This window comes from Triticum urartu, chromosome 4A (assembly GCF_056163025.1).
Source record: "Triticum urartu cultivar PI428250 chromosome 4A, HENAU_Tu73, whole genome shotgun sequence".
NCBI classification, from domain to species: Eukaryota; Viridiplantae; Streptophyta; class Magnoliopsida; order Poales; family Poaceae; genus Triticum; species Triticum urartu.
The window spans coordinates 250,871,664-250,943,752 of NC_141876.1; positions in this window are offsets into that span (position 1 = coordinate 250,871,664).

The following is a 72,089-nucleotide window of genomic DNA, read 5'->3' on the forward strand; positions in this document are numbered from 1 at the left end:
ACCAACATTTTCAGGAGCTCATAAGTATTTATTTTGGACTCTGGGAATTAATTCAATAATTATTTGCATTGGAATTTATATTTGATATATTTCAAATATGATCCAATAACTCTGAAAGTTTGCAAGTGGCCTTGAATACTTTTAAACAGGCCACATAATAATTTTCAAAAGTTTAAGAAATGATTTGGTATAAAAATCAAATCAAAACAAATTACAGAAATAGAAAAGAATAATAAAAAGGGAAAAACCTCACCTGGCTTACCTTGCCCAGGAGAGAAGCCAGTCCAGCTGGCTGGCCAGCCCGGCCCATCCCCACCTCCCATGTCATCTTCCTTCTCTTGCCAGGAGGACGAAGGGCGCATGGTCGCCGCGTGCGAGCACACGCCGGCCACCTCCTGCTTCCCTACTCGCCGCTGGAGCCACCCGACGATGCCACGCACCCCCCGGACACTCTCACTCTCCCCAGTCCTCTCCTCTCCCTTGCTTTCTCGCTCGCGACCGAGCGTGTTCGTCGCCGCCGTTCGCCGTTGCCGTAGCCACCGCCTCCCCCTCACCCTCTCCCCGTGCTCAGAACCTCCGCCACGTGGCCGGCTACTTCCTCGTCGAGCCACGCACCTCTGGACGGCCTGCATCGCCGCCATCGCCATCGTCTTCCTCCTCGGGCTCCGCCGTCTTCCACCGTCAATTCGTCGACGTTGGACCTCCCCCGAGCTCTCTGACGCCTCCACCGGATCCGCGGAGAGCCCCGCCACCGTCTCCCCCTCTCCGTTTAGTCGCTCGCGCGCTGTAGCATCGTTCCCCGCCATGGCCGTAGCGCTTCGCCGCCGTCCATGTCGCCGTCGTCGTCTCAGCCCGCCTCCGCCCAAACCGAGCACCCCATCATGCTCCTGGTGCCACGGGGGTGCCGCAGAGCACCTCGGGTGGCCTCCCCGTGCCTCGCAGCCCGCTCCCGCCCGTAGCTGTGCTCCGGACGCCGCAGATGACCTCGCCGTGGTCGTCTCCAGCCACCCCACAGCCTCCTGCGTGTCCCACTGGATGCGCGCAAGCCTGGGCATCGCGTAGGTGGCCTCCGCCGCCCAAATGGTCACCGGAGGACCAAATCCCAGGCCCTCCGCCTCGTTCTGCCTCGTCGGCAGCTAAACGTCGGTGGGTTAACCGTGTTTGACCCCCCAGTTAACCAGTTTAACCCGTATGGGTCATTGACATGTGGGGCCCGGCCCTGTTAATTTTTAGTTAGGATTAGTTTAACAACTAATTAAACCCTGATTAACTAATTAGGTCACTGACGCATGGGCCCAAACCCATTAACTAAATTAGTTTAGGTTTAATTTAATTTAGGATTAGCCACAGACACTGACGTGTGGACCCCACACGTCAGGTTTGACCTGGTCAGCCGCCTTTGACCTGCTGACACAATGCTGCTATCATGCTGACGCAATATATCTTTTCTGGTTTTAATTAAATCAGGAAATTCCAGAAAATGCTAGAAACTTCAAAAATTCATATAAATTCAACCATAGCTCAGATTGAAATAATTTATATATGAAAAATTATCAGAAAATTTCAATCTATCCATCTGTACCATTTTCATGCATGTCAAACCAACTTATACCTACTGTATAAGTGAAACACTAAAATGGCTTATATAAAGAGCTTATTTTGGAGATGCATTTGAATCTTTGGTTCAAATGGATTTCATCCAAACAAAAGCTAGTTGCATTAGCTCAATCAACATCACATATTCATGCCATGATCATGCATCATATGGTTGCATATGGTTGTGTATTGATTATCGACACCGTTCCTTCTCGATAGGTCTTGCTCCGAAGACCGAGCCAGAGTACTTGTCAGAGGAGCAGTGCCCCCCTGTTGATCTACCAGGCAAGAAAACCCCCTGGTTCATTTCGATACAATCCTACTCTCCCGCTCTTTCTCTCATTTATTGCATTAGGACAACAATGATTCAACTGCTACTTCATGCTGCGGTAGTTGAACCCTCACCTCTGCATGTGTAACACCCCGGATGTAACTTGCCCAATTTGTACTCCAACTCTTGCCGTTTCCGGCATTAAGTTATATTTATTTCTCGGGTTCGGGTCTTTGTCTCCATGTGTTGTTTTCATTTTCATGCATCTCATATCATGTCATCATGTGCATTGCATTTGCATACGTGTTCATCTCATGCATTCGAGCATTTTCCCCGTTGTCCGTTTTGCATTCCGGCACTTCGTTCTCCTCCGGTGGTCATTTCTAGCTTTCTTTCGTGTGTGGGGATTAAACATTTCTGGATTGGACCGAGACTTGCCAAGCGGCCTTGGTTTACTATAGGTAGACCGCCTGTTAAGTTTCGTATCATTTGGACTTCGTTTGATACTTCAACGGTTAACCGAGGGACCGAAAAGGCCTCGTGTGTGTTGCAGCCCAACACCCCTCCAATTTGGCCCAAAACCCACCAAACTCTGCTCCACGTCCTAGAGCGTCCGATCACGATCGCGTGGCCGAAAATCGCACCTCATTTGGACTCTCCTAGCTCCACTTTTGCCTATAAATACACCCCCTCCGTTTTCGGATCTCTCTCCCTCTCGAAACCCTAAAAAAAATCCCTTCCGCCGCCGCCGGACGTGTCCGGGCGAGCCGGACAACGTCCGATCCGCTGCCGCCAGCCGACCGTCGCCACCTGTCGCCTCCCGCGCCGGCCCGCGAGGGCCCGAGGCCGGCCCCCGCCGCCGCACACCCGGGCCGCGCCCCGCGCCTCCATCCGCCGCCGCCTCTCCCATCACCGGCGGGTGCCACCGCCGCGGGCCACCCCGCCACCGACCGGAGCTCGCCGCGCCACCGCCGCCTCCCGGTCGCCGCCTCACGCCGCCCCGCGCGGCCGCCTCACGCCGCCGCCGCCACCACCGACCCCGGGAGCCCCTCGCCGGCCTCCTCCTGCCCAGCCTCTTCTCCATCTCCGGCAAGGATTCCGGTGAACAGTGCTCGAAGTCCGGCGAACCTCGTAATCCGCGCCGCCCGATCCAGATCTGAGATCCGGTTGATTTTTATCCCCGAACACTAATTTTCGAGCAAACTTTGACCTGCCGTAATTTTGCATCCGTAGCTCCGATTTGGGCATATAGCATATCAAAATGTTCGCCTCGATGAGTACATCATTTCATTCCATTGCATCTTTTTCATTTGAGTTCATCTTGATGCCCGAAATGCTGTTAGAAGGAGGCTTCGTGAGTTAATTATCAGATCTGCTAGTTCATGTTAGACTTTTGTCATTTTGGCCATGATTATTGTGTGCATGCTATACCTGTGAGTCCTTCATATGTTTTGTTAAGGATTTTGTCTTCTTTCCAAATGTGCAACCCATGCATTTTTAGGATGTGTGTGGTGACTTGTGCAAGCTTGCAAAGTGAGGCACCCGGTAAATCTGTTTTCAGGGACTTAGTAGTTTTCACTAAGTCTGGGATTATTTAGTTCATGATGCCATATGTTCGGCTTGTTTCCTAGTGATTCGTGCCTCTTTTGAGGATGATCAGTAAAGGAGTTTTGTTAATCATATTATGCTCTATCCATCCATGTCTTTACTTGCAATTATGGAGCACCCTAGCTTGAGTTAATCGAGCTCTACTTTTGCTTCGTGGTGAATCTGGGCAGATCGTCAACTCGTTTGCGATTTTGCCGATGCTATTGTAGTTGATCCGTGCATGCTATGTCATTGTTTTTGCCATTTCTAGCTAGAATTTTGTGCCTTCTTAATGTATGTATGCTTGACTTGCCATGACTTGCAACGTAGTGAGTGCATCGAGCTCGTTTACATGCCTTCGTGAGTTATATTTCAGCATGTCTCAGTTTTCACTAAGTCTGAAAACTGATTGTGTTTTAGCTATGTTCGTGTGCCCGTTAGTATATTTTTTGAACCCTTTTGGCCCCATGTCACTTTGGGTCTTTTGTTAAGATTGTTGAGTAGCTCCATGCCATGTTCTTACTTGTCTTAATCAAGTCACGTATCATATTGTTTTTCTGCTCCGAAGAGGGCTTCGTGATCTAAAATTTCAGACAAGTGTTAATTTCACTAAGTCTAAAATCTGTTTTGCGTTTGCGTTTTTGACATGCTTGTTTGAACCTCATAATTGATGAATTGGCCGTAGCTCAGTGCTACTATTTTGTTAAGCATCTTGTGTGCATCCCTGCCATGTATTTTGTTGTCATGTTTGGTGGCTGTAGCATGTTCATCTCATTGCATTTAGATGTCTACTTGCTGTAAATCGCAGACCGGTGTCAATTATTGAATCGCTTGCCATTTCCAAACCGTAACTCTGATTCCGGCGTTCTTTATATCGTTTTCAAGAGATTTCATCTCATCTTTCCAGTGGCACCCTTGGAATTCCATGTTGAGGCCAGGTTCATGCAATTCCTGTCATATCTTGCATTTTGCATCCCGCATCGCATTCCGCATAACATATCATTATTGCATCATATCGCTTGATCCTTGCACGAGGTTGATTGTTTCCTTGTTGCTTGTTTGTCTTGTTTGGGTAGAGCCGGGAGACGAGTTCTCTAACGAGGAGTCCGTTGAGTTTGCTCTTGAGGATTCAGTCAACTCTGACAACTGTGCAGGCAAGATGATCATACCCTCGAAATCACTACTATCTTGGCTATGCTAGTTTGCTCGCTCTTTTGCTATGCCAATGCTATGATGCCTACCTTTTGCTTGTCAGCCTCCCAAATTGCCATGTCAAACCTCTAACCCACCATTTTCCTAGCAAACCGTTGATTGGCTATGTTACCGCTTTGCTCAGCCCCTCTTATAGCGTTGCTAGTTGCAGGTGAAGATTGGAGGCCATTCCTTGTTGGAACATCTTTTATTTACTTGTTGGGATATCATTATATTGCCATGTTATCTTAATGCATCTATATACTTGGTGAAGGGTGGAAGGCTCGGCCTCTCGCCTAGTGTTTTGTTCCACTCTTGCCGCCCTAGTTTCCATCATATCGGTGTTATGTTCCCGGATTTTGTGTTCCTTACGCGGTTGGGTTATAATGGGAACCCCTTGATATTTCGCCTTGATTTAAGCTTTTCTAGCAATGCCCAACATTGGTTTTACCATTTGCCACCTAGCCTTTTCTTTCCCTTGGGTTCTGCAGACTCAAGGGTCATCTTATTTTACCCCCCGGGCCAGTGCTCCTCTGAGTGTTGGTCCACCTGTCAGCTGCCGGTGGCCACCAGGGGCAACTCTGGGCTGGCCTACCCATACCTAAGACAATCTGAGTGTGCCCTGAGAAAGAGATATGTGCAGCTCCTATCGGAATTTGTCGGCACATTCGGGCGGTGTTGCTGGTCTTGTTTGAACCTGTCGAAGTGTCTTGAGTTACCGAGACACCGAGTCTGATCGGAACGTCTTGGGAGGAGGTCTATTCCTTCGTTGACCGTGAGAGCTTGTCATGGGCTAAGTTGGGACTCCCCTGCAGGGATTGAACTTTCGAAAGCCGTGCCCATGGTTATGGGCAGATGGGAATTTGTTAATGTCCGGTTGTAGATAACTTGAACCTTAATTAATTAAAATGAATCAACTGAGTGTGTTACCGTGATGGCCTCTTCTCGGTGGAGTCCGGGAAGTGGACACGGTGTTGGAGTAATGTTTGCGCAGGTTGCTCTCTTGTTTCTCGCTCGTGCTTTGCCTCCTCTTCTCGCTCTCTTTTGCGAATAAGATAGCCACCATATATGATAGTCACTTGCTGCAGCTCCACATATATTTTCCTTACCCTTCCTATAAGCTTAAATAGTCTTGATCGCGAGGGGGCGAGATTGCTAAGTCCCTGTGGCTCACAGATACTATAACTCCAGATGCAGGTCCAGGTGATTCCGCTCCAGGTGACAAGTATGAGCTCAAGTGGGAGTTCGACGAAGACTCTCAGCGTTACTATGTGTCTTTTCCTGATGATCAGTAGTGGTGCCTAGTTGGGGTTTGATTCGGGGCCTTGTCGCATGTTGGGTTCTTTTCTATTTTGGCGCCGTAGTCGGGCCATGAGTGTTTGTATGATGGATGTTATTTATGTATTTTGATGTGACGTGGCGAGTGTAAGCCAACTATGTATCTCCCACTTTTATTATATATTACATGGGATATTGTGATGATCGCCTAATTTTCGACATTGCTTTCAATGCGGTTATGTCTCTAAGTCGTTCCTCGACACGTGGGAGCTATAGCCGCATCGAGGGCATTACAAGTTGGTATCAGAGCCTTCCCCGACCTTAGGAGCCCCATTGCTTGATCGTTTTTAGCGGCCGAGTTGTGTCTAGAAAAATGTTTTGAGTCATTTACGAACTATATATCGTAGAGATTAAGAATTCTTTTTACTTCCCAGTCTCCTCATCGCTCTCGTAAGGCATCCTGACGTAGAGTTTTGACTCTTCTCTTCTCAAATTTCACAAAAAAAAATTTAGGATCACGCGAGTATCTTGGAATCGTTCCGATGGCTTATGATGAGAACATTGTCTTGGTGCCTCCTGTCAGGGGTTTAGTGGAAGTGTCCCGGGGAGTTGAGCTCTGAGGTGTTGTCATCATAATTTTATCGTTGTAATTCTGGAATACTTGAGATATGTTCGCCGACATCGAAAATCTCTTTTATGCAGTTCGTTGGTGAGATAACCTCGACGCCACCCAGTACTGGGGCGGGAGTTCGGGAGTATCGCCATAACTTGTATAACGGATACTTTTCGAAGGTTGAGGTAGATGGTTTCCGAAGGTTTCTTGGTTATGTGTTGAAGGATGGATACAGCTGGATGTAGGATTTGCTAGTTTGGGTGAGATATTATGCTTCCCCTGTATCCCCAACACCTGATTGCATAACTGGAAAGTTTCGGGAGTTTCATAGGTGGGAATTCTCGTAGATCTAGTTCTTCTTCCACGAATATTTGTTTGAGATTGGGATTTCTTACCGATTATTCATTCTCGAGCCGTATCTGGTTGTTTTACTTCTTCTACCTAATTCTACGTGGCTTCGCAATTTAGGGATATGTGACCACTTCAAGAGGAATGCATTCGTTCATTTTGTTCGGATGTGAAGACTTTATGTTGCAATTTTCATTCCGTTGGTTTCAGCTTCATTTATTTGTCTATGTGCTAACGGTGGTCAACCTCTTTAGGATGGCTCCCGCTAAGAGCACCAGTCAGAACCAGAATCAAGATCCGCCACCACCTCCACCTCCTCCGGAGGAATGGCAAGCTGTGATGGCCGCAACCAATGCAAACACATAGCTGATCATGCAAATTCTCCAAGAGCACAATCAAGGCAGGCAAGGGAATCAAGGCAACAATCAGACTCATTTTGCTACACTGAACCAGTTCCTTGCTAACGGGCCAAAGACTTTCAGCAATTGTGTTGAGGCAACCGATGCTGACAATTGGCTTGTGGATCTGTGCAAGCATTTCGAGTGTAGTAACGTCAGGCCTGAGGACTTTGTCAAGTTCGCTTCCTTCCAACTCAAAGATCAAGCTACAGAATGGTTCCAGCAGTACAAGGACTCCAGAGGTGGATGTGTTATCACTTGGGATGATTTCCGTCAAGATTTCCGAGCTCATCATATTCGGCAGAGCGTGGTTGAAAGCAAGCGTGAGGAATTCCTCAATCTGAAGCAAGGCCCTTTGTCTGTCTATGACTACAACAAGTTGTTCCAGAAGCTCACCCACTTTGCCAAACAGGACGTGCCTGATGAGAAGAGCATGATATATCAGTTCAGGGGTGGTCTCAGAGAAGAAATTCAGCTCGCTCTTGTTCTCTTTGAGCCCTTGAGATACGATGAGTTCTACAACATGGCACTAAAGCAAGAGGCTGCTCAGTTGAGGTGTGATGCTTCCAAGAAGCGAGTCAGAGATGTTACTCCTTCTTCCTCTACTCAAGTGGCCAAGCAGCAGAAGTTTTGGCTTCCTCCTCCTCTGTTCCGTCAGCCGTATCAGCAGAAGAGCAAAGGTGGCAGTGGTTCTTCCCACCCACCCAACCCTGGCTTTCAGAACAAGGCTTCGTCTCAAGCTCCAAGATCGAGTGCTCTGTATCACCGTCCGCTTTCAGAGGTCACGTGCAACAAGTGCCAACAGAAGGGCCACTATGCCAACAAGTGTTTCAACCAGAGGCGTCTTCCTGCTCCTCCTCCTATCAGATCGGCAAGTATAGCTGTGGTCAAGCATAACCCCAAGCATGCCAAGGTCAATTTGATGAATGCAGCTTAGGCAGAGGACTTGTCAGATGTGATCATGGGTAACCTTCCTGTTAACGATGTTCCTGCAAAAGTTCTTTTTGACATGGGTGCATCGCATTGTTTCATTTCGAGACCGTTTTCATCTAAGCATGGTTTGCCTTTGCAAATTTTGCCTAGTCCTTTAGCAGTTGTCTCTCCCGGTAAGCGCATGCATGCTAACTCCATTGCTCCGGATGTTACTATCACTTTGGGTGACTACAAGTTTCTATATTCTCCAACGGTTCTCGGTGACTCGGATATTGATCTTATTCTTGGAATGGATTGGCTGTCTAAGCACAAGGCTCGGCTTGATTGTGCAGCCTCAATTGACTCATTCGTCTGAGGATGTAATTGTCTTTGCCGCTCTGGATAATACCATTCGTCTGTTTTCTCTCAATGAGAAGGGTGAATTGGATGCCATCTCTCAAATTCCAGTTGTTTGCGAATATCAAGACGTCTTTCCAGAAGAGCTCCCAGGAATGCCTCCGCACCGGCCAGTTGAATTCGTTATTGATCTTGAGCCTGGCACGGAACCTGTGTGCAAACGTCCTTACAAGCTCGGACCTGAAGAGTTGAAGGAGCTGAAGAAGCAACTTGATATGCAAGAGAAAATGGGTCTCATCCGGCCTAGTTCTTCTCCATGGGGTTGTGGTGTTCTTTTTGTGAAGAAGAAGGATGGAACGGACCGACTTTGTGTTGATTACCGTCCAGTGAATAAGAAGACCATCAAGAACAAATACCCACTTCCCAACATCAATGAGCTGTTCGAACAACTCAAAGGTGCCCAAGTATTCTCCAAGCTTGATCTCCATATGGGTTATCACCAGATTCGCATTCGTGAAGAAGATATCCCCAAGACAGCTTTCAGAACAAGCTTTGGTTCATATGAATACACTGTCATGTCTTTTGGCCTCGCTAACGCTCCTCCGACGTTCTCTCGCATGATGAACTTCATCTTCAACGCCTACACCAATGACTTCATTTTGGTCTATCTCGACGACATTCTGGTTTTCTCCAAGAACAAGGAAGATCATGCCAAGCACTTGCGTTTGGTTCTTGATAAGCTCAGAGAACATCAGTTCTACGCTAAGTTCTCCAAGTGCGAATTTTGGCTCGATGAGGTTCTTTATCTTGGCCATATCATCTCTGCCAAGGGCATTGCTGTGAATCCTGAGAAGGTGTCTGCAATTGTGAATTGGGAACCTCCTCAGAACGTGAAGCAACTCCGCAGTTTTCTCGGTCTCGCAAGCTATTGCCGAAGGTTCGTTGAAAACTTTTCCAAGATCGCGAAGCCTCTCTCTAATCTTCTTCAGAAGCACATCAAGTACGTTTGGTCTCCGGAGTGTGATATTGCTTTCAACACTTTGAAAGAGAAGTTGATCACTGCTCCAGTTTTGACTCCACCTGATGAATCCAAGCCGTACGAGGTCTTTTGTGATGCCTCTCTCTAAGGTCTTCGCGTAGTATTGATGCAAGAGAAGAAAGTGGTTGCTTATACATCTCGCCAGTTGAAGCCTAATGAGAAGAACTACCCCACTCATGATCTCAAGTTGGCGGCAGTTGTGCATGCTCTTTTGACTTGGAGACATCTTCTATTGGGAAGAAAAGTGGACATTTTCACTGATCACAAGAGTCTCAAGTACATCTTCACCCAGCCTAATCTCAACCTCAGGCAAACTCGATGGGTCGAAATGATTCAAGAGTATAATCTGAGTATCGAGTACACTCCAGGCAAGGCCAATGTGATTGCTGACGCTTTGAGCAGAAAGGCTTACTACAACAGTCTGATTCTCAAGCCTTATCAACCCGAGCTTTGTGAAGCTTTCCGCAAACTTAATATGCAAGTTGTTCCTCAAGGTTTCCTTGCCAACCTTCAAGTCTCTCCTACCTTAGAAGACCAGATTCGCCAAGCCCAGCTTCTTGATGCTATGGTGAAAAAGGTGAAGATTGGGATTGCCAAGAGTCAGTCCAAGTACAAGTGCTACCGCCTTGATGACAAGGATACTCTCTTCTTCGAGGATCGTATTGTTGTGCCCAAAGGTGACCTTCGTAAAGTGATCATGAACGAGGCTCACAATTCTCTCCTCTCCATCCACCCTGGGAGCACGAAGATGTATCAGGACCTTAAGCAAGCTTATTGGTGGACTCGAATGAAGCGCGAGATCGCTCAATTCGTAAATGAATGTGATGTCTGCAGAAGAGTGAAGGCAGAACACCAAAGGCCAGTTGGTCTCCTCCAACCTCTTGCCATTCCAGAATGGAAGTTTGACCACATTGAGATGGACTTCGTGACTGGGTTTCCAGAGTCCAAGCGTGGCAATGATGCTATATTCGTTGTTATCGACAAGCTCACCAAAGTGGCTCACTTTCTGCCTATCAAAGAGTCGATCACTGCAGCTCAATTGGCGGAACTCTATACCTCTCGAATTGTCTCTCTGCACGGTATTCCTCAAGTGATATCTTCAGACCGTGGCAGCATCTTTACCTCCAAGTTTTGGGATTCTTTTCAGAAGGCCATGGGCACCAACATCCGCTTCAGCACTGCTTTCCATCCTCAAACAAGCGGTCAAATCGAGCGTGTCAACCAGATTCTTGAAGATATGCTCAGGGCTTGTGTGATCTCCTTCGGCATGAAGTGGGAGGGTTGTCTTCCTTATGCTGAATTCTCCTACAACAACAGTTTTCAAGCAAGCTCGGGCAAGGCCCCTTTTGAAATTCTGTATGGCAGAAAGTGCCGTACCCCTCTCAACTGGTCTGAAACCGGTGAACGTCAGCTTTTGGGTAATGACTTAATCACAGAGGCAGAAGAAATGTGCAAAGTCATTCGAGATAACCTCAAAGCAGCCCAATCCCGTCAGAAGAGCTACTATGATAGTAAGCACCGTGATTTGGCTTTCGAGATCGGAGATCATGTTTACCTCCGTGTCTCTCCTATGAAAGGTACTCGTCGCTTCTGTATCAAAGGGAAGCTTGCCCCTAGATACGTGTGACCATTCAAGATTGTCAGCAAGAGAGGCGACCTCGCCTATCAAATCGAGCTTCCTTCAAACTTTGCAAATGTTCATGACGTGTTCCATGTCTCTCAACTTCGAAAGTGCTTCAAGACTCCTGACCGCACCGTCAACTTCGAGGACATTGAGCTCCAAGAAGATCTCTCTTATCGTGAGCACCCAGTTGCTATTCTTGAAGAGATTGAACGCAAGACTCGCAACAAGTCAATCAAATTTCTCAAAGTCAAGTGGTCACACCATTCCGACCGTGAAGCTACCTGGGAACGCGAGGATCACCTCCGTTCTGAGTACCCTCCGTTCTTTCAGTCCTAGATCTCGGGACGAGATCCTTTCGTAGTGGTGGAGTGTTGTAACACCCCGGATGTAACCTGCCCAATTTGTACTCCAACTCTTGACGTTTCCGGTGTTAAGTTATATTTATTTCTTGGGTTCGGGTCTTTGTCTCCGTGTGTTGTTTTCGTTTTAATGCATCTCATATCATGTCATCATGTGCATTGCATTTGCATACGTGTTCATCTCATGCATTCGAGCATTTTCCCCATTGTCCATTTTGCATTCCGGCGCTTCGTTCTCCTCCGGTGGTCATTTCTAGCTTTCTTTCGTGTGTGGGGATTAAACATTTCCAGATTGTACCGAGACTTGCCAAGCGGCCTTGGTTTACTACCGGTAGACCGCCTGTCAAGTTTCGTATCATTTGGACTTCGTTTGATACTTCAACGGTTAACCGAGGGACCGAAAAGGCCTCGTGTGTGTTGCAGCCCAACACCCCTCCAATTTGGCCCAAAACCCACCAAACTCTGCTCCATGTCCTAGAGCGTTCGATCACGATCGCGTGGCCGAAAACCGCACCTCATTTGGACTCTCCTAGCTCCACTTATGCCTATAAATACACCCCCTCCGTTTTCGGATCTCTCTCCCTCTCGAAACCCTAAAAAAAAATCCCTTCCGCCGCCGCCGGACGTGTCCGGGCGAGCCGGACAACGTCCGATCCGCCGCCGCCAGCCAACCGTCGCCACCTGTCGCCTCCCGCGCCGGCCCGCGAGGGCCCGAGGCCGGCCCCCGCCGCCGCACACCCGGGCCACGCCCCGCGCCTCCATCCGCCACCGCCTCTCCCATCTCCGGTGGGCGCCGCCGCCGCGGGCCACCCCGCCGCCGACCGGAGCTCGCCGCGCCACCGCCGCCTCCCGGTCGCTGCCTCACGCCGCCCCGCGCCGCCGCCTCACGCCGCCGCCGCCGCCACCACCGACCCCGAGAGCCCCTCACCGGCCTCCTCCTCCCCGGCCTCTTCTCCATCTCCGACAAGGATTCCGGTGAACAGTGCTCAAAGTCCGGCGAACCTCGTAATCCGCGCCGCCCGATCCAGATCTGAGATCCGGTTGATTTTTATCCCCGAACCCTAATTTTCGAGCAAACTTTAACCTGCCGTAACTTTGCATCTGTAGCTCCGATTTGGGCATATAGCATATCAAAATGTTCGTCTCGATGAGTACATCATTTCATTCCAATGCATATTTTTCATTTGAGTTCATCTTGATGACCGAAATGCTGTTAGAATGAGGCTTCGTGAGTTAATTGTCAGATCTGCTAGTTCATGTTAGACTTTTGTCATTTTTGCCATGATTATTGTGTGCATGCTATACCTGTGAGTCCTTCATATGTTTTGTTAAGGATTTTGTCTTCTTTCCAGAGGTGCAACCCATGCATTTTTACAATGTGTGTGGTGACTTGTGCAAGCTTGCAAAGTGAGGCACCCGGTAAATCTGTTTTCAGGGACTTAGTAGTTTTCACGAAGTCTGGGATTATTTAGTTCATGATGCCATATGTTCGGCTTGTTTCCTAGTGATCCGTGCCTCTTTTGAGGATGATCAGTAAAGGAGTTTTGTTAATCATATTATGCTCTATCCATACATGTCTTTAATTGCAATTATGGAGCACCCTAGCTTGAGTCAATCGAGCTCTACTTTTGCTTCGTGGTGAATCTGGGCAGATCGTCAACTCGTTTGCGATTTTGCTGATGCTATTGTAGTTGATCCGTGCATGCTATGCCATTGTTCTTGCCATGTATAGCTAGCATTTTGTGACTTCTTAATGGATGTATGCTTGCCTTGCCATGACTAGCACCGTAGTGAGTGCATCGAGCTCGTTTACATGCCTTCGTGAGTTATATTTCAGCATGTCACAGTTTTCACCAAGTCTGAAAACTGATTGTGTTTTAGCTATGTTCGTGTGCCCGTTAGTATATTTTGTGAACCCTTTTGGCCCCATGTCACTTTGGGTCTTTTGTTAAGATTGTTGAGTAGCTCCATGCCATGTTCTTACTTGTCTTAATCAGGTCATGTATCATGTTGTTTTGCTGCTCTGAAGAGGGCTTCATGATCTGAAATTTCAGACAAGTGTTAATTTCAGTAAGTCTGAAATCTGTTTTGCGTTTGCGTTTTTGACATGCTTGTTTGAACCTCATAATTGATGAATTGGCCGTAGCTCAGTGCTAGTCTTTTGTTAAGCATCTTGTGTGCATCCCTGCCATGTACTTGGTTGTCATGTTTGGTGGCTGTAGCATGTTCATCTCATTGCATTTAGATGTCTACTTGCTGTAAATCGTAGACCGGTGTCAATTTTTGAATCGCTTGCCATTTCCAAACCGTAACTCCGATTCCGGCGTTCTTTATATTTTTTTGAAGCGATTTCATCTCATATTTCAAGTGGCACCCTTGGAATTCCATGTTGAGGCCAGGTTCATGCAATTCCTGTCATATCTTGCATTTTGCATCCTGCATCGCATCCCGCATAGCATATCATCATTGCATCATATCGCTTGATCCTTGCACGTGGTTGATTGTGTCCTTGTTGCTTGTTTGTCTTGTTTGGGTAGAGCCGGGAGACGAGTTCGCTAACGAGGAGCCCGTTGAGTTTGCTCTTGAGGATCCAGTCAACTCTGACAACTTTGCAGGCAAGATGATCATACCCTCGAAATCACTACTACCTTGGCTATGCTAGTTTGCTCGCTCTTTTGCTATGCCAATTCTACGATGCCTACCTTTTGCTTGTCAGCCTCCCAAATTTCCATGTCAAACCTCTAACCCACCATTGTCCTAGCAAACCGTTGATTGGCTATGTTACCGCTTTGCTCAGCCCCTCTTATAACGTTGCTAGTTGCAGGTGAAGATTGGAGGCCATTCCTTGTTTGAACATCTTTTATTTACTTGTTGGGATATCATTATATTGCCATGTTATCTTAATGCATCTATATACTTGGTGAAGGGTGGAAGGCTCGGCCTCTCGCCTAGTGTTTTGTTCCACTCTTGCCGCCCTAGTTTCCGTCATATCGGTGTTATGTTCCCGGATTTTGCGTTCCTTACGTGGTTGGGTTATAATGGGAACCCCTTGATATTTCGCCTTGATTTAAGCTTTTCCAGCAATTCCCAAAATTGGTTTTACCATTCGCCACCTAGCCTTCTCTTTCCCTTGGGTTCTGCAGACTCAAGGGTCATCTTATTTTACCCCCCCCCCCCCGGGCCAGTGCTCCTCTGAGTGTTGGTCCACCTGTCAGCTGCCGGTGGCCACCAGGGGCAACTCTGGGCTGGCCTACCCGTACCTAAGACAATCTGAGTGTGCCCTGAGAAAGAGATATGTGCAGCTCCTATCGAGATTTGTCGGCACATTCGGGCGGTGTTGCTGGTCTTGTTTGAACCTGTCGAAGTGTCTTGAGTAACCGAGACACCGAGTCTGATCGGAACGTCTTGGGAGGAGGTCTATTCCTTCATTGACTGTGAGAGCTTGTCATGGGCTAAGTTGGGACTCCCCTGCAGGGATTGAACTTTCGAAAGTCGTGCCCGCGGTTATGGGCAGATGGGAATTTGTTAATGTCCGGTTGTAGATAACTTGAACCTTAATTAATTAAAATGAATCAACTGAGTGTGTTACCGTGATGGCCTCTTCTCGGCGGAGTCTGGGAAGTGGACACGGTGTTGGAGTAATGTTTGCGCAGGTTGCTCTCTAGTTTCTCGCTCGTGCTTTGCCTCCTCTTCTCGCTCTCTTTTGCGAATAAGATAGCCACCATATATGCTAGTCGCTTGCTGCAGCTCCAAATATATTTGCCTTACCCTTCCTATAAGCTTAAATAGTCTTGATCGCGAGGGGGCGAGATTGCTGAGTCCCTGTGGCTCACTGATACTATAAATCCAGATGCAGGTCCAGGTGATTCCGCTCCAGGTGACGAGTACGAGCTCAAGTGGGAGTTCGTCGAAGACTCTCAGCGTTACTATGTGTCTTTTCCTGATGATCAGTAGTGGTGCCTAGTTGGGGTTTGATTCGGGGCCTTGTCGCATGTTGGGTTCTTTTCTATTTTGGCACCGTAGTCGGGCCATGAGTGTTTGTATGACGGACGTTATTTATGTATTTTGATGTGACATGGCGAGTGTAAGCCAACTATGTATCTCCCGCTTTTATTATATATTACATGGGATGTTGTGATGATTGCCTAACTTGCGACATTGCTTTCAATGCGGTTATGTCTCTAAGTCATGCCTCGACACGTGGGAGCTATAGCAGCATCGAGGGCGTTACAGCATGGCCTGTCATTACCACAGTAAATAGTTAAAACGCACTAGCATGTGTAGGAGTTGATTGAGCCATGTTGTGTTCCTACCATGCATTGCCTGCTATTGCGTAGAGTATGTCAGGTCTGATTCATTGGGAATGAATTGGAGTGCAATGGTGAGAGTTAAGTGTGTGAACACGATTTGGTAAAGGTAGCGGTGAGAGGCCATGAAGGAGTACATTGTGGGTTGTCTCACTAGAACCGTCCTTAAGCACTGAGTTCCGTGTATGTTGTCCAATGACCAGCTACTACCACACATTGGAATGCTTAAGTGCCCCTCTCTACTTATTAGATAACTTGATCTTTGTCCAGGAGTTGCAAATAGTTTCTGGTGTTTGTAGGTAGTGTTAGTAGTCTACCAAGTGGCACCCAGCCAGGTGGGCTTGGGACAGACTAGGTACAAGTGGCACGGTGTACCAAGCGTAGATCCATTCGCCGAGGTGGGCTAGGGAACCCTGCACACATCATTTGGGGCCATGAGCGACACCCCGGTCGGATCTCCTTGCGGATGGAACCCTGCACACATAAACCTGGACTAGAGTCTTGTGTGGTTAGTCAGGTCGTGGCCGACACCCTCGCTAGGCTTCTGCTTGAAGGTTGCCGAGATACATGACGTGTATATGGTGATAAGTGGTGAGAGCGTGTGTGAAGAAGTACACCCCTGCAGAGTTATCATGATCTATTTGAATAGCCGTGTCTCGGTTATGGACTTCTTGGATGCTTACGTGGTACATAGACAACTTAAAGTGGACACTCTAAAATGCTCAAGACAAGTGTGAGTGCTATGGATGGCCTCCCATAGGGAGACGGGAATGAATCCATAGTAGAGTATTGATGTGGTGATTAGTGGACTCGTGTGCGCCACCTCAAAAGAGTTACCAGCAGTCGTAGTACAGGTTAGCCACTGAGTCAAAGCTGGCTTGCTGCAACTGAACCCCACATTGCCTCCTTGGTACTAATGCATGTATGATATGACCTGATGTAAGTCTTGCTGAGTACCTTTGTACTCATGTTGCTTTATTTATGTTTTTCCAGCGGAGACTTCGGTCTTACTAGTTTACTTGGACTTCGACGAGTAGCTTGCACCTCAGCTACCATCATGTGCCCTTGGGAGGGACTTGTAGATAGTCAGGCCTCTTAGCCTTTGTTCTTTTGTAGTTGTCTGTACTCAGACATGTAATGCTTCTATTGCTTGTATGCTCTGAATGATGGGTCATGTGACCCCTATTTGTATTTAATGCTATGTGGCTCTTCTAGGCCTTTATCTATATGAGTTTGCGTTATGTTGTGATGCCATGTTGTACAACACATACTTGCATGTTATGCGTACGTGTGACGTGTATTGCTATGTGTGGGATCCGACAATCTAGTTGTTTATCCTTGGCAGCCTCTCTTATGGGGAAATGTAGTCTAGTGCTTCTTTGAGCCATACTAGTCCGCTACAGCCCAGTTCACCGGAGTCCTGCTAGCCCAGCACTACTGCTCAGGACACTTGACTGGCCGGCATGTGTTTCACTTCGTTCCTGTGTCCGTCCCTTCGAGGAAATGTCACGCGGTGACATCCGGAGTCCTGCCTAGCCTGCTATAGCCCGGGTTCCTCGGAGTCCTATTAGCCCAGTGCTACAGCCTGGATTCACACGCTGCTGACCGACATGCTCGATGTGAATCATGTATGCCTGTCCCCATAGGTTAGTGCCGCTTTGGGTTCACGACTAGCCATGTCAGCCCGGGTTCTCTGTCATATGGATGCTAGCGACACTATCATATACGTGAGCCAAAAGGCGCAAACGGTCCCGGGCCATGGTAAGGCGACACCCGTGGGAATACCGTGCGTGAGGCCGCAAAGTGATATGAGGTGTTACAGGCTAGACCGGTGTGACTTAGAATCGGGGTCCCGACAGTAGGGGGAGCGTTTACGCGAACATGAGGTCACAAGCAACACGTCTATCTTCTTCATCACTTTGTTCATCGGTAACTTCATCATCCATGGCGCCCAAGAAAAAGTCTGGTGCACCAGCTCATCCTTCCACCTCGAAGGTCCCCTCGCATGCATCCACTAATACCATGGGGGCTCTCGTTGTGTTAGGGAACGAGGTGCCATGGGAAAACACATCCACCTATAGGGCCATCGGCCCCTTGTGGTTTGGCAGGGGTGAAGAGCACATTGCACAAAGAGCGGAGGGCAGAGCGCATCGCGGCAGTGGTCACACGGGCAATTTTTACCCTAGTTCGGGCTGCCGTGAGGCATAAAACGCTACTCCTGCTTTGGTGGATTGATCTGAGGACCATGGTGGAGATGAAGTGCTCTAGCCCGGCACGGTTGCCTCGGGGCGAGAGCACCTACGTGCACATGAGTATACAAGGTTCCGAATCCTTTCTAATGTTGCCATGGCCCTCCTTTATAGATCAACGGGTCACCCCAATGGAAAATCGGTCATTGTGTACTAATTAGATAGCAAAAAGTGCGATCATACCTAACTCTAAAGAGAGGACAATGTACACTAAATGAACCGCTTAGTGTCACATCATTGGGAGCCTGAAAAGCCTTGTTGTGCTGTTTTGCTACCTTCTCGCCTGCCTGCATGACACATCTAGTACGGGTGTCATTTGTAGGTGATTTCCTTAAAAATGGCTACCACTTGCCAAATAACAACCACTTAGTCACTTGAGGGCTCAACACCGCACCGATCAGTGACTTCCATTGCTGTGAGGTGGAGTGGTGGAGCCTTGGTGGGGTAGTCCTTGAGACTTGTCTTCGAGGCAACGTCGACCTTGCCAGGCTCGCCTGCCCGACAAGGGGGGTCCTTGGTGATATCCTGCTCCTTTAGCTTGACTTGGTCTTCTTGATCGGCCCTTTGGTTCCCGCAAGGAGTTGGTCTTCTCATGCTTGGCCTTGTCTTGGATGCTGTAATCTTGCTCCTAAGCCCATGATTTGTTGTCCATGCACATGTCAGGGGAAATCATACACCCCTATTTGTGTACCCCGACAGAAGCCCCCAGGCCTGAGCCATACGTGTCTCCAGGCATGTTTTGTTAGGCCCCAAACCGTGCATGGACACGTGGTGAGAGAGTGCTGCGTGTGCAATGGTTTGCCATGATGACCAGTCGATCCGACATCCACTTCGCATAATTCCTGCGGGCCGTGAGGTCGTGGGACTACTGTACTTAATGTAAACGGTAACTTCTGGAGAGTTGCACCCTCCCACACACCTTTTCTCTTAAGGGAGAAAAAAGCGAAGGGGCACTGCTCATCCATCATCCGCTTCGCCCTCCATCCACCATCTTCTTCCGTGAGCCAAGCAACTCCTCTCCTTCCTCACCAACATTTTCGACTGATCCCCATCTAGCTTCCTCCACCATCCCCACTGTATCTCGAAGAGGTGGGGAAGAAGGACGCGCTCTCAAAGGGTAGCAGGCGACTGCCACGAAGGAGGTGGCTGCCGGGGGGAGCAAGAAGAGAGCGGCAGAGCTGGACAAGAAGTGACGGGGGGACGTGGTCTTCTCCCCGTCGAGTCTAGATAGTGATGTTTTGAAAGCAAGGTACGGATATCCGTCGGGGAGGGAGGTTCCGAAGGGGCATGGCGCACCCAATGTTCTGGCGGAGGTGAAAGAGGACCCGTCCGGATTCATATCGATTTTCTGTGCATACTTCATCTGTGGCCTCTGTCCCCCCTTCTCAGATTTCTTCGAAGCCATGATGCTGATCTATGGATTTCACCACCTGGATTTCACGCTGAATCCAATGGCGTGCATGGAGATTTTCACTCACTTGTGTGAGAACTTTGTCGGGGGCGCCCTTAATGCCGGTTTGTTCAGGCACTATTTCGCCCCGAGGGTGGAGAATAAAGCCCACTGTTCTGGGAACATAAGTTGGATGCCTCGGGTGGCAAGGTAAAACTAGGGTTACCTCACTGGACAGTAGCATGGCAGATGGGAGGAATGGATGGGAGATTGGCGCTGGATCCAAGATAAGGAGGCCCCGGAATTCTGCCATGCACGGGGAGAGTGCATTGTGAAGGACAACGAGTGGAAATAATTTGGCCCCACCGATGACAGTCTTCGCCCGGCAATAAACAGGATCACCCACCTAAAGGCTGCCAGGCTGATAATTGGTCATGTGGGGGCCGACTTCCTCCGATGCCACATTGCGCCACTTCAGAAGAGGGACATGTTTTCTTGGCAGTATGGAGATGCTGCACATAGGATGAGGTTGTATCCTGGCCTGACCAACAATCTGTCAGTTTACGGCCATGCTTGGTTGTGCGAACAACTGTTCGGCAGCCTTGGGCTATTCAAGCTACAGGAAAATGTCTTCCCACTGAACATCAACTTTGCCAGGGATGAGATTCTGAAATGGATGTCAGATTGCAATGCCATGGAGTCTCGGGTGACTGGCAGTTACCCGAGCTTAACAAAGAGCTGGCGTGGTCCTCCAGCCTAGTGGAAAGGGCTACCAGGGTAGAGACCAAAATGTACAAGCGCACCTCCAAAGTGGATGAGGCGTATAACAAGAGGTTGATTGAGAAGGAAAAGTCACTCCGAGCTTCCACAAAGGCGAAGGCCAGGACGGCAGTGGTGGAAGAGGAGGAGACTGAGGATGAAGGATCCGCCCATGGCAGAGGCGAGGCGCATGCCACAAAGGAGATTGTCAGGGATGATCCTGTCGGAGGCGAGCCTACCGGGGACGAGCTTGGCGGGATTGAGGCTCTATATGCCACGGCGGCAGAGGCTTAGGAGGAAGAGGGGGTCGAGGAAGCAGAGCAGCCCGAGGAAGGCCCTCAAGCCCCCAAGCTAGTTCTAGACCAGCGCACTCGTAGGCGGGTGGCTAGCTGGGGAGCGGGAGTTCCCGATCCTGCCCCTATCATTAAGAAAGTGACCACCTCCAAGGGCAGCAAGCCGGATAAAGTGCGCCCGCAATCCACTCGTCTTTCTGGGGCTAAGACCCCCCCCCCCCCCCCCGCCAAGAAATTGGCAACTACGGGAGTCGACACTAGTTCCCAGTTTGTCTCGAGCTCCTCGTACAACTCATGCTTGTCAGAGCCCCGTGCGCCCAGAATGACTCGAAGTTACCAGGGAGGTCCATCCCTCCGCCCCAGAAGAGAAACATGGTGCCTTCACCGCCCTTGGAGTTCGAGCTGAGCTCCATGCTCATTGACAAAGAGTAAGAATGAACACTCTTCTTTCTTTGCTAGAGCTCTCCACATGTTTTCTTTCTTACTAAATGACATTGCTTGCCATCTTTGCCAGGGAGGTGGAGGAAGAAGGCGAGACCCTCATCCACCGGGCCAAGCGGCTCAGGCGCGCGGAGCCTCCAGAGACTATGGAGGGCACGGGCCTGGGAGGAAGCAGAGCGAACGATCCGCCGGCAAGCCCCCAGATCAACCCCCGGCCTGAAAGCGTTGGGTTGGCTCCTCCCGCTGGGAGTGACGGAGGAGAGCTCTCCACCTCCGTAGCCAGAGGAGGGGAGGAGACAACTCAGGGCGATCCCCTCAAGGAGGTGCCCACCCTGCCCGCTGATCGAGTCCAGGGATCCTCGACAATGGTTTTCATGGAAGGGTCCGCCACGGACTACGCCATGGTTACCGAGGGAGGGGATGGTTATCTTGGCCCACAACTGACGTTGCCCGGGAAACTGAAGTCCCTCCACGGCAAGCATCTCTGGGTAATTCCTATATATATTCTTGATTTTGCTGCTTCCACCATCTCCCTCCATGTCACTCACTCTTTAATGCTTCTGTTTCCTTATCGTGAATCGTCAACTCTGCTTGTAGTCCCCTTCTGATCAAAGATCCCGAACTGCTGGAATAGGTGGCCAACATAGGGAAGGTCACCACAGAAGAAGCCGCCAAGATTGCTGCCGCGGAGGGGCAGGAACATGCTACATGGGGTATTCAAGAGCTTTTGAAGGAATCAGAGAAAACCCCAGGTAGCACATCGGGATCGGGGGTGATAATTGAAGAGAAAATCCCCCTCCCAACCATGGATCCCCTCCCCTTTGTCAGGACCCCGATTCCAAGTCACATCGATCTAGCCGGTAACACTTCATATCACTTTGCGGCCTCACGCACGGTATTCCCACGGGTGTCGCCTTACCATGGCCCGGGACCGTTTGCGCCTTTTGGCTCGCGTATATGATAGTGTCGCTAGCATCCATATGACAGGGAACCCGGGCTGACATGGCTAGTCGTGAACCCAAAGCGGCACCAACCTATGGGGACAGGCATACATGAATCACATCGAGCATGTCGGTCAGTAGCGTGTGAATCCGGGCTGTAGCACTGGGCTAACAGGACTCCGGGAACCCGGGCTGTAGAAGGCTAGGCAGGACTCCGGATGTCACCGCGTGACATTTCCCCGAGGGGACAGACACAGGAACCAAGTGAAACACATGCCGGCCAGTCAAGTGTCCTAAGGAGTAGTATTGGGCTAGCAGGACTCCGGTGAACCGGGCTGTAGCGGACTACTATGGCTCATGGAAGCACTAGACTACATTTCCCCATAAGAGAGGCTGCCAAGGATAACCAACTAGATTGTCGGATCCCACACATACCAAGCATTTCAATCATACACACAATATGCTCGATATGTGTAAATACAACATGGCATCACAACATAACTCTATGACTCAAATATTTATTTATTAGTCTCCGAGGAGCGAGATATTACAAACATGGGTATCATGACCCAACAATCATAGCATACAAATCAAAGCACATGCGAAAGCTTAACATGTTTGAGTACAGAAATCTACAAATGAAAAAGGCTGAGAAGCCTGACTATCTACCAGATCCTGCCGAGGGCACAAGATCGGAGCTGAGGTATCAAGCTAAACATCGAAGTCCACGCGAAACTACTAGCGAGACTGAAGTCTCTCTGCAAAACATAAATTAAGCAAACGTGAGTACAAAAGTACTCAGCAAGACTTACATCAGAACTAGCTACATATGCATCGGTATCAACAGGGGGGTGGTGGAGTTTAACTGCAGCAAGCGAGCTTTGACTCGGTGGCTATCTTAAACTATGACTGCAAGCAACTCTTTTGAGGTGGCGCACACGAGTCCACATATTCACCATTCAATACACCACTATGGATCCGCTCCCGTCTCCCTACGAGATGGCCATCCATAGCACTCACACTTATCTTGCGAGTTTTAGAGTATCCACTTTCACTTGTCTATGAACTGTTATAGGCAACCCAGAAGTCCATTACCGCGGACACGGCTATCCGAATAGATCATTTATAACCCTGCAGGGGTGTACTTCGTCACACATGTTTCCCCCACTTAGCGTCTGCACACGACATGTGCTCGACAGACTTCAAGCGAAAACCGACGTGGGTGTAGACCACGACCTTACTAACCACACAAGTTTCTAGTCCAGGTTTATCGCCTATTCGGGTTCCATCCGCAAGGAAATCCGGCCGGGGTGTCCTCAACGGCCCCAAACAATGTGTACAGGGTCCCGAGACGCCAAACAGGCGCCCGGCATACCCGGCTACAGTGTATCTACCGCATCATAGCCCACGCCTAGGGCCAGCGCTGCGCACGGCCGCCAACACATATCCTATAAACACTAGAAACTAGTTGCAACTCCTGGGCAAAGGACGAGAGGGGTCAGTAAGTCGAGCGGGGTTATATTTCAGGGCCCAATGTGTGGTAGTAGCTGTTTCATGGATCACAAACACAGAACTCAGTTCCTGAGAACGGTTTCAATGAGACAACCCACCATGTACTCCTACATGGCCTCTCACCGCTACCTTTACCAAATCGTGTTCACACACTTAGCTCACACACAGTAGGACATGTTCACAACTTTCCAATTCATTCCCGATGAATCAGACCTGACACAACTCTAAGCAATAGCAGGCATGACAAGCAAACATGAATGAGTAGGCACCTCAGGGCTCAAACAACTCCTACTCATGCTAGTGGGTTTCATCTATTTACTGTGGCAATGACAGGTCATGCAAGGGAAAGGGGTTCAACTACCGCAACATGTAACAGTTGAATTGTTGTTGTCCTAATGCAGTAAAAGAGAGCAGGAGAGAGAGAGTGAGTTTTTACCGAAATGAACAAGGGGGTTTTGCTTGCCTGGCACTTCTGAAGATATTATAGCTCTTCATCGGTGTCATCGATCTCATCGTCGAAACCACGTCTATCAAGAGGGGACAAATACCGGCAACAGAGAAAGAAACACAATCAATACAATGCACAATATGATGCATGATCATGACATGGTAAAATGAATGTGTTGGGCTAATGCAACTACAACCAGAAGGTTTTGAGCTTATTTGAATCAAGGATTCAAATACAAGCCTAAACTATGAACTCATATAAGTGCATTATCATGTTTCATCTAAACAGCAAGGTTAGGTTGCTTTAACATGCATGAAACAAGTACATATGGATAGATTGGATTTTTCTGATCATTTTTCATATATAACTTATTTGATTTGGAGCTACGGTTGATTTTATATGATTTTTAGAAGTTTGTACTATTTTCTGGAATTTCCTGTATAAGAATAATTCCAGTAATTGAATTAATGCGTCAGCATGACATTGGTGTGACGTCAGCGGGTCAACTGGGTCGGCTAGGTCAAACCTGACCAGTGGGGTCCACTGGTCAGTGACACAGAGCTATCTGGGTCACAGACATGTGGGGCCGAGTCAACAGCCATGTCAGCACGGTCAACTTTGACTGGTGGGTCCCGCGTGATTATAAACTAATCTAAAATGAAATAAAACCTAGATTATTTAGGGCATGGGACCCAGGTGTCAGTGAGCTAGGTGGGTTAGTTAGGGCGTCATCAGTGGCTAATGACAGCGCCATGTCGGCTTCGCCGGAGTTCTGCCGGCGGTGACCAAAACTGTGGCAGAAGATCGTCGGACTGGCGCTACGGGAGGTTTTGGGCCAAGCCAAGGGCACCAGAGGGTTTCCCTTGCTCGCGTGCATCCAGGGGAGGCACGCGGGAGGCGCGGGGTGGAACGAGCTCGCCAGAGTCGAGCTCTTGGCGGCGGCCGGCGTTCGGGCACCTGCGTGTTTGCCGTTGTGGTGCACGGGAGGAGGAGCTGGTGGGTGAAACATGCTCCTGGGGGTGTACTAAGTGTGGTGACGTGCTTGGTTTGGATGGAGGCCGGCCAAAACGACGACAGCGACATGGCCGGCGCCGGCGAGGTCTTGGCCTCAACGGAAATGAGAGTTAGAGCTCGAATTAGCGCACGGGAGTAGGGGGAAACGGTTCAGAGGCTGACAGTGCATCGCATGGATGGGTCGGCAGCTCGGGGGAGACTCTGGAGACGACGGAGTGGCGAGGGTGATCGCCGGAGTCCGAGGAAGAAGACGGAGCTGATGGCGGTGTTGTAGGGGCTCCCGCGGGCCGTGGCTCGGTGAGGAGGAAGAGGGGGTCGAGGCGGAGCCTCTGAGCGCATCGGCGAGGTGAGGCAGTGGCTGTGGCCACGGCGGTGCTCGTCGGCAGCGACGGCTGCGCTCGGTGGCCGCGCGTAAGAGAAACAGAAGAGGGGGGAGGAGCGAGGGAGAGTGCGAGGGGGTTCTAGGGGGTCTGCGTGGCAATGCCAGAGGTGTCCAGGCCGTCGAAGAGGCAGGCGAGCAGGGTGGAGGTGCGCGCGCGTGCGCCGTGCCCAGCTTCTCCTCTGCCAACTGGCAAGAGGTAGAAGACGAGGCTGCCCCTGGTGGCCTGGGCCGCCAGGTGGGCTGGCCAGCTGGGTTGCGATAGGTAAGCCAGGTGAGTCTCTGCTCTTTGCTTTCTGTTTTTTGCTTTTCTATTTTTCTGCAACTTCTGAGCTTTATTAAAAATACCAAAACGTTTTCAAAAATCCTGAAGATAATTGTGGGCTCTGTTTGGATTATTCCTAACAGCCCTTGCTTAAGTTCAGAATTAATTGAGCACTTAAAATAATATATAGCATTTAAATGCCCAAATGCAAATGCAATAAGATTTAATTCAAAAATCCAGAATGGCCTAAAAATGTGTGCATGACTTTTGGCATAGGTTTTCACCTTTAACAAGAATCATGAACTTTTCTAAAGGGCATTTGGGATTATTGAAAATATTTGTATTGAACCTAGTTGAATTCATTTGGTGCTAGGGTTTCAACAATCCCCATTTCAAGTTTCTTTGGAATTTAAACATGATGGCATGATGAACAAGAAAAGTCAAGCAAGGGCTGAACTGGGGCTGTGACATCTCACCCCCACTAAACAAGAATCTCGTCCCGAGATTCAAGCGTAGGGTAAGGTGAAGGGGGGAACACAAGCTAACATAATCTTCACGATCCAGGTTGCACCTCATAAGGTTGTTGATTCGTTGCATACGTTGATCTTGACATCCTTGCTTTTGAGATCTTCATCCACGCGATGACAATGGAAGAAACTCTACTAGGATTGATCTTCTCTAAGATCGAGCTATACAATATCACTCGCGGAATGAGATGTTGAAACATCTTGAGTTGAGACACAAAACATATCGAGAGGTATGGAAGAACAATCACAGGGTTTTATTTGGTGGCCAACAATTCCAGCTTAGAAAGATGATGGATGTTGTCAAGGTGGCGGGGAAATAATTGCCATGATCCCATAACGGGGCACCTTGGGAAAGGTGACTCAATGGATTGTTCCCTTAAGTGGAAAAAACAATTACTTCTGATCCATAGATCATTGAAACTCTTCATACTAGCTTAAGGCAATTTACAATTGATCGTTTGAAAGAGCTCGAAGAAATGGCAAACTTGGACTAGGATGGATGGCGTGGACTACCTTGTTGAAGACAACGCAATGGATGATTTTTGGCTTATCATCGAAGATGGATGGGACCCGTGGTAGGACCACTTTGAAGATGATCCTGATCAGTAATTACTGAGAAGGGTAGTCCGTAGTAGGATGACACAATGGAGGTGCAAGCTGGGAACAAAATGCAAATGCTAGGAATGATTCTAGTAACTGGGAAGAAACCCAACAGTAGAGAGAGATTCCACTGTTTGAAAGGATATGGCATAATTGAAGAAACTAAGTACGGATCCCAATTAATTCCGACGATAAATCCTAGTGCTTGCGCGTGCTCTCAAGAACCTGAGCATTTCCGTATTCATCAAGGTTTTACCAACATCCGTGGCAAGGATCCTGGCAACACAACATACTACCATGATGAATAGTGATGGACGATGCAGATGCAAAGGAAGATAACACCCTCTCAGATGTTTCCTTAGCAATGCCAAAGAAGCAAATCTGGTTGATCAACCGAGAGACATTTAGCACTCCGCTTTTAACGTTCTCCTTGAGGTACTAGGTACCATGGTCAGTGCTTAAAAGCACCAACATGGCCATCAAGTAAAGATCAGACTTTGGAAGCACAAAAATCCATAAGGAACAACTATTGGAATAAATTCTATGAGATCCTTATGGGGAGGTGGCCAACTTTCTCAATCAATATACTACAATAATAAGTCTTACGGTTGGGTGTGTTGGCCACAACATCCACTTTACCGGGTACAGAGAGACCAATATTATAGTCCTTGAGAAACGTTCCAACCATCATATCTGCCTGGGATTCAGATCTAGTTGGTGTCAGGATAATCCAGACTCATCGGGTCAGGAAGAAAAATGAAAGCTTGCAACACAAATCGATGAGATGACATTGCGAGATTCCCGGGGGAATGAACTACGGTAGTAAGCTCCAAAACATGAGTCGGTTCTGCTACAAGCATGTGAACACGCTGTCCCAGACAAGCATGACCACACAGCAGTCTTATAATAAAACACTATCGAGTTCGGGTTAGGATCCATCATCAAGGATTTCGAAGTCCTTACGCGCGCTAGACTTCTTTTCCTTGAACAAGTCAATCAGTAGCTTGGGGTGCTAGGGAACATATGGAATGAAGGTTGCAAGTCTCCAAACCACAGGATACTTCGCACATATGCATGAATGACTTGGGATGATTCCAGAGGAAGCAAAACAAGCTTTCCCAAATTCACGGCGGCAACTTGCAACATATGCAGATGAATTAGAGGAAGTCACTACTTTCATCCAAACATATGCTTCATGAACGAAACACGAAGAAATGCTTACACAAGTTTCCAACACTAAGTTGATGTTCAACATGAGTCATGGGGGGAGACAGAATGCTGCTAATGGGCTCAACAGCAACTTATCCGAATTTCCATATCACTGGACTTCCACCATCATGTGAACACGGTGATAGTATTGGTCAGACCAAAAGATGTAATGATGTATGCTCGAGGGGTCAACCACGAGTAAGACAACATTATGAACATCGCTGGCTCTGGTTTGACTTGACGATAGCCCATACTCAAGTCAAAGTTTTGTCAAGGCAATAGATCCAACAACTGATCACGAGGACCAATCGATGGAGATATCATCTTTCTTCAACACACACACACAAGGATATCCCTTAGTGATGAACTAAGTCAGACAAGCTTCTATCTTCCAACTCTCCAAGTTGTTGTCTAGCTCAACCAACTAGCTTAGGGATATCCAACACAGATTCTTGGAGAAGGGGTGATTTATAAAAAAACAACTTGATCACGAACTCAACATCGCGGTCAGGTGACAACCTGGTAATACTTCCGAGAAGATATTTGGAACATCACGAACCACCGATATGATACTAAGCTCGAGATCAATATTGCTTTTCAGGGCAAGACGATATGATCAATGGAGCAAGGGTTTGGCAAAATCCTAACTTGTTGATCGAAGAGTGCACCAGGAAATAAGGACTACGTAGCACAATCTATCTTAGAATGATGATTCAATAACCAACACGCTAAGAATGAGAATATTGTCCATTAACTACCAAGCAACAGAGTTGCTAGGAGTATTGATTTCACACATCACGACTCACTTGTCGGCATTCCGATTACAATAATACAGGAACAGAGGAATGAACAATGATGGCTAGAAGTATCACTGCGTCATGAATTCATAAGAGAAGGTGCAATTCTCATGACGCTCCTGGCATAAAGTGGGTAATACTTCAGGGTAGAACAGAACCAAAAGCTGGGTTGCATTTTGATCTGCGAAATACAACTGCTTTGACCCAATCCTGGATATGGATGAGGTACTGGAGTTTGTTTCTCCTAGTCATTCTGAAATAGAACGGCTTGACGAACCACAAGAATACTAGGCATCGATGAACACGAATGCACACGTACTCTTGGCTATCAACTGATAGAGGATGGCGGAATAAACTGAAGAGGAACAACTCAAGGAACATATAACTTTGTGAATTGTGGATGCATAGATTAGTATGTTAGCAAAACTCAACATTTCTTCCGGACAACCCATGTAGAAAGGTAGGACTGGCAGATTCACAATGCAGAATGGAGAACTCATCAAGAGCACTCTTATTGTGATCTTTTGGTTCAATGGCTTTTGCCATATTGGTTCATGGTATTGTAAGAAGGATATACCACGAACCTCGAGGACTATCGCAGGGTTACTAATATCTTGAGGGAACTAGCAAATACTAACAACATGAAATAGGTGAACCTCGGGTTCAAATCCCAGGAGTAGAATGCCTAATACTAAGTGGCATCACGGGATGATTTCGAGAATGGTGGCCAGAATCATCACACCGGGAACACAAAGCATTGCTAGATTACTAGGTGACTCCCTAAAACACCTAGGGACATAATAATAGCTCCAACATATATGTTGAAGCAATAGAGTACCTCAACTCACTGATTAGTGTGGATGAACTGGCCCAAAGGAACATCGGGAACGGAAATAAGCGATTTGCAAATGCATCGGACTATTTAGAAACCTGGGATGACTCAGACAGCATAATGGTTGTAAATGCTCAAAATGAGTTGAGACATCCTGCAAAATGGTGGCATAACCACTAAACATCACAATATCAAAGTTCTGAGATGAACTGCCAACACACAGAAGTAGTAGGAACCGAACTCGGGCTTGAATCCAACAATCTTAGGCAACTACGGTTTAGTAACACGTCATCCTGATAGATAGATGAGAAGGCCTAGTTCTTAATCCCCATAGAAAAGAAGAGGTTGACTCAGATCAGAAGGACATAAGGTAAAGGAGTAAAAAGAGCCTTACGTTCCCTTCCCTAATCAATTCCCTTATATAGCTAAAGCATTTCTAGACTCAACTTCGACCAGTTTGGCTTGGTAATCCTACAGGCAGTCAAGCTCTGATACCAAAGCTGTCAGGACCCCGATTCCAAGTCACATCGATCTAGCCGGTAACACTTCATATCACTTTGCAGCCTCACGCAGGGTATTCCCACGGGTGTCACCTTACCATGGCCCGGGACCGTTTGCGCCTTTTGGCTCACGTATATGATAGTGTCGCTAGCATCCATATGACAGGGAACCCGGGCTGACATGGCTAGTCATGAACCCAAAGCGGCACCAACCTATGGGGAAAGGCATACATGAATCACATCGAGCATGTCGGTCAGCAGCGTGTGAATCCGGGCTGTAGCACTGGGCTAACAGGACTCCGGGAACCCGGGCTGTAGCAGGCTAGGCAGGACTCCGGATGTCACCGCGTGACATTTCCCCGAGGGGACAGACACAGGAACCAAGTGAAACACATGCCGGCCAGTCAAGTGTCTTGAGCAGTAGTGCTGGGCTAGCAGGACTCCGGTGAACCGGGCTGTAGTGGACTACTATGGCTCATGGAAGCACTAGACTACATTTCCCCATAAGAGAGGCTGCCAAGGATAAACAACTAGATTATCGGATCCCACACATACCAAGCATTTCAATCATACACACAATATGCTCGATATGTGTAAATACAACATGGCATCACAACATAACTCTACGACTCAAATATTTATTCATTAGGCTTTGAGGAGCGAGATATTACAAACATGGGTCTCATGACCCAACAATCATAGCATACAAATCAAAGCACATGCGGAAGCTTAACATGTCTGAGTACAGACATCTACAAATGAAAAAGGCTGAGAAGCCTGACTATCTACCAGATCCTGCCGAGGGCACAAGATCGTAGTTGAGGTATCAAGCTAAACGTTGAAGTCGCGAAACTACTAGCGAGACTGAAGTCTCTCTGCAAAACGTAAATTAAGCAAACGTGAGTACAAAAGTACTCAGCAAGACTTACATCAGAACTAGCTACATATGCATCGATATCAACAGGGGGGTGGTGGAGTTTAACTGCAGCAAGCCAGCTTTGACTCGGTGGCTATCTTAAACTACGACTGCAAGCAACTCTTTTGAGGTGGCGCACACGAGTCCACATATTCACCATTCAATACACCACTATGGATCTGCTCACGTCTCCCTACGAGACGGCCATCCATAGCACTCACACTTATCTTGCGAGTTTTAGAGTATCCACTTTCACTTGTCTATGAACTGTTATAGGCAACCCAGAAGTCCATTACCGCGGACACGGCTATCCGAATAGATCATTTATAACCCTGCAGGGGTGTACTTCGTCACACATGTTTCCCCCACTTAGCGTCTGCACACGACATGTGCTCGCAGACTTCAAGTGAAAACCGACGTGGGTGTAGACCACGACCTGAATAACCACACAAGTCTCTAGTCCAGGTTTATCGCCTATTCGGGTTCCATCCGCAAGGAAATCCGGCCGGGGTGTCCTCAACGGCCCCAAACGATGTGTACAGGGACCCGAGACACCAAACAGGCGCCTGGCATACCTGGCTACAGTGTATCTACCGCATCATAGCCCACCCCTAGGGCCAGCGCTGCTCACGGCCGCCAACACATATCCTATAAACACTAGAAACTAGTTGCAACTCCTGGACAAAGGACGAGAGGGGTCAGTAAGTCGAGCGGGGTCATATTTCAGGGCCCAATGTGTGGTAGTAGCTGTTCCATGGATCACAAACACAGAACTCAGTTCCTGAGAACGGTTTCAATGAGACAACCCACCGTGTACTCCTACATGGCCTCTCACCGCTACCTTTACCAAATCGTGTTCACACACTTAGCTCACACACAGTAGGACATGTTCACAACTTTCCAATTCATTCCCGATGAATCAGACCTGACACAACTCTAAGCAATAGTAGGCATGACAAGAAAACATGAATGAGTAGGCACATCAGGGCTCAAACAACTCCTACTCATGCTAGTGGGTTTCATCTATTTACTGTGGCAATGACAGGTCATGCAAGGGAAAGGGGTTCAACTACCGCAGCATGTAATAGTTGAATCGTTGTTGTCCTAATGCAGTAAAAGAGAGCAGGAGCAAGAGAGTGGGTTTGTATCGGAATGAACAAGGGGGTTTTGCTTGCCTGGCACTTCTGAAGATATTATAGCTCTTCATCAGTGTCATCGATCTCATCGTCGAAACCATGTCTATCGAGAGGGGACAAATACCGGCAACAGAGAAAGAAACACAATCAATGCAATGCACAATATGATGCATGATCATGACATGGTAAAATGAGTGTGTTGGGCTAATGCAAATACAACCAGAAGGTTTTGAGCTTATTTGAATCAAGGATTCAAATACAAGCCGAAACTATGAACTCATATAAGTGCATTATCATGTTTCATCTAAACAGCAAGGTTAGGTTGCTTTAACATGCATGAAACCAGTACATATGGATAGATTGGATTTTTCTGATCATTTTTCATATATAACTTGTTTGATTTGGAGCTACGGCTGATTTTCTATGATTTTTAGAAGTTTGTACTATTTTCTGGAATTTCCTGCATAAGAATAATTCCAGTAATTGAATTAATGCGTCAGCATGACATAGGTGTGACGTCAGCAGGTCAACAGGGTCGGCCAGGTCAAACCTGACCAGTGGGGTCCACTGGTCAGTGACACAGAGCTGTCTGGGTCACAGACATGTGGGGTCGGGTCAAGAGCTACGTCAGCACGGTCAACTCTGACTGGTGGGTCCCGCGTGATTATAAACTAATCTAAACTGAAATAAAACCAAGATTATTTAGGGTGTGGGGCCCAGGTGTCAGTGAGCTAGGTGGGTTAGTTAGGGCGTCATAAGTGGCTAATGACAGCGCCACGTCGGCTTCGCCGGAGTTCTGCGGCGGCGACCAAAACCGTGGCGGAAGATCGTCGAAGTGGCGCTACGGGCAGTTTTGGGCCAAGCCAAGGGCACCAGAGGGTTGCCCTTGCTCGCGCTTATCCAGGGGAGGCACGCGGGAGGTGCGGGGTGGAACGACCTCGCCGGAGTCGAGCTCGTGGCGGCGGCCGGCGTTCGGGCACCTGCGGGTTTGGCGTTGTGGTGCACGGGAGGAGGAGCTGGTGGGTGAAACATGCTCCTGGGGGTGTACTGAGTGCGGTGACGTGCTTTGTTCTGACGGAGGCCGGCCAAAACGACGACGGCGACATGGCCGGCACCGGCGAGGTCTCGGTCTCGACGGAAATGAGAGCTAGAACTCGAATTAGCGCAAGGGAGTAGAGGAAATGGTTCAGAGGCTCACAGTGCATCGCATGGATGGGTCAGCAGCTCGGGGGAGGCTCTGGAGACGACGGAGTGGCGACGGCGATCACCGGAGTCCGAGGAAGAAGACGGAGCTGATGGCGGCGTTGTAGGGGCTCCCTGAAAGTGTGTTATATCGACTAGAGGGGGGTGAATAGGCGATTTTTATGGAAGTCTTCAAAACGTGGGAGTTATGAAGACAGACAGCGAAGATATGCCTATTACTATGCAGCGGAAGTTAGATTACACCAGGCAAGCCATGGTCAAGTATTCAATAGAGTGAAAGCACAATGACAAATAGCTGCAGTGTAATAAGGATCAGGTAGGAAGAAGTTATGAAGCCAAACAGATCATACATTCACGTTGTGAAGACAAAAGGTAGAGCAAGCATGCAATGGCTTCACAATGATTAACAGTAAGAAAAGGGAAGTGAAGATGAAACCAATGACTCGTTGAAGACAATGATGTGTTGGACCAGTTCCAGTTGCTGTGACAACTGTACGTCTGGTTGGAGCGGCTAGGTATTTAAACCTTAGGACACACAGTCCCGGACACCCAGTCCTGAACACGCAGCTCAGGACACCAAGTCCTCACCGTATTCTCCTTGAGCTAAGGTCACATAGTCCTCACCCAATCACTTTGGTAAGTCTTCAAGGTAGACTCCCAAACCTTCACAGACTTCGTTCACTGGTAATCCACAATGTCTCTTGGATGCTCTGAACGCGACGCCTAACCGTCTGGGGATGCACAATTCTCAAGTGTAATAAGTCTTCAGATCACACAGACAAGAAGACTTAAGTGATGCCCAATTCTCTCTGGCTTTGGGTGGTTATGGCTTTTCTCCTCGCTAGGAATTTTCTCTCAAAGGCTTCGAGGTGGGTTGCTCTCAAACGACAAAAGCCGTGCACTGAAATCTGAGCAGCCAACCGTTTATGGTTGTAGGGGGTGGGCTATTTATAGCCACTTGGCAACCCGACCTGATTTGTCCGAAATGACCCTGGGTCACTAAGGAACTGACACGTGTCTCAACGGTCAGATTTCAAACTCTCATGGCAACTTTACTTGGGCTACGAGCAAAGCTGACTTGTCCGGCTCTGGACAAGATTCGCTCTCATTATCTTCACTCGAAGACATAGGTTTTTGGTTTAGGCATCACTTCAATCATTCTGACTGGTTCTCCTGGACCCCACTTATCAGTACGGTGGTTCCTATGACTCAACACAAAAGAAAAAGAACTACGAAAGATCTAAGTCTTCGAGCTCCATAGGCTTCATAACGTGTCTTCTTTTGTCATGGTCTTCAATGTGAATATCTTCATATACCACATTTGGCTTCAATGTCTTCATACATTTTTAGGGGTCATCTCTGGTAGTAAAACCGAATCAATGAGGGACTTCTACTTGTGTTATCCTGCAATTCTCACAAACACATTAGTCCCTCAACTAGGTTTGTCGTCAATACTCCAAAACCAACTAGGGGTGGCACTATATGCACTTACAATCTCCCCCTTTTTGGTGATTGATGACAAACTAGTTGAAGTTTTCAACGAGGAATATAGTCTGTGAAATTGTAAAGGGTAAGGAATTGTCTTCATAAGTTGCAAGGGCTCCCCCTGAAGATGTGCATATGTACTTGAGGAGATCCACTTCAGCTTATGATGACAATCCACTATGCATGTGAAAGTATATGAAGATAATGACATGCATAATGGTAAATGGACGTCTGCAGAATGAGATAAGTGCGGAATTTATCTTCGCAAAACAGGGTGGCAAACAAGTAGTAGACGACCATTGAGTTTTAGTGTTACAACTCAAAGAACCAAATGAAGCTAAAACGAGAGTTGTAAGCACGAAGCAAAATATAGCAAAACATAAAGCACCCGCCCATATGGACCCGCTTGAAGACTATCAACCCATATGCTTCTCCCCCTTTTGTCAGCAAGGACCAAAAAGGTTTGAAGACATAGAGTGTCTACTCATTCCCAGGAGCAGGAGGGTCATTGGAGGTGTTTGGCGGTGCATAAGAGCTTGGAGGTGCTGAAGCAGGTGGCGGTGAGGTAGCATCGTCTTCTTCATCAATGGTTCTGGCAGTGACTGTGGCAGCAGATGAAGAAAACTCAGAGTCTTCAAGTGATGGTGTGTTTCGCATCACAGCCCTTCTAGGAGGTGTGGTGTCAAACTTGAATCGCTCAGTGAAGCCATCCTCTTCAAGTTCAGCTTCAGTACACATCATTGATAGCCCTTTCCATGTACGACGACAGGTTTCATGAGTAACGAAAGCATTCTTGGTGGCAAGATTTCGAAGACGATTAACATCCACCAAGAGGCTTTTCATCTGACGCTTTAGCCAGTCGTGATGCCTATCTTGTTTTTGATGAAGGGCCACAAGAAGCTCTCAGTTATTGAGAACACGAGCGCGCTTCTTGGGTCTTGAAGCAGTTGCACTATCAGTGGCTTCAGTTGAAGCAGGGTGTGGCGCACGTGTAGTGCCAGCCAAAGGATACACCCTGGAGATGGCTTCAACACCTTCATCGTTCTGAGTGAAGCTCTGGTGTTCTGCATTCTGAAGACTCAAAGGTTGCTTGGCAGGCTTAGGATATATAGCTTCAGAAGAGGTATCTACATCTGGCAAGAAGATCCGATGGTTGCGGGCTGAGGGCTGATATGAGATCGCAGAGTGAAGCTTGATCAGTCTCATTACCCAAGGAGCATAGTACTTTAAACCAAACAGATCTGAGCCTGATGCAGCTAGTTGGCGTATAAAGAAATCCTGTGCGTTGAAGCATTTGCCATGAAGGATACAGAATATCAGAGTCTTCATTGCACCCTCGATCTTGGCATTTGGAGAGTGCCCTTTAATAGGCCAGAGAGTCCGCCAGATAATGTGATAGATGGTTCTGGGCAGGTACTCAAAGTCTTCAACGAAGAACTCTGTTGGATAAGGAGCATTGTGGGGCAATGGCTTCATCATGGAGAGCATGTGACTCATATTTGGTTCAGGCCTCTGGAATATGCTCTCAAGAGCTTCAGTGTGTAGTGGACAGCCTTCCTCGAAGAGTTCACCAGGAGTGGGCAGGCCGGTGAGCTCAGTGATATCGAATGCATTGGCTTCGTGATGGATATTGCCGGTCGTCCACTCTAGGGCCCAAGTCTTCGGATCTCTGTTGTATCCTTTGATGTGTAGGGTGGCATAGAATTGCAACAGAAGCTATTCATTACAGTGCTCTTCATCAGTTATAAACTGCAGCAGACCCACTTGCTTGAAGCAATCCAATGCTTCCTCTAAACAGGGCAGACCAGCAATGGCTTCAACATCAAGGCGCTTGTGCGGGAAGATGCGACCTTGGTTTTATAGGATGCATGAATAGTAGCTGCGCTGAGGATAGCTCCAGAACCTATCTAATGAAATCCTTTCCCTTGAATAGGGGTTCTTGGAGCTGTTGAAGAACGTATTGTCTGCCTTGAAGCTATTGATGTCAAAGGAGCCAGGTGCTGATGCAGGACCTAGGAACCTTCGCAGCCTTGGGACTGGCTTCTGGACATGAGGCTTGTGCTCAACATGGTAATCAAATTGAGGACCAGCGGCAGACTCAGGAACAGAAGTGTCTGGATCAGTAGCTTCGCTGTCTGCTGAAGCTTTTGGTGGGGAGGGCTCCACATTTGCTTCAGTGTTGGTTGTGGCAGCCTCAACATTTTCAGCCTCCGCTTGACTAGCTGGAGGGTCAGTCACAAGCACGTTCTCCTGGAGAACTGCTTCTTGGTGGAGCATAGGAGTGGGCTCTTGTGGTGCGTCTTCTGCGGCTGATGCAGCCGGAATGTCTTCAGCATAGACTTGAGGCCTTGGACCTTTGCGAAGCCTGCGGAATGCAGACGACGCCTGTGGGGTTGGAGTGGGCTGGGCCTCATTGTCTTCTTCCTCTTGAGGGCGAACCGCCCATGACGCATCTTGTGCAATTGGCGTCAGAGGACGACCAATGCTGATGAGTTCGCTTTGTTCATACTGAGGAAGGGCTGCATCATCTTGTACATTGTCCTAATGACCAATGTCTTCAGCAGCAATGGGGTCAGCTGCTGGTATGTCTTCAGCTTCAGGAGCCTCTGTGGAAGCAGGCTCATGAACTGTCAGTTGTCGTTCTGCGTTGGGGTGAACCATAGAGATAGGTTCAACTATCAAGGGCTCTGTGGGAGCAGCCCGAGATTTCTTGATCTTTCGCTTCTTCTTGCTGGGGGCAGTAGGAGAGGCTTCAGAGCTTTTCCTCTTCCTGGCTTCAGCCTTAGCAGTTCTTGTCTTCTTGAGCTCTGAAGCTGTTGACCGGCTCTTTGGCTTCGAGCCAGTCGTTGCAGTTGGGAAGACAATTGGAACTGCTTCTTGCCTAGGTGCCTCTGGTTCAGCCATAGCAGGCTTCTTCTTCTTCTTCGCGGCCATCTTGGGGTCGATGCCAGGACGCCCAAGTGCCTTGCACTTCTCAGCTTCATTGTAGGCTTGTACACATCTTTCGGCCAGAGACTTCATCCGCTCACGTGAATCCTGAGCTTCTGCATGCTTCTTCAGAAAATTTTCCTTTAGCTCATGCAACATGGTCTTGAAGCTCTTCACTTCTTGCACGCTGAGCTTGGCCATATTCTTCTTGAACTGAGCCTTTTCATGATCAATTTTCTGCTTCAGTTCAACAATGCACTGGGCAATGGCAAGTTCTGAAGCAATTGTGCCTTGGAAGGCGACGCTGAGGCCAACGGGCAGCTGCAGATCTTTGAAGCTTATGTTTGGTGTGGCAAACCATTCGTCGATGAAATTGTGGATGATGGCGACATCAAAGAGAGGCAAATTGTTGAAGATTTCAGCTTCTTCTTTGCTTTTGATGAGCTGCTCTAGAGCGTCATCTCCAAGATCTTCATCACTTGACATATCAATGGCTTCGCTGCGCAGAATGGCAGCAGCTGTGAGCTCTTTGCCGGTGTGTGGCTGAGGCACCTTGGCCTTATGGGGCTTGGAGACGTGGGATACGTCTTCAGACTGCACACTGTCTTCAGGAGGTGCAGTTGCCAATGGCTTCGCCCTTGAGATTTTTGATGAAGGGGCCGGCTTTGAAGCTTTTGACTTCTTCGACTGCTTTGGCTTCAGTACAGCAGGAGCTTCATCAGACTCAGAGTCAACTGGAGGGTCATTCACGGCAGTCCCTTGGACTAAGATGCGGGTAATGAGGCCCTCAAGGTTGGCATACGGCCCGATGATATTGGGTTCTGCGTAGCGTGTGCCATCTGCCCTTGGTGCGGAGGGGCCAGGGTTGAAGTCTAACCCAACTCCTTCTTGTTCTGCTTCGCTGATTGTTGGGCAAACTGGAAATTGCGCTTGAACAGATTGTCGTTACGACACCAGAGTAGTGACGACGGATGTGCATCATCAGGCTGTGGCCCACAAACCATGCATGGATAGAAGCTTTGGGCAATAGCTTCATATCTGGTCCTGGGTACAAGGTTCTTGTATAAGATGTCTCCCCACGGTCTTTTGATGGCACTTTTCTCAGCATACTCTTGGGTTGTGAAGCGGTATTTGAACCATTGTTCAGCCCAATAGCGTCGAATCCATTGGATTCGGGTCTTGCGCTGCCCATAATTCTCTTCAGGATCTGTTTTATACATTTCTGCCAGGTCTTCAGGCAGATCTTTGGAAGTTCCTCCACGTCTCTGTCTGCCCCCCTTCCTTGCTGCTCCTTCTGAAGCCATAAACTTTAACTTGAAAGGCTTCAAAACTTTCAAAGGCTTCAAAGGCTTTCTTTTGCTGGACCAACAGGAACTGGCTTCAGGAGAATTTATGTGATGCTGTAGGAATTCTGCAAATGAATGCAGACTATGAGAACCAAAGGATTCTCCCACGGACATGTACCTGTGACAACATTAACGTGCGAGGGAAGGGGAAGAGGTCATATGCATTCTTAGAAGGTTTTGAAGATTAATCAGTTTAGAAGACATTGACCTCATCGTGCTAAGACATTCACTCATAGATAAGAAGTTGGTTCCAGATTTGTACGAACCCACAGATCAGTACAAGTGAGGAATCTAACTACTTCATGAAGCACAAGGGAATATACTAGGCATGTTATGAGATGCAGATTGAGAGATCTAACTTGTGTGAAGAGAAACTTCTTATGGTAGAAAGTGACAGAACCATGAGATCAAAAGGGGCTGTAAAAAGAAGTTTTATTTACCACACTTGGAACTGCTAGACGGAGTGGGAGATGATGCCGAGCAGTTCAGTCCTCCATGCCCTAAGTTGGCGACGGAAGACACCTACGGCGACGGCGGAGAGAACGATGTCCGCGATCGGCGTGAGGACGGCGTCGGAGAGGTTGCGGCAGTGAAGCACTTCGTCGCCGGCGTCGTCGAGAGCTAGCGGTGGCACTAGGGTTCGTGCGAGGGTGGAAGAAGGAGATAATGACCACAGTAAGTGTGAATTTATAGGCACAGGGGCGACACTGTGCTATTACACAGGTGCCCCTGGCGATTCGCATCTGAGGAACGCGTGGCCAGTTTGCGGAAGTTTGGGGTTTGTTCCACGTCCCACGCACGCCTGGATTGTCGGGCGGTCGTTCCTACTTCTCTGGATTTTATGTGGAGGAATGAGCATTGAAAACGGACTTTATGGTTGTCTCTATATCTTCTACTGACAAGGACGCAGTGAAGACATTCGATAGTTTCAATAGAATGCATATGACTTAGAGAGATATAGTTTGAGATAGAAAGCATAGAGAAGTTTGGGGTCCGATCACATTCACTTAGTTCAAAAGATTCAACACGAAGACATAGCTATAAGTGAATGTTGTAGAGGACAGAACACTAGCATATATATATATATATATATATAGTCAACATAGTGAAGATAATCGTGAAAATATGTTGAGTTCGAATCCAAATCAAATGTGAAGACATTGCAAGGTAACGCCATGAGTGAAACACTTCAAAATGGAACGTTTGGTGGTGGCGTTACCCACCGTATAGGAAGTATTAGACCCAGACACGGCGCACAATTATCATGGCGCTCCGAAGTCAAATTCCACATTAATGTATTCACACTTAGAATGTATGTCTTCATTGATTGAAGATATACTCTACTTTGTGCGTTGCACATCTAAGTCATCATATGCATAAGTGTTAGGATGTGTGCCTGATCACAGGACATTTGAGGATTCCAGGATATTTAGCTCACACAGTAACTTGCAAAACCTCTTCTCATCCAAGGGCTTGGTGAAGATATCTGCCAATTGCTCTTCAGTGTTGACGTGTATGATATCAATGTCTTCCTTCACAACATTATCTCTGAGAAAGTGATGACGAATTTCAATGTGCTTTGTCTTCAAGTGCTGAACTGGGTTGTTGGCAATCTTGATGGCGCTTTCGTTGTCGCAGTAAAGTGGCACTTGCTTCAGATGAATGCCATAATCCTTGAGTGTTTGCTTCATCCACAGAAGCTGAGCGCAGCAAGATCCAGCAGCAATGTATTCGGATTCAGCACTGGAGAGATACACAGTTCTACTTCTTTGAAGACCAACATACAAGTGATCGTCCCAGAAAGTGACATGTGCCTGATGTAGACTTGCGATCAACTTTTTCACCAGCATAATCAGCATCCGAAAATCCAACCAAATCAAACTCTGAGCCCTTTGGATAACATAATCCTAGAGTTGGGGTGTGAGCCAAATATCGAAGAATTCGCTTCACAGCTAAGTGATGCGACTCCTTTGGTGCCGCTTGAAATCGAGCATACATGCAAACACTAAGCATAATATCTGGCCTAGATGCACATAAATAAAGCAAAGAACCAATCATGGAGCGGTATACCTTTTGATCGAACTCTTTACCATTGTCGCCAGGACCTAGATGATGTTTGGCTGGCATTGGTGTTGTGAAGCCTTTGCAGTCTTGCATACCGAACTTCTTCAGGCAATCTTTGAGATACTTCTCTTGAGATATGAAGATGCCATTGCGTTGTTGTCGTATTTGAAGACCAAGGAAGAACTTCAGCTCCCCCATCATGGACATCTGATATTGCTCTTGCATCATATATCCAAACTCTTCACTGTACTTCTGATTGGTGCAGCCGAAGATAATGTCATCCACATATATTTGGCACACAAACAGTTCACCATCATATGTCTTCGTGAAAAGAGTGGGATCCAGGGAACCAGGTATGAAGCCTTTGCTCTTCGGGAAGTATTTGAGTGTGTCATACCAGGCCCTAGGGGCTTGTTTGAGGCCATACAGTGCCTTGTTGAGCTTGTATACCATGTCAGGATGTTTTGGATTTTCAAAGCCAGGCGGTTGTGCAACATACACTTCTTCTTCAATCTTGCCATTGAGAAAGGCACTTTTCACATCCATTTGATATAGAAGTATGTTATGATGATTTGCATACGCCAGCAGTATGCGTATGGCTTCAAGCCTAGCCACAGGAGAAAATGTTTCATCGAAGTCAATGCCTTCCACTTGAGTATATCCTTGAGCAACGAGACGAGCTTTGTTTCTGACAACTTGACCATGCTCATCTTGCTTGTTGCGGTATATCCATTTGGTGCCAATTATGTTGTGCTTTCGTGGATCAGGACGCTTAACCAGTTCCCATACATTATTCAGCTCAAATTGTTGAAGCACTTCTTGCATAGCTTGAATCCATTCAGGTTCCATGAAGGCTTCTTCAACTTTCTTGGGTTCTGATATTGAGACAAATGCGAAGTGCCCGCAGAAATTTGCTAGTTGAGTTGCCCTTGAACGAGTGAGTGGACCAGGTGCATTGATGCTGTCAATTATCCTGTCAATCTGCACTTCATTGGCAACACGAGGATGTACAGGGCGAAGACTTTGCTCTTGCTGATCTATGTTGTTGTTGGGAGGAATGTCTTCAGGCTAAGCATTGTCTTCATGTTGATCAGGTGCTGAGATGATAAGTTCTTCTTCAGGATGAGCTTCAGAAGGTATAATCTCTCCAGTTCCCATTAGCTTGATTGATTCACTAGCTGGAATTTCATCTAGCACATTTGGCAGTTGCTCTCTTTGTGAACCATTTGTCTCATCGAACCGCACATCCACTGTCTCAACCACTTTGTAATGAAAGAGATTGAAGACTCTGTAGGAGTGAGAATCCTTTCCATATCCAAGCATAAAACGCTCATGTGCTTTTGGTGCAAACTTTGAGGTGTGGTGTGGGTCCTTGATCCAGCACCTTGCGCCAAATACTCTGAAGTAACTAACATTTAGCTTTTTGCCAGTAAGGAGCTCATATGATGTCTTGTTCCGTAGCTTGTGAAGATAAACACGATTGATTGTATGGCATGCAGTGTCAATGGCTTCAGTCCAGAATTTTCTTAGAGTCTTGTATTCATCTAGCATCGTTCTGGCCATCTCAATGACTGTTCTGTTCTTCCGTTCGACGACGCCATTCTGCTGTGGCGTGTACGGAGCTGAGAATTCATGTGTGATGCCCAAGGTATCAAGATATGTATCAAGGCCAGTGTTCTTGAATTCAGTGCCATTGTCACTTCTGATGTGCTTTATCTTGGCGCCAAAATTGTTCATAGCTTGATTGGCGAAGCGTCTGAAGACATCCTGCACTTCAGTCTTGTAAAGGATTATGTGCACCCAAGTATATCTAGAGTAATCATCAACAATGACGAAGCCATAGAGGCAAGCAGTAGTAGTAAAAGTTGAGTAGTGAGTGGGACCGAAAAGATCCATTTGGAGCAGTTCGAAGGGTTGAGTAATAGTCATGATTGTCTTCGAGGGATGTTTTGCCCTCGTCATCTTCCCTTCTTCACAGGCACCGTATAAGTGATCTTTCTTGAACTTGACGCCCTCGATGACTATGACATGTTTCTTCTTCGCAAGGGTGTGGAGGTTTTTCATGCCAGCATGCCCAAGCCTCCGATGCCAAAGCCAGCACTCTGAAGCTTTTGCAAGAAGACATACTGCAAGTTGTGGCCCTGCTGAGAAATCTACCACATACAAATCATCTTTCCGATACGCTTCAAACACTAGAGACTTGTCAGATTCCATTAGTACCAGGCAACAATATTTTCCAAATATTACGACCATATTCAAATTGCAAAGTATTGAGACAGACATTAAGTTGAAACCAAGGGATTCAACAAGCATGACTTTATCCATGTGTTGATCCTTTGAGATTGCAACTCTACCTAGACCCAATACCTTACTTTTACCAGTGTCAGCAAATGTGATGTGGCTCTTGTCAGATGGACATAAGGTTGAGTCCATAGGAAGGCTTCTTTTGCCAGTCATGTGATTTGTACATCCACTGTCAATAATCCATTCTGAAGACTTTGAAGACGCTGGTGTCGTACCCTACAGTGCAGTTAGGGGGATAGGCTTCACGAAGAGAATTGTGAAGCAAAAACATTTGACGAACCAGTGGGTTATGAAAACTTAGATCCAGATTAGGACTAATAGGGAGAGCAGCATGCGATTCAGGAACGAATTATATAATGATGCCATTTGGGCATTTTATCTTGCGCCCTACAAGATTTTTAAGGTCCCCAGCAATAGCGTCAGAAGATTTTGGTTTTCTGCTGGAGACCTTTCCCTGCAAAAGAGAGTTAAGCCTTCTTAACCACCCACATCTTCAAGGGTGGCTTAGAAGCAATAAGTCTCAGTGCAGCATCTGAAAATTTTGGCTTTGAAGCCTTAGCAAACAGTCTTGCAGGTGGACAATAGTACTCATAAGAATAAGCAGAATAATTTTTGGTCATATGAACATGACGGTTTGATGAACCACTCTCATATTCATATGCCTGAGTATGGTTTCCCTGCAAAACATTTGCGTTAGTGTGACTCAGGTGAGTCCTCTGTTTGTATGAAGCCTTTGGACCGTATGAAGCCTTTGTTCTGAAGTTTGTCTTCTTCAAGTGAGGTGTCATGAAGACATTCACAGGAAGATTTTCCAGACACTTTTTCGGAGCCCAGACCTTCTTCATAGGCGGTCCATTCCTGCAGTTAGTACCAATGTACCTGGGAAACACTTCACCATTCTGATTCTTAAACAGTTTATAGTTTGCATCAAAGGATTCATCAATAATAATGGGGTTAGCACAAGTGAAGCCAGATAAATTGGATGGATCTGCTGAAGGTTCCTTTGCAGCAACCCATGTGGTTTTGGGGTACTGCTCAGGTTTCCAGTAAGAGCCATCTGCATTTATTTTCCTTACGAGCCCAACACCCTCTTTCCTAGGGTTTCGGTTCAGAATCTGCTTCTTGAGGACATCACATAATGTCTGATGTCCTTTAAGACTTTTGTACATCCCTGTTTCAAGCAATGTCTTCAACCTAGCATTCTCATCAGCAATAGCAGTGGTATCCTCAGCAGAGGGGTTAGTTACCACATCAACAGTTGAAGATATTGCAACAGCAGTAGCAGTGGAACATTCAGCAACAGAAGTAGCATTGTCACGCTCAATGCATTTAAGACATGGTGGTTCAAATCCTTCCTGAGCGGAACTGATCTGTTCGGCGCGAAGTTACTCGTTTTCCTTTTGAAGATCTTCATGAGCCGCTCTCAATTTCTCAAGTTCTTGCTTCCTTTGAAGATAATCATATGAAAGCTTTTCATGAGTTGTTGAGAGAGTATCAAGACGATTTTCAAGTTCCTGATACTTAACGTGAAGATTTTTTATGTCTTCAATTAAGGATTCAGATCGAGTCATTTCAGCACCCAACAGATCATCGCTTCTGTCTAACAGTTTTTGAATATGTTCCATGGCCTTTTGTTGTTCAGTTGCAATTTTAGCAAGTGTTTTCTAACTGGGTTTTGAATCACAATCAGAGTCATCGTCACTGGATGTTTGATAGCGAGTTGTGCGTGTGTTTTCCTTGGCACCGCGTGCCATGAAGCAGTAGGTAGGAGTGGAGTCGTTCTTGTTATTTGCATCGGTGTCGGTGATGAAGTCATTGTCTTCAGTGTTGAACATGGACTTGGCGACGTATGCTGTAGCCAGACTCGCAACGCCAGAATCAGACTCCTCCTCAGACTCCACCTCTGCCTCCTCAGAAGCGGACTCTTCCTCTGAATCCATTTCCTTGCCAACAAATGCACGTGCCTTGCCAGATGAGCTCTTCTTGTGTGATGAAGACTTTGAGGAAGACTTGGAAGAAGACTTTGAGTATTTCTTCTTCTTCTTGTCGTCAGAGTCATATTCCTGCCTCTTCTTGTAAGTGCATCTAGTGCCACCCCTAGTTGGTTTTGGAGTATTGACGACAAACCTAGTTGAGGGACTAATGTGTTTGTGAGAATTGCAGGATAACACAGGTAGAAGTCCCTCATTGATTCGGTTTTACTATCAGAGATGACCCCTAAAAATGTATGAAGACATTGAAGCCAAAGGTGGTATATGAAGATATTCACATTGAAGACTATGACAAAAGAAGACACGTTATGAAGCCTATGGAGCTCGAAGACTTAGATCTTTCGTAGTTCTTTTTCTTTTGTGTTGAGTCATAGGAACCACCGTACTGTTAAGTGGGGTCCAGGAGAACCAGTCAGAATGACTGAAGTGATGCCTAAACCAAAAACCTATGTCTTTGAGTGAAGACAATGAGCGCGAATCTTGTCCAGAGCCAGACAAGTCAGCTTTGCTTGTAGCCCAAGTAAAGTTGCCATGAGAGTTTGAAATCTGACCGTTGCGACACGTGTCAGTTCCTTAGTGACCCAGGATCATTTCGGACAAATCAGGTCGGGTTGCCAAGTGGCTATAAATAGCCCACCCCATACAACCATCAACGGTTGGCTGCTCAGATTTCAGTGCACGGCTTTTGTCGTTTGAGAGCAACCCACCTCGAAGCCTTTGAGAGAAAATTCCTAGCGAGGAGAAAAGCCCTAACCACCCAGAGCCAGAGAACATTGGGCATCACTTAAGTCTTCTTGTCTGTGTGATCTGAAGACTTATTACACTTGAGGACTGTGAATCCTCGAGACGGTTAGGCGTCGCGTTCAGAGCATCCAAGAGACATTGTGGATTGCCATTGAACGAAGTCTGTGAAGGTTTGGGAGTCTACCTTGAAGACTTACCACAGTGATTGGGCGAGGACTATGTGACCTTAGCTCAAGGAGAATACGGTGAGGACTTGGTGTCCTGATCTGCGTGTTCAGGACTGGGTGTCCGGGACTGTGTGTCCAAAGGTTTAAATACCTAGCCGCTCCAACCAGACGTACAGTTGTCACAGCAACTAGAACTGGTCCAACACATCATTGTCTTCAACGAGTCACTGGTTTCATCTTCACTTCCTTTTTCTTACTGTTACTCATTGTGAAGCCATTGCATGCTTGCTCTATCTTTTGTCTTCACAATGTGACTGTATGATCTGTTTGGCTTCATAACTTCTTCCCACCTGATCCTTATTACACTGCAGCTGTTTGTCATTGCGCTTTCACTTTATTGAATACTTGACCATGGCTGGCCTAGTGTAATCTAACTTCCGCTGCATAGTAATAGGCATAATCTTCGCTGTTTGTCTTCATAACTCCCACGTTTTGAAGACTTTCATAAAAATCACCTATTCACCCCCCTCTAGTCGATATAACGCACTTTCAATTGATATCAGAGCAAGGTGCTCCCTTGTTCTGTGTGATTCGGTTTAACCACCTAGAGTTTTAGCTATGTCGACTGCAGGGATAATCAAACTCTCCGTTGCGTGCCCCGTCTTTGATGGAACTGAATATCCCTACTGGAAGAATAAGATGCGCATGCATCTTGAAGCCATTGACATCGACCTATGGTATGTCGTCGAGAACAGCGTTCCCAAGGCTGGAGAAGGTGTCACTGCTGCTGATGTCAAGAAGTTCACTCAACTTGACTCTACTGCCAAAAATATCATCTGTGGTCATCTGACAAAAGGACAGTATGGCCGTGTGAGTGCCCTGAAGACATCCAAGCTGGTCTGGGACTGGCTCTCCTAGGTTAATGAAGGCATCTCAACCCAGAGAGATCAAAGAATCAGTGTTCTTCGCAACCTCTTCAACCGCTTCAAGCGAAATGACAATGAGAATGTCCAGCACACATTTGACCGGCTCTCTGACATCACAAATGAGCTTCAAGCCCTCGGCGCCACTGAGATCACCAAATATGAAATCGTCAAGACGTTGCTGAGATCACTTGATAGTTCGTTTGACATCCTAGCCCTCATGATACAAGAACGTCCTGATTTCAAGACACTCGATCCGCCTGACATACTTGAGAGGCTCAACACACATGAGTTTCAGCTTTCTGAGAAAAGAGATATCTACGGTCCAAACTATGGGCGAACTCGTGCCTTGAAGGCAAAAGCTGTTTCCTCATCTGAAGAAGAATCTGACAGCAGTTCTGATGATCCTGAAGATATTGGAAGGGAACTTGCAATGCTAGTGAAGAAGTTCCAAAAATTCACCAAGAAGAAAGGCTTCAGAAAATCTTCACGATCAAGCTCAAGGAATGATGAAGCTTCTGCTCATGACTACAAGAAGAAAACATGTCACAAGTGCAAGAAAACTGGACACTTCATCTCTGAGTGTCCACAGTGGGACAATGAGAACAGAAGGAAGAAGAAGAGCAAGGAATATGATTCTGACGACAAGAAGAAGAAGAAATACTCAAAGTCTTCTTCCAAGTCTTCCTCAAAGTCTTCATCACACAAGAAGAGCTCATCTGGCAAGGCACGTGCGTTTGTTGGCAAGGAAATGGATTCAGAGGAGGAGTCCGCTTCTCAGGAGGCAGAGGTGGAGTCTGAGGAGGAGTCTGATTCTGGCATTGCGAGTCTGGCTACAGCATACGTCGGCAAGTCCATCTTCAACACTGAAGACAATGACTTCATCACCGACACCAATGCAAATGACAAGAACGACTCCACTCCTACCTACTGCTTCATGGCACGCGGTGCCAAGGTAAACACACGCACTACTCGCTATCAAACATCTAGTGACGATGACTCTGACTGTGATTCAAAACCTAGCTACAAAACACTTGCTAAAATTGCAACTGAACAACAGAAAGCTATGGAACATATTCAAAAACTGTTGGACAGAAGCGATGATCTGTTGGGTGCTGAAATGACTCGATCTGAATCCTTAATTGAAGACATAAAAAATCTTCACGTTAAGTATCAGGAACTTGAAGATCGTCTTGATACTCTCTCAACAACTCATGAAAAGCTTTCCTATGATTATCTTCAAAGGAAGCAAGAACTTGAGAAGTTGAGAGCGGCTCATGAAGATCTTTAAAAGGAAAACGAGTCACTTCGCGCCGAACAGATCAGTTCCGCTAAGGAAGGATTTGAACCACCATGTCTTAAATGCATTGAGTGTGATAATGCTACTTCTGTTGCTGAATGTTCCACTGCTACTGCTGTTGCAATATCTTCAACTGTTGATGTGGTAACTAACCCCTCTGCTGAGGATACCACTGCTATTGTTGATGAGAATGCTAGGTTGAAGACATTGCTTGAAACAGGCATGTACAAAAGTCTTAAAGGACATCAGACATTATGTGATGTCCTCAAGAAGCAGATTCTGAACCGAAACCCTAGGAAAGAGGGTGTTGGGTTCGTAAGGAAAATAAATGCAGATGTCTCTTACTGGAAACCTGAGCAGTACCCCAAAACCACATGGGTTGCTGCAAAGGAACATTCAGCAGATCCATCCAATTTATCTGGCTTCACATGTGCTAACCCCATTATTATTGATGAATCCTTTGATGCAAACTATAAACTATTTAAGAATCAGAATGGTGAAGTGTTTGCCAGGTACATTGGTACTAACTGCAGGAATGGACCGCCTATGAAGAAGATCTGGGTTCCGAAAAAGTGTCTGGAAAATCTTCATGTGAATGTCTTCATGACACCTCACTTGAAGAAGACAAACCTCAGACCAAAAGCTTCATACGGTCCAAAGGCTTCATACAAACAGAGGACTCACCTGAGTCACACTAATGCAAATGTTTTCCAGGGAAACCATACTCAGGCATATGAATATGAGAGCGGTTCATCGAACCATCATGTTCATATGACCAAAAATTATTCTGCTTATTCCTATGAGTATTATTCTCCACCTCCAAGACTATTTGCTAAGGCTTCAAAGCCAAAATTCTCAGATGCTGCACTTAGACTTATTGCTTCTAAGCCACCCTTGAAGATGTGGGTGGTTAAGAAAGCTTAACTCTCTTTTGCAAGGAAAGGTCTCCAGCAGAAAAACAAAATCTTCTGACGCTATTGCTGGGGACCTTAAAAATCTTGTAGGGCGCAAGATAAAATGCCCGAATGGCATCATTATGTACTTCATTCCTGAATCGCATGCTACTCTCCCTATTAGTCCTAATCTGGATCTAAGTTTTCATAACCCACTGGTTCGTCAAATGTTTTTTCTTCACAATTCTCTTCGTGAAGCCTATCCCCCAAACTGCACTGTAGGGTACGACACCAGCGTCTTCAAAGTCTTCAGAATGGATTATTGATAGTGGATGTACAAATCACATGACTGGCAAAAGAAGCCTTCTTATGGACTCAACCTTACGTCCATCCGACAAGAGCCACATCACATTTGCTGACACTGGTAAAAGTAAGGTATTGGGTCTAGGTAGAGTTGCAATCTCAAAGGATCAACACATGGATAAAGTCATGCTTGTTGAATCCCTTGGCTTCAACTTAATGTCTTTCTCAATGCTTTGCAATTTGAACATGATCGTAATGTTTGGAAAATATCGTTGCCTAGTACTAATGGAATCTGACAAGTCTCTAGTGTTTGAAGGGTATCGGAAAGATGATCTGTATGTGGTAGATTTCCCGGCAGGGCCACAACTTGCATTATGTCTTCTTGCAAAAGCTTCAGAATGCTGGCTTTGGCATCGGAGGCTTGGGCATGCTGGCATGAGGAACCTCCACACCCTTGCGAAGAGAAAGCATGTCATAGGCATCGAGGGCGTCAAGTTCAAGAAAGATCACTTATGCGGTGCCTGTGAAGCAGGGAAGATGACAAGGGCAAAACATCATTCGAAGACAATAATGACTACTACTCAACCCTTCGAACTGCTCCACATGGATCTTTTCGGTCCCACTCACTACTCAACTTTTACTACTACTGCTTGCCTCTATGGCTTCGTCATTGTTGATGATTACTCTAGATATACTTGGGTGCACATAATCCTTTACAAGACTGAAGTGCAGGATGTCTTCAGACGCTTCGCCAATCGAGCTATGAACAATTTTGGCGCCAAGATAAAGCACATCAGAAGTGACAATGGCACTAAATTCAAGAACACTGGCCTTGATACATATCTTGATACCTTGGGCATCACACATGAATTCTCAGCTCCATACACGCCACAGCAGAATGGCGTCGTCGAACGCAAGAACAGAACACTCATTGAGATGGCCAGAACGATGCTAGATGAATACAAGACTCCAAGAAAATTCTGGACTGAAGCAATTGGTACTGCATGTCATACAATCAATCGTGTTTATCTTCACAAGCTTCTGAACAAGACATCTTATGAACTCCTAACTGGCAAGAAGCCAAATGTCAGTTACTTCAGAGTATTTGGCTCAAGGTGCTGGATCAAGGACCCACACCACACCTCAAAGTTTGCACCAAAAGCACATGAGGGCTTTATGCTTGGATATGGAAAGGATTCGCACTCCTACAGAGTCTTCAACCTCTTTCATTACAAAGTTGTTGAAACAGTGGATGTGCGGTTCGATGAGACAAATGGTTCACAAAGAGAGCAACTACCAAATGTGCTAGATGAAGTTCCAGCTAGTGAATCAATCAAGCTTATGGGAACTGGAGAGATTATACCTTCTGAAGCTCATCCTGAAGAAGAACTTATCATATCAGCACCTGATCAACATGAAGACAATGCTCAGCCTGAAGACATTCCTCCCAACAACAACACAGATCAGCAAGAGCAAAGTCTTCGCCCTATACATCCTCGTGTTGCCAATGAAGTGCAGATTGACAGAATAATTGACAGCATCAATGCACCTGGTCCACTCACTCGTTCAAGGGCAACTCAACTAGCAAATTTCTGTGGGCACTTCGCATTCGTCTCAATATCAGAACCCAAGAAAGTTGAAGAAGCCTTCATGGAACCTGAATGGATTCAAGCTATGCAAGAAGAGCTTCAACAGTTTGAGCTGAATAATGTATGGGAACTGGTTAAGCGTCCTGATCCACGGAAGCACAACATAATAGGCACCAAATCGATATACCGCAACAAACAAGATGAGCATGGTCAAGTTGTCAGAAACAAAGCTTGTCTCGTTGCTCAAGGATATACTCAAGTGGAGGGCATTGACTTCGATGAAACATTTGCTCCTGTGGCTAGGCTTGAAGCCATACGCATACTGCTGGCCTATGCAAATCATCATAACATACTTCTATATCAAATGGATGTGAAAAGTGCCTTTCTCAATGGCAAGATTGAAGAAGAAGTGTATGTTGCACAACCGCCTGGCTTTGAAAATCCAAAACATCCTGACATGGTATACAAGCTCAACAAGGCACTGTATGGCCTCAAACAAGCCCCTAGGGCCTGGTATGACACACTCAAATACTTCCTAAAGAGCAAAGGCTTCATACCTGGTTCCCTAGATCCCACTCTTTTCATGAAGACATATGATGGTGAACTGTTTGTGTGCCAAATATATGTGGATGACATTATCTTCGGCTACACCAATCAGAAGTACAGTGAAGAGTTTGGATATATGATGCAAGAGCAATATCAGATGTCCATGATGGGGGAGCTGAAGTTCTTCCTTGGTCTTCAAATACGACAACAACGCAATGGCATCTTCATATCTCAAGAGAAGTATCTCAAAGATTGCATGAAGAAGTTTGGTATGCAAGACTGCAAAGGCTTCACAACACCAATGCCAGCTAAACATCATCGAGGTCCTGACGACAATGGTAAAGAGTTCGATCAAAAGGTATACCGCTCCATGATTGGTTCTTTGCTTTATTTATGTGCATCTTGGCCAGATATTATGCTTAGTGTTTGCATGTGTGCTCGATTTCAATCGGCACCAAAGGAGTCGCATCACTTAGCTGTGAAGCGAATTCTTCGATATTTGGCTCACACCCCAACTCTAGGATTATGGTATCCAAAGGGCTCAGAGTTTTATTTGGTTGGATTTTCGGATGCTGATTATGCTAGTGACAAAGTTGATCGCAAGTCTACATCAGGCACATGTCACTTTCTAGGACGATCACTTGTATGTTGGTCTTCAAAGAAGCAGAACTGTGTATCTCTCTCCACTGCTGAATCTGAATACATTGCTGCTGGATCTTGCTGCGCTCAGCTTCTGTGGATGAAGCAAACATTCAAGGACTATGGCATTCATCTGAAGCAAGTACCACTTTACTGCGACAATGAAAGCGCCATCAAGATTGCCAACAACCCAGTTCAGCACTCGAAGACAAAGCACATTGAAATTCGTCATCACTTTCTCAGAGATCATGTTGTGAAGGAAGACATTGATATCATACACATCAACACTAAAGAACAATTGGCAGATATCTTCACCAAGCCCTTGGATGAGAAGAGATTTTGCAAGTTATGGTGTGAGCTAAATATCCTGGAATCCTCAAATGTCCTGTGATCAGGCACACATCCTAACACTTATGCATATGATGACTTAGATGTGCAACGCAGAAAGTAAAGTATATCTTCAATCAATGAAGACATACATTCCAAGTGTGAATACATTAATGTGGAATTTGACTTCGGAGTGCCACGATAATTGTGCGCCGTGTCTGGGTCTAATACTTCCTATACGGTGGGTAACGCCACCACCAAACGTTCTAGTTTGATGTGTTTCACTCATGGCGTTACCTTGCAATATCTTCACATTTGGTTTGGCTTCGAACTTAACATGTCTTCATGATTATCTTCACTATGTTGATTATATAGATATATACATACTAGTGTTCTGTCCTCTACAGCATTCACTTATAGCTGTGTCTTCTTGGTTGAATCTTTTGAACTAAGTGAATGTGATCGGACCCTAATCTCTCTATGCTTTCTATCTCGAATTCTATCTCTCCAAGTCATATGCATTCTATTGAAACTGTCGAATGTCTTCACTGCGTCCTTGTCAGTAGAAGATATAGAGACTACCATAAAGTCCGTTTTCAATGCTCATTCCTCCACATAAAATCCGGAGAAGTAGGAACGACTGCCCGACAATCAAGGCATGCGTGGGACGTGGAACAAACCCCAAACTTCCGCAAACTGGCCACGCGTTTCTCAGATGCGAATCGCCAGGGGCACCTGTGTAATAGCACAGTGCCACCCCTGTGCCTATAAATTCACACTTACCGCGGTCATTATCTCCTTCTTCCACCCTCTCACGAACCCTAGCGCCACTGCTAGCTCTCGACGACACCGGCGACGAAGCGCTTCGCTGCCGCAACCTCTCCGACGCTGTCCTCACGCCGATCGCGGACATCGTTCTCTCCACCGTCGCCGTAGGTGTCTTCCGTCGCCAAGTTAGGGCATGGAGGACTGAACTGCTCGGCATCATCTCCCACTTCCGTCTAGCAGTTCCAAGTGTGGTAAATAAAACTTCTTTTTACAGCCCCTTTTGATCTCATGGTTCTGTCACTTTATACCATAAAAGGTTTATCTTCACACAAGTTAGATCTCTCAATCTGCATCTCATAACATGCCTAGTATATTCACTTGTGCTTCATGAAGTAGTTAGATTCCTCACTTGTACTGATCTGTGGGTTCGTACAAATCTGGAACCAACTTCTTATCTATGAGTGAATGTCTTCGCACGATGAGGTCAATGTCTTCTAAACTGATTAATCTTCGAAACCTTCTAATAATGCATATGACCTCTTCCCCTTCCCTCGCACCTTAATGCTGTCAGAGGTACATGTTCGTGGGAGAATCCTTCGGTTCTCATAGTCTGCATTCATTTGCAGAATTCCTACAGCATCACATAAACTCTCCTGAAGCCGGTTCCTGTTGGTCCAGCAAAAGAAAGCCTTTGAAGCCTTTGAAAGTTTTGAAGCCTTTCAAGTTAAAGTTTATGGCTTCAGAAGCTGCAGCAAGGAAGGGGGGCAGACAGAGACGTGAAGGAACTTCCAAAGATCTGCCTGAAGACCTGGCAGAAATGTATAAAACAGATCCTGAAGAGAATTATGGGCAGCGCAAGACTCGAATCCAATGGATTTGACGCTATTGGGCTGAACAATGGTTCAAATACCGCTTCGTCACCCAGGAGTATGCTGAGAAAAGCGCCATGAAAACACCATGGGGAGACATCTTATACAAGAACCTTGTTCCCAGGACCAGAGATGAAGCCATTTCTCAAGGCTTCTACCCATGCATGGTCCGAGGACCATAGCCTGATGATGCACATCCGTCGTCACTACTCTGGTGTCGTGACGACAATCTGTTCAAGTGCAACTTCCAGTTTTCCCAACAATCAGCGAAGCAGAACAAGAAGAAATTTGGGTTAGACTTCAACCCTGGTCCCTCTGCACCAAGGGCAGATGGCACACGCGACGCTGAACCCAATATCATCGGTCCGTTTGCCAACCTTGAAGGCCTCATCACCCACATCCTAGTCCAAGGGACTGCCGTGAATGACCCTCCAGCTGACTCTGAGTCTGATGAAGCTCCTGCTGTACCGAAGCCAAAGCAATCAAAGAAGCCAAAAGCTTCAAAGCCGGCCCCTTCCTCAAAAATCTCAAGGGCGAAGCCATTGGCAACTGCACCTCCTGAAGACAGTGTGCAGTCTGAAGACGTATCCCGCGTCTCCAAGCCCCAGAAGGCCAAAGTGCCTCAGCCACACACCGGCAAATAGCTCACAGCTGCTGCCATCCTGCGTAGCGAAGCCATAGATCTGTCAAGTGATGAAGATCTTGGAGATGACGCTCTAGAGGAGCTCATCAAAAGCAAAGAAGAAGCTGAAATCTTCAACAATTTGCCTCTCTTTGATGTCGCCATCATCCACAATTTCATCGACGAATGGTTTGCCTCATCAGACATCAGCTTCAAAGATCTGCAGCTGCCTGTTGGCCTCAGCATCGCATTCCAAGGCGCTATTGCTTCAGAACTTGCTATTGCCCAGCGCATAGTTGAACTGAAGCAGAAAATTGATCATGAAAAGGCTCAGTTCAAGAAGCATATGGCCAAGCTCAGCGTGCAAGAAGTGAAGAGCTTCAAGACCATGTTGCATGAACGTAAGGAAAACTTTCTGAAGAAGCGTGCAGAAGCTCAAGGTTCACGTGAGCGGATGAAGTCTCTGGCAGAAAGATGTGTTCAGGCCTACAATGAGGCCGAGAAGCGCAAGGCACTTGGGCGTCCTGGCATCGACCCCAAGATGGCCGCAAAGAAAAAGAAGAACACTGTTCCAGCTGAACCAGAGGCACCAAGGCAAGAAGCAGTTCCAATTGTCTTCCCAACTGCAACGACTGGCTCGAAGCCAAAGAGCCGGTCAACAGCTTCAGAGCTCAAGAAGACAAGAACTGCTGAGGCTGAAGCCAGGAAGAGGAAGAGCTCTGAAGCCTCTCATACTGCCCCCAGTAAGAAGAAGAGAAAGATCAAGAAATCTCGGGCTGCTCCCACAGAGCCCTTGATAGTTGAACCTATTGCTATGGTGCACCCGAACGCAGAACGTCAACTGACGGTTCATGAGCCTGCTTCCACAAAGGCTCCTGAAGCTGAAAACATACCAGTAGCCGACCCCATTGCTGCTGAAGACATTGGTCACCAGGACAATGTACAAGATGATGCAGCCCTTCCTCAGTATGAACAAAGCGATCTCATCAGCATTGGTCGTCCTCTGACGCCAATTGCACAAGATGCGTCATGGGCGGATCGCCCTCAAGAGGAAGAAGACTTTGAGGCCCAGCCCACTCCAACCCCACAAGCGTCGTCTACGTTCCGCAGGCTTCGCAAAGGTCCAAGGCCTCAAGTCTATGCTGAAGACATTCCGGCTGCATCAGCCAAAGAAAATGAAGAAGTACCACAAGATCCCACTCCCCCTGCTACACCAAGAAGCAGTTCTCCAGGAGAACGTGCTTGTGACTGACCCTCCAGCTAGTCAAGCGGAGGCTGCCACAACCAACACTGAAGCCAATGTGGAGCCCTCCACACCAAAAGCTTCAGCAGACAGCGAAGCTACTGATCCAGACACTTCTGTTCCTGAGTCTGCCGCTGGTCCTCAATTTGATTACCATGTTGAGCACAAGCCTCACATACAGAAGCCAGTCCCAAGGCTGCCAAGGTTCCCAGGTCCAGCATCAGCACCTGGCTCCTTTGACATCAATAGCTTCAGGAGCTATCCTCAGCGCAGCTACTATTCATGCATCCTATACAACCAAGGTCGCATCTTCCCTCACAAGCGCCTTGATGTTGAAGCCATTGCTGGTCTGCCCTGCTTAGAGGAAGCGCTGGATTGCTTCAAGCAAGTGGGTCTGCTGCCATTTATAACTGATGAAGAGCACTGGAATGAAGAGCTCCTCTTGCAATTCTATGCCACCCTACACATCAAGGGATACAACAGAGATCCGAAGACTTGGGCCCTGGAGTGGATGACCGGCAATGTCCATCACGAAGCCAATGCATTCGATATCATTGAGCTCACCGGCCTACCCACTCCTGGCGAACTCTTCGAGGAAGGTTGTCCACTACACACTGAAGCTCTTGAGAGCATATTCCAGAGGCCTGAACCAAATATGAGTCAGATGCTCTCCATGATGAAGCCACTGCCTCTCGATGCTCCTTATCCAACAGAGTTCTTCGTTGAAGACTTTGAGTACCTGCCCAGAACAATCTATCACATTCTCCGGCGGACTCTCTGGCCTATTAAAGGGCACTCTCCAAATGCCAAATTGAGGGTGCAATGAAGACTCCGATATTCTGTATCCTTCATGGCAAATGCTTCAACGCACAGGATTTCTTCATACGCCAACTCGCTGCATCAGGCTCAGATCTGTTTGGTTTAAAGTTCTATGCTCCTTGGGTAATGAGACTGATCAAGCTTCACTCTGCGATCTCATATCAGCCCTCAACCCGCAACCATCGGATCTTCTTGCCAGATGTGGATACCTCTGTTGAAGCTATATATCCTGAGCCTGCCAAGCAACCATTGAGTCTTCAGAATGCAGAACACCAGAGCTTCACTCAGAACGATGAAAGTGGTGAAGCCTTCTCCAGGGTGTATCCTTTGGCTGGCACTACACGTGCGCCACACCCTGCTTCAACTGAAGCCACTGATAGTGCAACTGCTTCAAGACCCAAGAAGCGCGCTCGTGTTCTCAATGACCGAGAGCTTCTTGTGGCCCTTCATCAAAAACAAGATAGGCATCACGACTGGCTAAAGCGTCAGATGAAAAGCCTCTTGGTGGATGTTAATCGTCTTCGAAATCTTGCCACCAAGAATGCTTTCGTCACTCATGAAACCTGTCGTCGTACATGGAAAGGGCTCTCAATGATGTGTACTGAAGCTGAACTTGAAGAGGATGGCTTCACTGAGCACTTCAACTTTGACACCACACCTCCTAGAAGGGCTGTGATGCGCAACACACCATCACATGAAGACTCCGAGTTTTCTTCATCTGCTGCCACAGTCACTGCCAGAATCATTGATGAAGAAGACGATGCTACATCACCGCCACCTGCTTCAGCACCTCCAAGCTCTTCTGCACCGCCAAACACCTCCAACGACCCTGATGCACCTGAGAACGAGTAGACACTCTATGGCTTAGAAGCAATAAGTCTCAGTGCAGCATCTAAAATTTTTGGCTTTGAAGCCTTAGCAAACAGTCTTGCAGGTGGACAATAGTACTCATAAGAATAAGCAGAATAATTTTTGGTCATATGAACATGACGGTTTGATGAACCGCTCTCATATTCATATGCCTGAGTATGGCTTCCCCGCAAAACATTTGTGTTAGTGTGACTCAGGTGAGTCCTCTGTTTGTATGAAGCCTTTGGACCGTATGAAGCCTTTGGTCTGAGGTTTGTCTTCTTCAAGTGAGGTGTCATGAAGACATTCACAGGAAGATTTTCCAGACACATTTTCGGAGCCCAGATCTTCTTCATAGGCGGTCCATTCCTGCAGTTAGTACCAATGTACCTGGCAAACACTTCACCATTCTGATTCTTAAATAGTTTATAGTTTGCATCAAAGGATTCATCAATAATAATGGGGTTAGCACAAATGAAGCCATATAAATTGGATGGATCTGCTGAAGGTTCCTTTGCAGCAACCCATGTGGTTCTGGGGTACTGCTCAGGTTTCCAGTAAGAGCCATCTACATTTATTTTCCTTACGAACCCAACACCCTCCTTCCTAGGGTTTCGGTTCAGAATCTGCTTCTTGAGGACATCACATAATGTCTGATGTCCTTTAAGACTTTTGTACATCCCTGTTTCAAGCAATGTCTTCAACCTAGCATTCTCATCAGCAATAGCAGTGGTATCCTCAGCAGAGGGGTTAGTTACCACATCAACAGTTCAAGATATTGCAACAGAAGTAGCAGTGGAACATTCAGCAACAGAAGTAGCATTGTCACGCTCAATGCATTTAAGACATGGTGGTTCAAATCCTTCCTGAGCGGAACTAATCTGTTCGGCGCAAAGTGACTCGTTTTCCTTTTGAAGATCTTCATGAGCCGCTCTCAGTTTCTCAAGTTCTTGCTTCCTTTGAAGATAATCATAGGAAAGCTTTTCATGAGTTGTTGAGAGAGTATCAAGACGATCTTCAAGTTCTTGATACTTAACATGAAGATTTTTATGTGTTCAATTAAGGATTCAGATCGAGTCATTTCAGCACCCAACAGATCATCGCTTCTGTCTAACAGTTTTCGAATATGTTCCATGGCCTTTTGTTGTTCAGTTGCAATTTTAGCAAGTGTTTTGTAACTGGGTTTTGAATCACAATCAGAGTCATCGTCACTAGATGTTTGATAGCGACTAGTGCGTGTGTTTACCTTGGCACCGCGTGCCATGAAGCAGTAGGTAGGAGTGGAGTCGTTCTTGTTATTTGCATCGGTGTCGGTGATGAAGTCATTGTCTTCAGTGTTGAAGATGGACTTGGTGACCTATGCTGTAGCCAGACTCGCAACGCCAGAATCAGACTCCTCCTCAGACTCCACCTCTGCCTCCTCAGAAGCGGACTCTTCGTCTGAATCCATTTCCTTGCCAACAAATGCACGTGCCTTGCCAGATGAGCTCTTCTTGTGTGATGAAGACTTTGAGGAAGACTTGGAAGAAGACTTTGAGTATTTCTTCTTCTTCTTGTCGTCAGAGTCATATTCCTTGCTCTTCTTGTAAGTGCATCTAGTGCCACCCCTAGTTGGTTTTGGAGTATTGACGACAAACCTAGTTCAGGGACTAATGTGTTTGTGAGAATTGCAGGATAACACAGGTAGAAGTCCCTCATTGATTCGGTTTTACTATCAGAGATGACCCCTAAAAATGTATGAAGACATTGAAGCCAAAGGTGGTATATGAAGATATTCACATTCAAGACTATGACAAAAGAAGACACGTTATGAAGCCTATGGAGCTCGAAGACTTAGATCTTTCGTAGTTCTTTTTCTTTTGTGTTGAGTCATAGGAACCACCGTACTGTTAAGTGGGGTCTAGGAGAACCAGTCAGAATGACTAAAGTGATGCCTAAACCAAAAACCTATGTCTTCGAGTGAACACAATGAGAGCGAATCTTGTCCAGAGCTGGACAAGTCAGCTTTGCTTGTAGCCCAAGTAAAGTTGCCATGAGAGTTTGAAATCTGACCGTTGCGACACGTGTCAGTTCCTTAGTGACCCAGGGTCATTTCGGACAAATCAGGTCGGGTTGCCAAGTGGCTATAAATAGCCCACCCCCTACAACCATAAACTGTTGGCTACTCAGATTTCAGTGCACGGCTTTTGTCGTTTGAGAGCAACCCACCTCGAAGCCTTTGAGAGAAAATTCCTAGCGAGGAGAAAAGCCCTAACCACCCAGAGCTAGAGAACATTGGGCATCACTTAAGTCTTCTTGTCTGTGTGATCTGAATACTTATTACACTTGAGGACTGTGAATCCTCCAGACGGTTAGGCGTCGCGTTCAGAGCATCCAAGAGACATTGTGGATTGCCAGTGAACGAAGTCTGTGAAGGTTTGGGAGTCTACCTTGAAGACTTACCAGAGTGATTGGGCGAGGACTATGTGACCTTAGCTCAAGGAGAATACGGTGAGGACTTGGTGTCCTGAGCTGCGTGTTCAGGACTGGGTGTCCGGGACTGTGTGTCCTAAGGTTTAAATACCTAGATGCTCCAACCAGACGTACAGTTGTCACAGCAACTGGAACTGGTCCAACACATCATTGTCTTCAACGAGTCACTGGTTTCATCTTCACTTCCTTTTTCTTACTGTTACTCATTGTGAAGCCATTGCATGCTTGCTCTATCTTTTGTCTTCACAACGTGACTGTATGATCTGTTTGGCTTCATAACTTCTTCCCACCTGATCCTTATTACACTGCAGCTGTTTGTCATTGAGCTTTCACTTTATTGAATACTTGACCATGGCTGGCCTAGTGTAATCTAACTTCCGCTGGATAGTAATAGGCATAATCTTCGCTGTTTGTCTTTATAACTCCCACGTTTGGAAGACTTTCATAAAAATCGCCTATTCACCCCCCCTCAAGTCAATATAACGCACTTTCACTTCTTCTTCCTTCTGTTCTCATTGTCCCACTGTGGGCACTCAGAGATGAAGTGTCCAGTTTTCTTGCACTTGTGACATGTTTTCTTCTTGTAGTCATGAGCAGAAGCTTCATCATGGAGATTTTCTGAAGCCTTTCTTCTTGGTGAATTTTTGGAACTTCTTCACTAGCATTGCAAGTTCCCTTCCAATGTCTTCAGGATCATCAGAACTGCTGTCAGATTCTTCTTCAGATGAGGAAACAGCTTTTGCTTTCAAGGCACGAGTTCGCCCATAGTTTGGACCATAGATATCTCTTTTCTCAGAAAGCTGAAACTCATGTGTGTTGAGCCTCTCAAGTATGTCAGACGGATCGAGTGTCTTGAAATCAGGACGTTCTTGAATCATCAGGGCTAGGATGTCAAACAAACTATCAAGTGATCTCAGCAGCGTCTTGACGATTTCATGTTTGGTGATCTCAGTGGCGCCGAGGGCTTGAAGCTCATTTGTGATGTCAGTGAGCCAGTCAAATGTGTGCTGGACATTCTCATTGTCATTTCGCTTGAAGCGGTTGAAGAGGTTGCGAAGAACACTGATTCTCTGATCTCTCTGGGTTGAGATGCCTTCATTGACCTTGGAGAGCCAGTCCCAGACCAGCTTGGATGTCTTCAAGGCACTCACACGGCCATACTGTCCTTTTGTCAGATGACCACAGATGATATTTTTGGCAGTAGAGTCCAGTTGAGTGAACTTCTTGACATCAGCAGCAGTGACACCTTCTCCAGCCTTGGGAACGCCGTTCTCGATGACATACCATAGGTCGACGTCAATGGCTTCAAGATGCATGCGCATCTTATTCTTCCAGTAGGGATATTCAGTTCCATCGAAGACGGGGCACGCAGCAGAGACTTTGATTATCCCTGCAGTTGACATAGCTAAAACTCCAGGTGGTTAAACCGAATCACACAGAACAAGGGAGCACCTTGCTCTGATACCAATTGAAAGTGCATTATATCGACTAGAGGGGGGTGAATAGGTGATTTTTATGAAAGTCTTCAAAACGTGGGAGTTATGAAGACAGACAGTGAAGATATGCCTATTACTATGCAGCGGAAGTTAGATTACACCAGGGTAGCCATGGTCAAGTATTCAATAGAGTGAAAGCACAATGACAAATAGCTGCAGTGTAATAAGGATCAGGTAGGAAGAAGGTATGAAGCCAAACAGATCATACATTCACGTTGTGAAGTCAAAAGGTAGAGCAAGCATGCAATGGCTTCACAATGAGTAACAGTAAGAAAAGGGAAGTGAAGATGAAACCAATGACTCGTTGAAGACAATGATGTGTTGGTCCAGTTCCAGTTGCTGTGACAACTGTACGTCTGGTTGGAGCGGCTAGGTATTTAAACCTTACGCCACACAGTCCCGGACACCCAGTCCTGAACACGCAGCTCAGGACACCAAGTCCTCACCGTATTCTCCTTGAGCTAAGGTCACATAGTCCTCGTCCAATCACTTTGGTCAGTCTTCAAGGTAGACTCCCAAACCTTCACAGACTTCGTTCACTGGCAATCCACAATGTCTCTTGGATGCTCTGAACGCGACGCCTAACCGTCTAGGGATGCATAGTCCTCAAGTGTAATAAGTCTTCAGATCACACAGACAAGAAGACTTAAGTGATGCCCAATGTTCTCTGGCTCTGGGTGGTTAGGGCTTTTCTCCTCGCTAGGAATTTTCTCTCAAAGGCTTCGAGGTGGGTTGCTCTCAAACGACAAAAGCCGTGCACTGAAATCTGAGCAGCCAACCGTTTATGGTTGTAGCGGGTGGGCTATTTATAGCCACTTGGCAACCCGACCTGATTTGTCCGAAATGACCCTGGGTCACTAAGGAACTGACACGTGTCTCAACGGTCAGATTTCAAACTCCCATGGCAACTTTACTTGGGCTACAAGCAAAGCTGACTTGTCCGGCTCTGGACAAGATTCGCTCTCATTGTCTTCACTTGAAGACATAGGTTTTTGGTTTAGGCATCACTTCAGTCATTCTGACTGGTTCTCCTGGACCCCACTTATCAGTACGGTGGTTCCTATGACTCAACACAAAAGAAAAAGAACTACGAAAGATCTAAGTCTTCGAGCTCCATAGGCTTCATAACGTGTCTTCTTTTTTCATAGTCTTCAATGTGAATATCTTCATATACCACCTTTGGCTTCAATGTCTTCATACATTTTTAGGGGTCATCTCTGGTAGTGAAACCGAATGAATGAGGGACTTCTACCTGTGTTATCCTGCAATTCGCACAAACACATTAGTCTCTCAACTAGGTTTGTCGTCAATACTCCAAAACCAACTAGGGGTGGCACTAGATGCACTTACACTCCCGCGGGGCGTGGCTCGGTGAGGAGGAAAAGGGGGTCGAGGCGGAGCCTCTGAGCGCATCGACGAGGTAAGGGAGTGGCTGTGGCCACGGCGGTGCTCGGCGGCGGCGACGGCTACGCTCGGTCGCCGCGCGTATGAGAAACGGAGGAGGGGGAGGAGCGAGGGAGAGTGCGAGGGGGTTCCAGGGGGTCTGCGTGGCAACGCTAGAGGCGTCCAGGCCGTCGAAGAGGTAGGCGAGCAGGGTGGAGGTGGCGCGCGCGTGCACCGTGCCCAGCTTCTCCTCTGCCTACTGGCAAGAGGTAGAAGACGAGGCTGCCCCTGGTGGGCTGGCTAGCTGGGCTGCGACAGGTAAGCCAGGTGAGTCTCTGCTCTTTGCTTTCTGTTTTTCTATTTTCTCCAACTTCTGAGCTTTATTAAAAATACCAAAACGTTTTAAAAAATCCTGAACATAATTGCGGGCTCTGTTTGGATTATTCCTAACAACCGTTGCTTAAGTTCGGAATTAATTGAGCACTTACAATAATATATAGCATTTAAATGCCCAATTGCAAATGCAATAAGATTTAATTCAAAAATCCAGAATGGCCTAGAAATGTGTGCATGACTTTTGGCAGAGGTTTTCACCTTTAACAAGATCATGAACTTTCCTAAAGGGCATTTGGGATTATTGAAAATATTTTTATTGAACCTAGTTGAATTCATTTCGTGCTAGGGTTTCAACAATCCCCATTTCAAGTTTCTTTGGAATTTAAACATGATGGCATGATGAACAAGCAAAGTCAAGAAAGGGCTGAACTGGGGCTGTGACACCCTCATTTGGCGCCCTTGCGGGGCCCCTCCCCTAGCCTCGAATCAATTGGCACTGGTGCTTTCACAGCCTGGGCTTGGAGCCCCCAGTTCATCAGCGGCGATGAGCATGGAAATTGATGGAGAGCTCCAATGCATATTGGCATCGCTGTACCTAGAGGGTCGAAGAAGCAGATGACTCTGTTGCCATCGCCATGACTTATCTTCCATGGAGTCCTTTGCGGTCGGCATTAAAGAGATGCGGGATCGGCACAGCCAAAAATGGAAACCTCTCAAGGAGTAGCGCAAGTCCGCCAACCAGGTGGACCAGAAGCTGAGGGACAAAGGAATCGAGCTGCGTGAAAGGCACGACAAGAAATTCCAGGTCCTCATGAGGAAGCAGGAGATGATCTTAATGACGAGGGAGGATGTTCTTGGCCAAGAAACTCGCCTGGCAGAGCGCAAGGCACTCCTGGATGCCAAGGAGAAGGATATCTCTTCCTGGGAAGAGAAACTCGAAACCACCCTCCGCGCCAAGGACGAAGAAAAGGAAGCCCTCGTATAGCAGCACACCAAGGAGCAAGAGGACAAGCACAAAGCCTCCCTGTATGCACTCACTTATGACTGTGGAGCCCAACTGAAGAAACTTGTCGATGACTAAGGGAGTCCTGGATTAGGGGGTCTCCGGATAGCCGGACTGTTGGACTATGAAGATACAAGATTGAAGACTTCGTCTCGTGTCTGGATGGGACTCTACTTGGCGTGGAAGGCAAGCTTAGAGAATATGGATATGTATATCTCCTCCTTTGTAACCGACCTTGTGTAAACCTAGCCCCCTCCGGTGTCTATATAAACCGGAGGGTTTTAGTCCGTAGGACAACATACAATCATACCATAGGCTAGCTTCTAGGGTTTAGCCTCTCTGATCTCGTGGTAGATCTACTCTTGTACTACCCATATCATTAATATTAATCAAGCAGGACGTAGGGTGTTACCTCCATCAAGAGGGCCCAAACCTGGGTAAAACATCATGTTCCCTGCCTCCTGTTACCATCTGCCTTAGACGCACAGTTCGGGATCCCCTACCCGAGATACGCCGGTTTTGACACCGACATTGGTGCTTTCATTGAGGGTTACTCTGTGTCGTCGCCACAAGGAAGGATGTCTCCTCTTGTCTTTAGAGAAGGTACTACTGCTGGAGGAGCTTTGGCTGTCGGCCAAACTCTCCGGCTAGGCGGTTTCATCATGACCTCCCGACCGGCCGCCGCGCCGACGATGACTTCTCGGGTCATCGAAAACAACCTCCACGACAAATCGGCACTCGCCGAACAGATGGATCCAATGGATCTCACCTCCTTAAACGAGCTCTTGGATCGCATCGCCGCCTTGGGAGTCGCTAAGGACTATGATCGGATTGGGCTTAAACCCGATCAAAGGGAGATTTACTCTCCACCGGTCACCCATCATATTGAAGTGGTGGAGGAACAATGCGGCGACCTTTCCTCTATCTTGAGGACCAGCTATGTCTGAATTCCCGAGCTCTCCGAGCCGAACGGCCTCTCTCGGGAGGACAACATCCAATCCCTGAACTTAGAGTCAGGCAGCGGGCGAGGATTATCGGGTAACATCCCGGAACCGGAACTTCCAAAATTGGAAACTCCTCGGCCCCTGGATCCCAGATCGGGTAAGGGTTCAGATTCAATTCCACCCACCCACCCAAACATAAGTGATCTTTCCCACATCAGGCAAGAGCCCCAGGAAACAGTACATCACTATTGGGCCAGATTCCTCCTTGCGATGAACAAGGTTAAGGACTGTCGCGTGGAAGACGCAATCCTATTTTTCTGCAATAATTGCACGACAAGGGAATCCTTAACGCCATAAATCGCCGTGAGATAACACGCTTTGCTGACTTGGCGTCCATAGTACGAAAGTACTGTGCGATGGAAAGTGCCTGGAAAACCGAAACAAACTTTTTGGATAATCCAACCCTGAATACAAACCCAGTCCGAAATAAAAGGGTGCATTATCACAATACACCTGGGTCAACTACCAAAAAGCAAAAGCCCTCTACAGGGCATGGAACCGTACTGGAGGGATGGCTCAACGGACCCTGCAAAATTCATAGTACAACGGATATAATACCAACGCACAGCCTTAGAGCTTGTTGGATACTCTGGCAGGTGGCCAAAAGTGGTGAGGATCTTCTTATCCCAAATACCACAGAGCACCATCCCGTGGATAACAATACAGTGTTAACAACGTTAACAGTGTTTGAGACCTTCGCGTCAAATAATAGGCGCAAGCGAATACTCTGCAGCATGGCCAAAATCTGCCACATAGCAGCAATAAATCCACGGAGTGACACGGCTATTACCTTCAATGCCAGTGACGAACCTAAATTCCGAATAGCCCGAGCACCAGCCACACTGGTCGTCAGTCCAATCGTGGATGGCTTTCGACTCACCAAAGTACTCCTGGACGGCGGCGGCGGATTAAACCTCATCTATGAGGAAACTCTTCAAAAGATGGAAATAGACTGGAACTGCATTGAGCAAAGTGGCACAACCTTTAGAGGAATCATCCCCAGTCGGGAAGCATGCTGTGCTGGGAAAATCAGACTAGATGTGGTATTCGGCATGCCGGATAATTACAGGTCCGAAGAAATTACATTCCAAGTGGCCCCGTTCAGTAGTGGTTATCACGCTCTTTTAGGACCGGAGGCGTTCAAAATCTTACAAGCTGTACCCCATTACGGATACATGAAGCTCAAAATGCCCGGGCCCAACGGAATCATCACTCTCGCCAGTGATCCGGACACAACACTCCGCGCTAAAAACAAAACAGACGCACTGGCCCTCGAGGCATTATCCAAAGCCCTCTTGGCTGAGGAATTAACCACGCTACGCTCCATAGTAGACAGGGACGATGTGATACTCGACAAGAGATCCAAGTCCACCTCTTTTAAACCAGCGGATGAAATAGTCAAATTCCAAGTCCACCCAACAGACCCTACAAAAACAGCCTCCATCAGGGCATAGTTAAACCCCACCGTGTGTCGGTGTACAAAAAGAGGGGTACACTTTTTATACCCCTATAACTGTGCACGGGTAGTCTGAGCCACGGGCACCACCACACCAAGCAAGGCAAGGGAGGTGAGCCAGGGTAAGACCGAAGCTCAAGAGAACTAGAACAACGCCAAGGCCAAGACCACAAAGAGCAAAGGGGACGAAGCTGACTCCCCCGGCAAGATCCTTGCCGGGATATAGTTCTAGCAGCCCCGGCAAGACCCTTGCCGCGGCGACTCATCCCGCGCCTACGGAGCAAATCACCCTTGAGTCCACTGCCCCCAAAGGGAAAGGATTTGGAGACATCCCCGTTGCGGCATGCAGATCTTTGTGAAGACATTCAAGATCAGATACGCACTAAGGAGACAACAACCCTTGGCGGGATCCCAGCCGAGGAAGACCACAAGGCCCCCGGCAAGCGCCTTGCCGGGGATGAGAGCAGGCGCCTCGGCAAGACCCTTGCTAGGGCCCCGGCAAGGCCCTTGCCGAGGACACCCGCAGGGCCACCATCAGGCCCACGCCGACTAAACCTCCACCACTGCATGCATGCAGCTGCCGACCCAACCAGCTGGGCAGGCACCAGCGTGGCGGCGTGTAGATCTTCGTGAATACCCACCATTGCGCCACCTCAGCTGCCTGCCTACATGCCATCTCTGGCATCGCTGGCCAGGGCGCGTGTCGACACAAGAAGGAGCAGCGACGGACGAGACAGATCTTTCCCCCGTCCCCGATAAAGCAAGGACACCTAAGCAAGACGCATTAAATGTGCCTTGTCATGTAATGCGAGGAATAACCTCGCATCACTGTACCCTTCCCACCTCCTATGTGCCACTGTGGCAACCCCTTTTTCTATAAAAGGAGGCCCGAGGTGACCAGAGGAAGGATTCGGCTTTTTGGAGCTCCTCACGCCCCATAGCTAGCTCAAGAACACAGATATACAATCCACCAAAGCAGGAGTACGGTTTTACGCATCCTCGTGGTCTGAACCTGGATAAACGAACCGTGTGCTATCTGTTTGATCCACTCTTCTCACGACCCCGCGCCCCGCAAACCACAGTAGGGATTCTTGTGATCCCATAGGTGTCATTCCCACCGACATCTTTGGCGTGCCAGGTAGGGGGCGCAGTTGTGAGAATCGGCTCTAGCAATCAGCCCAGCACTCCTTCATCTTCGTGGCTCTTGGAGAGGGAAGGAGGTTGGAAGATCAGCGCTCGAGCGACTACAAACAGAAGCTAAGTTACATTGGACCCCGGATATTTCCATTCTATTATATAAAGTTATTATCCTTGGAGCTGTCATTCTTTGTACAAAAAGAAACATGTACGCAAATGGGGCCTTCCCCGATCGGCAATGCCTTTGTTCTGTTTCGAGTCCGCTCAACAGTTCAAATGGCTGCGTTGAAAACGGTAGGGTAGCCTTCCACAATTGGCAAGGCTCTCGACTCTGACTCGAGTCAAACTCAACAGTTCGAGTGGCTGCGTCAAAGGTGGTAAGGTGGCTCACCCAGCATGCATATTCCCAAAAGTACTGCAAAGTTATATTACATCACATCATTGCTGCGGTTCTAACTAAAGATGAAATTTGTCTTGGTCGTGAACCTGCAGCGACCGTGAAGAACAGGATGCCTAATCCCGGCGCTGGCCTTCCACCCTCTTGATTTCGTCGATGCTGATGATGACAGGCTTGATGCGCTCCTTGAGCACCGTGAGGTCAGTACCATCCGGCAAGATATCCATCGCGGCATCGAAGTCGAGGTCGGGATTCTAGTACGCCATCTTGGTGAGGACCTTGGTCATGACCCCCCGACAAAGTCGCAGGGCTTCCCCGGCTAACGTGGCTGCTCAGTTGGAGTGAAGATAAGCCAAGGCTCCAAGGACGCCCTCGAAGAACTGGGTCAGCTTGGTGTTGACGGTCCCGCTGCACTCAGGGGCGTACCTCACGTTTGGCATCCCCATGGTGGCCAACTGCGAGGTGACCCTACCGGCGACGTCCTCCAGACGGCTGATCCATCTGTTCTCACCCGCCACATATTCCTGGTGGGAGGCGGCCTCGTTTGCCCGCAGCTCCTTCTCTTACTCTAGACTCCTGGTCAAGTTCTCCTCCCGAGCCCTGCTCTCCGACAACATCTTCTCGAGATCCTCCATCTTCAGCTTGAGATCTCTGACGGAGTTTTGCACTTCGGAGAGCTCCCCAGTCCTGCTGATGACCGCTCCTTGCGCCTCCGCCAAGGCACTGTTGAGCGTGCTCTTCTCGTTGGACAGCTTGAGGGCCTGCTCCTTCAACTCATCCCGCTCCACCTCCAACTCCCTTACTTTGTCGGCATGGGCCAGAGCCTGGGCATCGAGTGCCTCCTTGTGCCTCTGCTCCATCTCGCGAGTCCGCCGCGCGACAAGGGCCTCGAGCTCCTCATCCTTGCCACGGAGCGCTGCGGCAAGCTTCGCCTCACACACGGTCAGGTCCTCTTCCTGGGAATCCAGTGCGGATTGATGTTGGTTCCGGACAGCCTCGGCCGCGGCAGCCAAGTTCGCCGCCTTTTCCTGGGCCTTCTCGATGTCAGCCATCTTCATGGTGAGCTTGACATTGCGCATGGCCAATTCCTCCTGAAAGGCCCTCTGCTCCTCGCGAGTCTGGTGGAACCAGGTCTGCGTCTCAGCAATGCGCGCCTTGAAATCCACCTCCGCCTGGTCCACCGTTTCCATCCCGGACATAACCTTGTCCAGACGGACACGGTAGAGCGCCTGGAGTTTTCGGAAGTTGGCCCCCATAGCGCGGAAAAGCTGCTCTTCTGGAGAACCATCACAGCCAACGCCCAACTCATCGAGAACCTCAAGCCCGGTGGCGGCAAGCACCTCGCCATCAAAGACTTCCCCTTCGGCGGGCGCTCGGGAACTTGACGCCCCTGGGAGATGGACGAAAAGATCGTCGCCCACCTTCAGATATCTGCCGGGGCCCGAGGTTGAGGAGGAGGGAGGCTGATCATCAACCACCTCTTCCTCGGCAGTGGCCTTGCCGGCTTCCCCGGCAGGCCCACCGTTGGCGCCCTCGGCAGAAGCCTCACCGGTCGCATTGGCGGCCCCCGTAGCGGTGTCCTCGGCAGCATCCTAGGCGGCCAAGAAGTTTAGAGGACTGAGGAAGGGGGATGGTGAAGCAACGATGGAGGGCGACGGCGGAAGCTTAGGAAGGAAGGAAGAGAGGAAACGACGGCTCTGAGATTGGAAAAGGCCCGAGGAAAGAGGAGAAAGTGAGCAGCACGCCCGCGGTTATTCCTTTTTTATGGTGGAAAACACGGGCCGCCTCCTTTCACATTAACTGTGGTGTGATGCATGCCTGCGGGAACCAACCCCACGCATGCTGCCCACGTCACACGCACCTCCCCACGCCGTGCCACGCGCGTGAGTGGTGGGAAGCGTAGCGCGCGAAGAACCTTACCGTGGTAAAAACCGCCCCGCCTGCCCGCGCACCATTTTTGGGCCTAGCCCAACAACGCGTTGCGCTTATGTGTGGCCCAGGCCCGGGGGCTCCTGTTGGTGTACAAAAAGAGGGGTACACATTTTGTACCCCTATAACTATGCACGGGCAGTCTGAGCCACGGGCACCACCACACCAAGCAAGGTAAGGGAGGTGAGCCAGGGTAAGACCGAAGCTCAAGAGAACTAGAACGACGCCAAGGCCAAGACCACGAAGAGCAAAGGGGACGAAGCGGACTCCCCTGGCAAGATCCTTGCCGGGAGATAGTTCTAGCAGCCCCGGCAAGACCCTTGCCGCGGCGACTCGTCCCGCGCCTACGGAGCAAATCACCCTTGAGTCCACTGCCCCCAAAGGGCAAGGATTCGTAGACATCCCCATGGCGGCATGCAGATCTTTGTGAAGACATTCAAGATCAGATACGCACTAAGGAGACGACAACCCTTGGCGGGATCCCAGCCGAGGAAGATCACAAGGCCCTCGGCAAGCGCCTTGCCGGGGATGACAACGGGCGCCTCGGCAAGTCCCTTGTCGGGCCCCCGGCAAGGCCCTTGCCGAGGACACCCGCAGGGCCACCATCAGGCCCATGCCGAGTAAACCTCCACCACCGCATGCATGCAGCTGCCGACCCAACCAGCTGGGCAGACACCTGCGTCGCGGCATGCAGATCTTCGTGAAGACCCACCATTGCGCCACCTCAGCTGCCTGCCTACCTACATGGCATCTCAGGCATTGCTGGCCAGGGCACGTGTCGACACAAGAAGGAGCAGTGACGGACGAGACAAATCTCTCCCCCATCCCCGATAAATCAAGGACACCTAAGCAAGACGCATAAAATGCACCTTGTCATGTAATGCGAGGGATAACCTCACATCACTGTACCCTTTCCACCTCCTGTGTGCCACTATGGCAACCCCTTTTTCTATAAAAGGAGGCCTGAGGCGACCAGAGGAAGGATTCGGCCTTTTGGAGCTCCTCACGCCCCATAGCTAGCTCAAGAACACAAATATACAATCCACCAGAGCAGGAGTAGGGTTTTACGCATCCTTGCGGCCCGAACCAGGATAAACAAACCGTGTGCTATCTGTTTGATCCGCTCTTCTCACGACCACGCGCCCTGCTAACCACAGTAGGGATTCTTGTGATCCCATAGGTGTCGTTCCAACCGACACCGTGGACGCCGCACTACGAGAGTTCCTGCGCGAGAACTGGGACATATTCGTCTGGCGTCCCTCAGACATGCTAGGAATCCCACGCAGGTTGGCCGAGCATAGCCTCAATATCTTAAATGGATTCAAGCCGGTCAAGCAAGCTCTTCGGCGTTTCTCCGAACCTAAGAGACAGGCCATGCGAGAGAAACTAGCCAAGTTATTGGAGGCCGGATTCATCAGAGAAATAAAACACCCGGATTGGCTAGCAAACCTGGTGATGGTACCAAA